Here is a 72,089-nt window from a genome sequence, read left to right as displayed (position 1 = left end):
TGACCCAACTGTGGTGATGGCTTCAGACTCTTCTAAAGAAAAACACCAGACCTTTGACCTCGCCATTCACTCCCAGTAATTTAGCTAAAATAAATGAAAGCATATGTTTCCAAGGACAAGGAAAGAAATTTACTAATAGCACTGGGTTTTAACTATCTCAGATACTAATAGGCAATAGTTAAATGAATTGTGGAGCTGCAAATATAATTTTCTCAATTTTAGAATTAGATAACAAATTTCCAATAGTAACAAAATGTCTATATCTTATAAAAGTACAACAAACAACAGAATCTAGACAAAAAATGATATACACCTAAAGAACAACCTAAGCAAATTAAACACAGGGCAGCTGAGGGAATGTTTGCCTTTGAAAGTAGAAAAACTGGGTATAGTTCCAAATGAGAGTTTCTTCAATAATTAAAATACCCTTTGAATGTTAGATACTACATGACAGAACTAATTAAAGCTATTTTAAATCTGTCTACAAAATTTTAAATATTGTATGTTAATTATGAAAAATGTTAATGGTTTAGGCTTACTAATTTAGTGATTAAGACTGCTGGCTTTGGCTACAAACATAATAAAAATATTAAAAATCTGCATCCTGCTTGCTATTGCCAAATCTTAACCAAATAAATTAACATTATGATCCTACACTATTTGTATACAAAATAAAACCAAATACGTAAGGGTTTATTTTAAACAATGAATACTGTATATAAAGATGCGGGAGTGATATTTCATCATGTAAAAATAATTCAATAAATAATACTTTGCTATATTAATGAAGCCCTTATAATTTTTCTTTCAACTAAATTTATGTCTGATATTTCCAGTGTTTTGTTTATTTCCTTCCACAGTCTGTGTATCTGGAGAACATTCCCGGCTTTTTTTTTTTTCTTTCTTTTGCCACTGATGCCCCTTTAGCATGACAGCCACGCACTACTCATGTTCCACGCAGAAGTGAATGCTTCCCCATTTGTGTCAATTATGACCAATACTTTTTTTTCATGGTGATTCCTTGTTGCACTAAAAATCATTATATTAACATCTGTATAAATGAAAATAAGATCTTGCCTCGAAGTTTTTATTTGTAATTTTAAATGCAGCACATTCTAGGCATCAAGTGAATGCTTGACAAAAAATATTTCACAAAGAAGTGATTTCAGAGTTTGAGAAAAAAAATCACAACTTACTTCTCTCACTTCGGAGTATTATACAAGTCTGTCACATAAATTGGATGCATAGAGAATCAGCTTCAGTGTAGAGATCTCTCGGCTTCAGTCCACGGCCCCTTACTGCCCGCTCGAGGTTAGCTAGTGTGCTAAAGCAAAGCCCTAGTCTGCTCTCTAATCAAACACTGTTCCTGTGAGGCACGGGTGAGTTTTCTTTCTTCCATTTTTTTCAACTATTTTCTCACATCTATTATACAGTGATTTAAGTTATTGAAAGGACAGGCAGGTGCCAAAATTCCATGGATGTTTCGTATTCATTTCCATTATGTTTTCTATGGATTTTCTTGAATTTTCAAGCCCTTCTGTAGAGGAGGACGGCATGGCTCAGAGTTATTGAGGAGAAAGGCTGTACTCGCACAAAAGGCTAAAAGGGACTCTGAATGCTGGAAGAGTTCACAAAGAGAAAGGACACTAGGAATTGAGGTACAGATGTCCCTCTAGTCTGGAGACACTTGAATTTTTATGTTTTGAACATCATCCGTTTCAAAAAGGACCCACATGCTCCTTGGTATCTGGATACAATTTGAGATGGAGAACTCTAATTGATCAGCATATACAGATCTGTATTTTGAGAAAGTGCCCACCGTTCCCTGCCCCTCTACAATCTCAAAATACTCAATTCTCAATTTGTTCCATTGTTGACGTATTTTAGCAAAGAGCGGCCAGTGTACAGGTTGTGAGTTATTTATCGTTTGCTTCTAATTATACCTACACGTTTTTCTTTGTCTCCCTGAATCATTTCTAATCATTTCTTTCTAGCCTGTACATTGTCTGTTGACATAATCAGATGCTCTTTTCATAAAACAGATTTGATGGGATTCGAAGTCCAATAGCAGAACTATTCATTGATGTCGAAGCCAGAGAGAATAACCATGCCCTACTAAAAATCATTTGCCATGTGAGATGATCTACACTTTGGCAGACTGAAAGCTAAATCTGTCACAATTCTATAAAACAAATGGTTAGTGGGAGAACTTAATCCGATGTGTTTATTTATGTGAGTTAACATATGAGGGAAATGAAACCTTCTCATCAAACCACCCACAGTTAGAAACAGCCATGTGGCAGAGCAGATAATAGAGAGGAAAGGGGTTATGTGTTTATAGTTGGCTCCTCTCAAAGGATTCTGACCCCCTCTGTCACAATTCCTCTACAGATGGGGGCTGTGAACCCACAGTATGGACTGAAATCCGTGACAGCCTTGCCGTGTTCATTCTACAGAACGCTATTTCTGTCTTGAATGCCACGTACGCAACAACGATAGACCATCATGAATTGCTGTTATAACATGCTTTCAGAGGCCACAGAGTCTCCGAAATTCCACTTCCAAATTCTCCTCTAATTATTTAAGAAACAGTAGTCCTGGAGCACATTTCTTCTTTGCGGCCCACGAAAACATTTTTGAGGAACACTTGCTAAGTGTATCTTAGGAGTGGGGTGCAGCCTTCATCATCCTCTCCTGCCCCCTTGTGGTTTCCTGTCCTCACATTGGACTCTGGCACTAGGCAAACAGCCCCTTCTAGAAGAAGCATAATGTTAATTACCTTGTGAACATCCAGAAAATTCCCCAACTAAACTGAGATTGCTGCTTAATTTTCAGAAGAAAGGTGAATCCAATACGCAGTCATTTTGAGGTCTTCTGCTTTACCTGTTAACATGGCATGTGTCCTACTGTTGTGCTGATTTTTTTAGACAGTTTCTTGTATTCTCCATTTTTCTGCATATATTTGGAAGGATCTGCTAGCCTATTTGCTATTTTATGGCTCGTTGCTTCATGTTTGATGCTTAGAATGTCTTTCGCAATCTATTGCCTCATCTCACCCACTGCACAGGTGGATTCTCCCAAATTAAAAATGCCGCCTCCCTGAATTTCTTTTACCTAACTTCCAAGATTCCTTTTCTTTGCTCTTATTGACTCGTCTTTTTTCTGCCTGTCCCTGTGATGCTGTCACTATTATTCTTCTAGATGAATTTAGGGTCTTTTTTTCTCTCTTAACACATTCATTTGCGACTATGTTCACTACTGTTGCTCTGTTTTGATCAAAAATGGAAAAACTTAACTCCCAAATCCTCTGAATGAATACAGTAATATGAGACCACCTAGGGTGGCCCGGGTTGACTGCCTGATGTCTGGCAAATATTTATCAATCTGTTTTGCCCTGTGCTTCCTTCCCTCCATGTCCCTGAGGGAATAAACTACTCCTGGAAATTCACACTTTTCCGAGACACATACGTGAACACACTCTCCGTTTTTCTAAACCCTCATTAAATTGTAATAGCTGTCTGGTATAGCTCTCCGGTCCCTCTTACGTCAATATGCTTCATTTCTGAGCTCAGACCACACCACCACCCCCACCTTTGGACAGGTTCCATGTTACTAGTGGTCTGTCCCCACTTCATAATGCAGCACAGTGATTTTTCTAAAGTATAAATCTGTCCCTGTCATTTGCCTATATAAACTCGTGCTTAAAGAGTCCGAACTAGCTGAATTGGTTAACTACAGAACAGGAAACTGAACCATGTGTCAGTCAGGACTATGGTAGACGCCCCTCTGCACAATCCACTTGTGGTGGTCGGGGGCGTGGAAGGGGCGGGATCTAGCCCCCTCCCCCCTCCTTCTTACTGCGGAGAGCTGCAGAGCCAACCCGCACTCACTGCGAGCTGTGAGCTGTGAACTGCAGCTGCGCTGCTAGCAGTAAGCCAGTCACCCTGGCTGAGAGCTGCAGAGGAAGCCAGACAGTGCTCTTAGAGAACTGCGGTGCCAGCCAGACAGCTCTCCCGGAGAGCTGTGGTGCTGGCCCGGCAGTGCTTTCTGAGAGCTGTGGAGCAATCCTGGCAGCGCTGGCTAAGCTCGGCAGAGAAAGCCGTCAGCATTCTCCGGGAACGGCGAGGCGAGCCTTTCGAGGCTCGCTTCCTATTCAGCTTTCAAGCTGGAGGAGGATCCTGGACCGCCACCACGTCGGCATGCTCAACATTGGAAGAAAAAGCGCAGCAGTCGGAGACGGGCCGCCAGCAGTCAAGCAAGGGACATGTCGCAGCTAAGTACGAATACGGGTGACTCCAGCCCTCCGGAGTCCCCTATGCCTGCAGTCCATAGCCGCCCTACTGTTCTGATGCGGGCTCCGCCTGCTTCCTCCCGGGCTCCTCCAGTCCCTTGGGATCCACCTCCCGTGGACTTGCAGGCTCCCCTGACTGCTTGGCAGGCTCCTCAGCCTTCCTGGGAGGCTCCAGAGGGCCAGCTGCCTGCCCCAGTGCCTCAGCTGGCCCAACCTCCTGCCCTAGGGGCCCCAATGGTCCAGGCTCCGCAGCTGGGGGGGGCGATGGCCAAGCCTCCAACTCCTGGAGTCTTGATGGTCCATCCGCCTCCTCCCGGAGCCCCAGTGGCCCAGCCATCAACTCCGGGAGTCATGATGCTTCATCCTTCTGTCCCGGGGGCCCCTTTGGCTCACCCTCCTCCCCAAGGAACCCCAATGACACACCCTCCTCCTCCTGGGACCCCGATGGCACACCCTCTTCCTGGGACCCCGATGGCACACCCTCCTCCTCCTCCTCCTCCACCTCCTCCACCTCCTCCTCCTCCTCCTCCTCCTCCTGGGACCCCGATGGCCCACCCTCCTCCTCCTCCTCCTGGGACCCCTATGGCCCATCCTCTTCCACCTGTGAACCCGATGGTGCACCCTCTCTCTCCTGGAACCCCGATGGTTCATCCTCCCCAACCTGGAACTTCATTGCCATTGCCGCACGCTCCTATTCCGGGGGCGCCAATGGCCCAGCAACCAACTCCAGGAGTCCTGATGGCCCAGCAGCTGACACCGGGAGTCCTGATGGTCCAGCCTCCTGCTCAAGGAGCCCCGATGATCCAGCATCCACCGGCCGCCTTGATGTCCCAGCATCCAGCTTCGATAACTCCGATGGGCAAGCATCCAGGTCCTGGTGTCATGATGATCCATCCTCCAGGTGCCAGAGCTCCAATCATTCAGCCTCCAGTGTCAGGAGCACCAATGGCACAGCCAGTGCTGCCCCCAGCGCAGCCTCTGGTTTCATGGTCCCCGCAGGGTCAGCCTTTGATCCTGCAAATCCAGTCCCAAGTCATAAGAACTCCTCAACAGGTTCCCACTGTCCCATCAACACCACAGGTGCAGCTGGCCACAACCCCAGGCTGGCAAGTCACCACACCAAACTGGCAGGTGACCCCCCAGGGGTGGCAGGGGACGCCCTTGAACTGGCAAGCCGCACAGCTCGCATGGCAGGCCCCCACAATAGCCTGGCAGCCCCCCCCTATGCGCCAAGGGCACTCATCTCTTCGTTCTGGCCACACACCCATTCGACCTGGACCACCTCCAATACTCCGCCAGATACAACCTGTGATCCGTCAGACCCCAGCCTTGCTTCGGCATATCCCACCACTGATTCGCCAGACCCCTGCAGCTCTCAGACAAGCTTCACATGCCATAAGCCAGCATCCGCTGTGGCAAGTCCTGCCATCCCAACCTTCCCTGCGTCAGGCTCAACAGGCTCGTCTGCTGATCCCCAGGACACCGGGGACACACCACTTGCCTGCAGCACCACAAATTACTCAGATACACTTGGTGCCACAGGCAGGGCCACTGTCTATCCCAATTCCTTTGCCCCAGGCTGCCCCTCAGTCTGCTCCCCGAGCTGTGCATTGCCCATCAATCATCTGGCATGCCCCCAAAAGCCAGCCCCAGGTGCCAGAGGAGCTCCCTGTTCCAGAGGAGCTCCCTGTTCCAGAGGAGCTCCCGGTGCCAGAGGAGCTCCCGGTGCCACAGGAGGTCCCGGTGCCAGAGGAGGTGCCGGTGCCAGAGGAGGTCCCGGTGCCAGAGGAGGTCCCGGTGCCAGAGGAGGTCCCGGTGCCAGAGGAGGTCCCGGTGCCAGAGGAGGCCCCGGCGCCAGAGGAGGCCCCGGCGCCAGAGGAGGCCCCGGCGCCAGAGGAGGTCCCGGTGCCACAGCAGCTCCAGGTGCCACAGGAGCACCCGGTGCCACAGGAGCTCCCAGTGCCATTGGAGATCCAGGAGGCACAGCAGGCCCAGGCAATGGGCTGGCAGGCACCAAAGGCACCCACTCACTACTGGCAGCCTGAACCTGCCCAGGAGGCCCAGGAGCAGGGCCATGTGGAGCAGCAGCAGCAGCAGCCGCCGCAGCAGCAGCAGCAGCAACATCAGCAGCATCAGCAGCATCAGCAGCATCAGCAGCGGCGGCAACAGCAGCATCCCCGGCGGCAGCAACAGCAACAGCAGCAGCAACAACAGCAGCAGCAACAGCAGCCGCAGCAGCAGCAGCAGCAGCAGCAGCAGCAGCAGCCCTATCGGAGAGCTCGAGGTGCCAGGCAAGCTCACAGGGCAACCCAGCAGGCCCAGCCCACAGGCCTGCAGGCAGAACTGCCTTCTTGGCAAGGCCCACCCCAGGTCTTGCAGGCCCAGCCAGGAGCATCCAGAGCACCAACAAATTTTCCCAGGGGCCCCACTAGATCTCACATGACTCCTCCCTCAGGAGAACCTGGCCCCTCTTCTCTAGAGCCTCGGGGCCCTCCTAGAGATCGTAGGACCTCTGGAAGAGGCAGAAAGGGCCCTCCAAAAGAGCGCATGATCATTGGTGCCACCTTCAGTGCTCCAAGGGGAGCATCAGCTTCCAGGGCATACCTGCCAGCTGCCTGGGCAAATGTGTCTGGCCCATCAGAGACCTTAACTGCCACCTCGGGGGTCTTTCCATCTACCTCTCATTTTCAGCCTGCCTCTTCTAATGCCTTTAGAGGTCCATCTGCCACCTCAGAGAGCCCAAAGTCACTGCCATTGCCTCTGCAGGATCCTTATGCCTGTGTAGAGGCCCTTCCTGCAGTTCCCTGGGTTCCATATGCCGATGCGAATGCTTCATCAGCATGTAATGCTGTACCCACCATCCTGATGGTGACAGCAACTGCCCCCCAGGCAAGTGCCCCTGGCGCAGAGGCCTCCAAGACTGCAGAGCCACCACGGCGCTCTGGCAAGGCCACCCGGAAGAAGAAGCATCTGGAACCCAAAGAGGAGGATTGTGGCCATAGCATGGCCTCGCGTGACTGTGACTGGCGAGGCCCCAGACCCTGTGAGAATCCCAGGCAGAGTGACTGGGAGGTCCAAAGGGCTATGCAGCTTCTGGGGGACCAGGAATCCCTCTACACTCCACAGGGTCGTAATGACTGGGCATGCCCCAATAATTCTAGGGTTCCAAGGGGCTTCGATGGCCCCAGCACTTCACAGGACCAGAGGTTCTGTGGTGCCTCAGGGGGGTCTCAGTCATGGATGGTCTCTGAGCTCCCAAGCATCTCCTGGGGACCCAGTGCTGCTCTGGAGGACCCTAACGGGGAGAGTCAGCCATTGTCTCCCTTAGATGAAAGAGCAAATGCTTTGGTGCAGTTTCTCTTGGTCAAGGACCAAGCCAAGGTGCCAGTCCAGCTCTCAGAGATGGTAAATGCCGTCATTCGAGAATATAGAGATGAGAGCTTAGACATCATCAGCCGCGCCAATGCTAAACTAGAGCGCGACTTTGGGTGCCAGCTGAAGGAAATTGACACCAGAACCCACACTTACGTCATCGTCCAGAAGACGGACCCCCCTGAGTACAATGAGCTGACAACCCATTTAGACAGGCCAAAGTTCAACCTCCTAATGGTGGTTCTGAGCCTCATCTTTATGAAAGGCTACTCTATCAGAGAGAATCTGCTCTTTAGCTTTCTGTACCAGTTAGGACTGGATGTCCACGAGACAAGTAGCCTTTTCAGAAACACGAAGAAGCTCATCACCAGAGTGTTTGTGAGACACAGGTACCTAGAGTACAGGCAAATACCATTCACTGAGCCGGCAGAATACGAGCTTCTCTGGGGGCCCCGGGCATTCCTCGAGACCAACCGAATGCATATCTTGAGGTTTTTGTCCGAACTCTATGATAACCAGGCCCAGACCTGGACATGCCAGTACCTTGAGTCGTTGTCAGAGTTGGAATACAGGGACATAAACGAGGAGACCACTGACAGCGATGATGATTCCTATGGCCCCACCAGCAATCCCCATCCTCATTAATAAGTTTTACCTGGACAATCTTATCCCTGTTGGTACCAGGCCAAAGGCAACGGACAATGGGACAATGGGGGGTGGGGTGGGGGGGACACTCAGCTTTCTGATGTTTTTGTGATTGTTCTGTGTGTGTAAGTTTGAATTTTCAGCCTGTTTTTATATTTGCCAAAGCTTTTGTAAACTTGTGAGATATTGGTGTAAACTGACTGCTGTACCGTTTTGTATTTTGGCATCTGTATTTTTAAATGAGACCTGTGGTTCCCTTTTCTGTGTTCTAATTGTTATGTCATGGTATCAGAGTTGTGCTACCTTTGTGAAATGAATTGACAGTCTATCCGTCTTGTTCTGTTTATGTAAAACAATAGAATGTTCTTTGGTTGTGAATATGACTCATCAGCAAAACACTGTCTGGAGAAAAGTAAAGATCTATATCTATATAAATATACTTTTAGCATTACATGAAGTTTTTGTCTTTATTCTAATTTTGAACCAGGGTGGTGGGAGCCACCACACCCAGTGCACACACCCAAACACCAAGATTACTATCGGTGATAGTAAAACCCATGGGTGCTGACAGCCTCTCCCAAGGAAGAGTACTTCATTCACCTTAAAGTGCTGCCGTGACTGTGGTGGGTGGTGAAGCCAGAGATTTCCTTAAAGTGAAAGCAAAACTTCCTAAGTAAGACAGGCAGGCAGAATCAAGAGGGGTTTGTATACCCTCCATTATCTAATTTTCACAATAACCTTTCAAATTAGACGCCATGTCTAATTTGTAGGTGATGGCTATAAGACACAAATACCTTAATTAAAAGGCATATATGTGGTGGCACGCTGATAAAATTGTAATTCCAGGCAGAAAATCTCAAGGTTTTTTGGGGAAAAAAAAAAAAAACAAAAAAAACGGGGAATAATCTACCTCAGGACCATAAAAATCAAGGTTTACTCGCCATGCAAAAAAACTCCAAAGAGATCCTGGTCAGTCATGTGGCCCATAGAAAATGTCCAGAATCTAAAATGTGGACAGCATCAATGCACTACACTCGTACCAGAATGGAAACGTGCTCCCTTAACACATTAGGATCCCACCATAGAAGAAGAAGAGCAGAGATATAAGAAGTTATGTATTTTGCAGATTAGAGGTGGCCTCACAAGTGGAGGGCAGGCAACTGCAGGCCACCTCCTTGGGAGGTAGTGTTCTATAAAAAACCCCTGAGAGGGTTTTTTTTTTTTTCCTCCTGGGCACAGTGAGGAAAAGATGACAAGGCCTGGACCCCCAGGGAGAGGAACCTGGCAAAGGGCTTACCAGGGGTTTTCAGGGGCAGCGGCGGGGGGAGGGGAGGGGAGGGGAAACTCATGAACATGTGAATGTGGTACACAGGAAAAGACTGCCCAAAGGTCACAGCTTTTCCACAGAGAACTGCTGGCCACCTCTTGCTCTATCTCAAACAAGAAATCCAACCCCAAGTCTTCCCCATTCTTCCAGAAAAGCAGGGGACGGGCGCTGAGAGCAGCAATGATAGAACTTGTCTGCCACCTACTGGCGGTCAGCAGTTGCACAGTTGCTTCTGAGGCCATTGTCTCTCTAAGGCTTCCTTAACTTCACACTGGCGCTAATGGCTTTGTAACCTTTCCCATAATTTCGCTTCTGTCTGTGCCCAACAATTTCTCTCTCTTTTTTTTTTTTTTACATAATAGGCCAAAGTCAAACAGCACTTCATTGTCCAACCCAAGCTTCATTCAAGGATCACTAGCCTCCATCCTGTTGCACTGCCGCTTAGAACAAAGTAGCAAAGTCTATCCGGTCGTTGCAGAGCAACCTTTGTCAGGCATTGGCCCCTGTTCCACGCTTGACCTTCCTGAGTGCAAGTAATTTCGCCAAAGAGCCACTGTGACAATGCTTTACTAACATTTGGAGGGTTAGAGGACCCTGGCCGTCTAGTAATTCTCTATCTTTAGTGCTGGACAATATTAAAAGTATGCAGGGCCTTAGATGAGAAGAGATGTACCATGATGATAAACTGGTATACGGATCTAGTTAAACTTGGCATTTTATTATTATTCCTATGACTTCTTAGGGGAAAAAAAACTGTTTGTGTGTGGATACTAGATTAAGTTTCCCACACCTGAAAATGTGGAAGCTAGCTAACATCACCTGAGTGGGAAGCTGTACCCTGGGCACAGCTGGCTCCTACATGGGCTACAGTAGAAAAGTTCCTCGCCACATAGCTGATAGAAATGTTAATGGCTGGGAGCCTGTGTTAGATCGTAGCCCATCTGTGAGAAGCAATAAAAGACGCTTTTCTTTATGCATGCAAACCTAAATTATTCAGATATTCCAAAGGAGAGTTTAACACCTAACTTCCTGTGAAAAGCAGGAAGCAGAAACCAAAGAGCCAGGATATGTGAAAACAAAGTGCAGGAAGTTGGTACAAAGTCTAAATACTAACGTAGATATGCATTGTACAGAGCTTCTAGGCATCCAATGGAGGACAATAAAACACCCCTGAATAAATAAGTGGGAATAATTGGGCACAAAACCTATGAACAATAGCTCCTGAGCTCTTTTATCTCCCTCTAATTCAAAGGAGTATTATTAGATCACTATTGATTTCTATTGATTAAACTGGTGTGGAATGAAATAGTCACAGGAAACAGCAGATGTGAATAAGGTTATGATGAAAATTACTATAATTTACCCTGAAATCAACTCAACTGACTGCATCTTTAAGCGATTCAACCATGCAAATAGTTTATTTTTTAAAAAATCATCTCAGGAGGATATTTTCAATAGACACAATGTTTAGGAAAGGTGAAGACCTACTCCACAAGGAAAGTTGATGGTGAATAGGGAGGGTATCTAGTATTTTTGACTCTCATACAAGGCAAGATGGCTGAAAGACCTTAGATATCTGCACAAAACAAACTGCAGTTTGCCCCCAAGACATCCAATTTTGGAGACTAAAAATCCACGATGTCAGGTTGAAGAGTTAATGCTTACATTTCTCGAAACTGGATGCTAGAGTACAATAACTGCCCAATGATTGCAGCAGAAGCCCGTTTGTATTAAGCTATGAATTCCAATAAGGGGATCACCAAAACAATTGATTTTTTGCATTTTGTAATTAGTTAAATAAATTACAATTTAAATGAAGCTGTCTGAAGTTGAAAAAGGAAGGAAAACTATGTTCCATGTATAAAGTTATAAGAAGATAATGTCAGAATACTTATCTAAAACATGATGTCTTTCGCAATAATTTTATTCTAAATCATTATGCCTTGGAGCAATATGAAAAAGACCAGTTATTTGTCAAGGTCACACACCAACCAGCCTTTTTAGCAAACATGGGTTGAAAATCAACACTGTATATTTATCTCCAGTGTACGAACGGACTTTGGGAGCCCATTCCCTATGGAGGGATACTCTCTCATCCTAGAAACATGGCGGACAACAAAGGCCCTGCCCCTAATGATGTGACAGACTTGGATGATCCTCCATGGAAGGCCTCACCCTCCCTGGGGAGTGAATGGGGGTGGGATTGAGGGGAGACAGTGGAGGGAATAGGAGGACTGGAGGGAGAGGGAACTGGGATTGATATGTAAAATAAGATCGTCTCTAATTTAAATAAAAATTATAAAAAAAAATCAACACTGTGATCAAAGGAAATTTTGCTTTCCAGATGCAAAGGTGGAGTCCTCATGTCCTCAGTAATAGCAACTCCATTGCACATGTCGCTCATGTCATTAATTTGCCTTCCGAGTTGGAGAAACACCCACAAAATCTTGCCATCTTCTCACTGACTGTTGTAATACCCAAAGGGATGCAGGGACATCCCTGGGTGAAGTCCTATACCCTTCTGTCCATGCTAAAATCCTGGAAATACTCTTCCTCCCAGAAAGACTTTCAGGTAACAGCAGTGTTGTCATTGTTTACTGGCAGGCCTGATTCCTAATCCCCCCCCACCCTGCGTCCCACAGGCACCACTGGGGCAGCCCTTTCTCTGTGTTCCCAACTTTCAGTTCTGCTCTCCAACAGAACTCAACATAACAAGCAGCCCGTGGTCTCTAAGCCACCACAAAATGCCATAAAATTTCATCCACCTTGAAGCATGATGTGGCTGTCAGTGTTCCTGAGTAAAGTGCCCCCCTCAACTAACTTTGTTTATCCAGGCGGCCAAGGAACATCCTTACAGAGGAGCAGTGCTCAAAGAACTTAAAAATGAGACCAGCACGCCCTCTGCTGGACAGCTCGAAGAGTTACTCAGATTCTGAATTTAAAACTTACTTTTATTTCAAACTTTTTCATTTGGTATGTTTTGATCCAACTCCTCCCAGACCCTTCTAATCTCCCTACACATTCAATTCATGTTCTCAGCTTCCTCCTCCCTCCCTTCCTGTCTTTCCTACCTTTCTCACAAAATCAAAACGAAAATCAAAATAAATGAAAAACAGGCAGCAAGATTTTAGGTCAAGAAAGACCCTAAAGGAAGAGAACTCCCTCTCCAATTTAGACCACACCGTTTTTATTCTGCATTATCCCCAGCCCAGAAGTGTAAAGGGATGGAATTATTAAATTATTATTATTATTATTATTATTATTATTATTATTGGTATTGGTACAAGGTCTGACTGGCTTCTCCAGAAAGAATCTTTTAGAAAGAAGGCCACTATGGATCCACCTTTGTGACATTTTTCTACTTTTTCCTGAATGCAAGAAATTTCTATTTTCCTTGTATCTCATGCATTATGCAGTGCTTCCTTGAGTCTTATGAAATTTTGAAAATAATACTTCCCTTCCTATTTGAAGCATCTTCCATTACCAGACCAACTAACCTTTTGTTTATTGACTTTCAGGGGAGTATCCTGGCTGTCTCAAAGAAATACTGTTTTCTGTATAAGTAGCCTATCTCTCTATAAGGTTGTCACTTACTTATGAGTGAGATGCACTGTTTATGTTATTGTTTATTGAAAATCACTCTTAGAAGTGATATTGGTAGTATACCCAACCCTTCAGCATTTCTTCTATCCAGAAGACTTACTGGAGTGTGCTAGATAATGGCTCAGAATCTACCCCTAAATAAAAATATATTCACAACTGCACAATATGTGTTGGTTTTTCTAGCTTATATGAAGTAATCCATCAAACACTACTTTTCAAAGTTGAAAATGGTGCATTTTCATTCAACACAATGCCTTTGAGATTGGTTCAAACTTTTCATGTATAAATAGCTAATTCACTTTTAACAGTGGTAACACGCTTGTTTACAATGGGCATCCATTGTTTTCTATTTTGAGTGATTTGTTACACAATCACTATGAACTTTCATACATGGATATTTCTATGGAAATAAATATTCAGGCATTTATTGAAAATGGGTGTAATTCCCGTATCATCTGATCATCATACACTTGTTACCATCATTATATTCATTCATAATTATCAGTATTATTGTTACCTTTTAAAAACAGACCTCTTAGATATTTTCTAGAGTAGCTGTAAAACTTACAGCTGTAAAACTACTGGGAATATGTGAAAAACTGCAACCTTTCCACATCTTAACCAGTAATTGCCAAATTTGCATTTGGTCTTAGGTGTGCTCATAGGTGAACAGTGTGACATTTCATTTTGGCCACTTGGCTTCTCTAATGGCTGGCAGTACGAAACATGTTTCCCCACATTCACTTGTAATTTGGCCAGTTGTACCTCAGTAGCTTCAGGGAATTGGTTCCAGAACCTACTGAAACCAAAATACATGCTTAAGTTTTTCATATAAAATACATAACCAAATCAGCCTTCATCATGCTATAATTTATCTCTTGGTCTCTTATTCCATGTCATAAAAAGTATGCTTCCTAAATAGTTGTCTTACCATATTGTTTAGGTAATGAGGACAAAAATATTGTTGTAAATTGATACAGATACAATTTCCTGGCACATTTCATTAGCAGTGTGTTGAATCCACAGATGATGCAATTGTGAGCTTACCCAATTTCACTAAGTAGTCTTACCCAGGTTCACTGTGAGGGAAAGGGGGGGACAGCGAGGGGGAAGGGAGAGAGAGAGTAGCAAGTAGAGCAGAAAGATTAAATGTGCTGTATTACAAGAGGAGTATGGCAGGTTTTTGAAGTTGTAGATAGAATGGTTGATGGGAAAAAACATATAATTGTTCAAGATACTGGTGCAGTTAAAGAGAAATTATGGAGCTTAAATTGGTGCAATGTAAATAGTGCCTTTAGCAAAAAGCCCTACCCAACAAGATCTCGATGATACTATACTGCAAGTGCATTTGAAAGGTGAGTGTCTAAGGAAATGGGCTTCACAGTACTCTTTCAGAAAGCCGCCCCTGAAGAAGTGTTTTCATAGTCTCTGCACAAAGACATACATGGGCCATTGTAGATGCAGGTCAAGGAGAATAGTCTAAATCTCGACATGCTAGTAAGGCTGGTATCAGCCACATGATTTTAGATTTACAAGCATAAGAAACAAAAAAAGTCATGAAGTCTTGTAACAAGACTCTCAAAAGTCCCTAGAGCCTGGCAACATGTTACAGAGCCCTAAGCCCTTCATAGAGCTCTTGGATGGGCAACATGTAGATATATACATATATGTGCATGCAATGGACACCAGGTTATTGGAAATGCCTGAAACTTGGATGATCCACCAAGGAAAATTACAGTTACTGAGAGAAGCCAGAGCAAGAGAAAGATACCACACTTGCTACAAGTAATAAAGAGGGAAGGATGGACCTCCCCTATTTTCCAAGACAGACAATTCCATAATGAGCGCTAGACGCTGGAGCCAGAACTGCAGATGTTACCTTGCTGAGTTTCGTTCAGCCTTTTCCTCTGGTATTTATTTGCTATACTCCCACCATTGCCTTTTGGAATAGAAATGTTTTGTTTTTTGTTTTCTTTTTTGGTTTTTGACACAGGGTTTCTCTGTGTAGCTTTGGAGCCTATCCTGGCACTCACTCTAGAGACCAGGCTGGCCTCGAACTCACAGAGATCCGCCTACCTCTGCCTCCCAAGTGCTGGGATTAAAGGCATGCGCTACCAACACCCAGCTGGAATAGATATGTTTTACATTCCATTATATACTAGAAATAGCTTTTATTATTTTTATTTTATAAGAGTCACAGTTATTTCTGAGTTTCATTAAGATATTAAACTCGGATACTTTTTAATAATCTTGTGATTGTTAAGGCTCTAGGACAACTTCAAGATGATAACTATGGTTTGCATTGTGAGGTGAGCAGAAGGTTTTAGGGACCAAGGGTAGAATATTATGGTTTAAGGTGTTATGTTTTATTGTCAAGTTGACAAGGGGTGGATTGCGATTGTTAATTTCAATGTCCAGCTGTTTGGATTAAGATGTACTAAGGACAATAAGGAGCCTTGCTTTTCAACATGCCTCTGTAGTGCTTTCCAAAATGGATTAGCTTTGAAACTACCCCATTGATTGTGAAGTTTAACATATCATGGCCTATTATCTAACAGTGAATAAACAGAGAAAAATGAGAAAGACATATACATAAGTCCCATATTTCCTTCTCTCTACTTCGTGGTCTATCTAGTCTTGATTAAGTGGTCTCATGTCTATGATGCCATACTTTCTGTGCTGTGAGGTTAAAACCATGAGAAAAATAAGCCTGTTTTCCCTTAACCTACTTCATGTTAGGTATTTGGTTACAGAAATTAGAAACTATTAATATTACACACACTATAAATATATATGATATATATTTACATTTACATATATACATATAAAGTTAAATTTAGCCCCTGCATATGAGAGAGGCAAAGGACAATGTTGATCTGAGTGAGGCTTAACATAATGATTTCCAGTTCCCCACATTTCCTTGATATCCTGGCTAGTTTCATGGTTTTATGTCAACGTGACACAAACTAGATTCATCAGAGAGGAGGGAGCCTCAGTTGGGAAAATGCTTCCCTGAGATTGAGCTATAGTCAAGCCTATGGGGCATTTTCTTAATTAGTGGTGGATATGGTGTCATTCAGCCCATTCTGGGTGGGGCCACCCCTGGGCTGGTGGGCCTGGGTTCTATAAGAAAGCAGGCTGTTCAAGCCTTATGGGGCAAGCCAGGAAGCAACACTTCTCTTTGGACTGTGCCAGCTCCTGACTCTAGGATCCTGCCCTGTTTTGGGTTCCCAATCTTACTTCCTTCAGTGATGAACAGTGATATGGAAGTATAAGCTAAATAAACCCTTTCCTCCTCAAATTTCTGTTCATCATGGTGTTTTATTACAGCAATAATAAAACTCCTGGAAATGTCATTACTTCATTCTGCTTTCAACCGTTATAAAGTTTTGGTTGTGCATATGACCATATCTTCTTTACCCATTCACCCAAACCTCTTGCCACCCATAATTTTCTTTTTATTTAAATTAGATACAAGCTTGCTTCACATGTCAATCCCAGCTCCCTCTCCCTTCCCTCCTCCCCTGCCCCCCCACCAATGCCCCCAACTCCCATCCCATCCCATCCCCCCTCAGTTCCCCAGGGAGGGTGAGGAGTTCCAAAGTCTGTCATATCATCCAGGGTAGGGCCTAGGCCCTCCCCCATGTGTGCAGGCTGAGAGAGCATCTCTCCATGTGGAATGGGCTCCCAAAGTCCATTCCTATGCCAGGGATAAATAGACACCCATAATTTTGTTGCTCTTCACAGCTATCTAACAGACCTTTCCTGCACCTTGGTATTTTTTAGTGTACCTGTTTCCCTTTATATTCCATGGTCCAAATTGTGATGCAGTCAAGATGTTATGAAACATCACAGGGATGCTGGTACCATGTCCTTCGGCTACAAACCAAGTAAACTCTCTATATTTATAACTCTCCAAAGGCCAGATATATTATTGCAACACAAACTCAGCTGAGATACTCAGAAATCACTTTATAGATTACTATCAACTTTCTAAAAGATCCTAGAAGACTAATTATTCTATGTATATTCTATGTATATACATAATTGAATAATGTTCATGGATGAAAAGGCAACAATATTTTGTCATTTGTAGACAAATATCATACATTGTTTATTTTTAGAAATTAAAAAAAAAATGATCACAGGATACAGAGTAGAATATTGGTCTTCATAGAATGATAATGGCACAGTGGATGTTTAGAAGCCAGAAAAGATACAGCAAAATGCCGTTAGATTCAAAGAATTAATTCTGATTTTCTGGCACAAATAAACTACTGGCTATAATAAACTATAATATATTTTAAAATAACCATAAAATACTGAGGTGCCACACATCTCCAAATTGCTAATTTATGAGTTTGTAGAAGTATAAATCACAATAATTTGATAATTCTAAATTGTGTGTATGTATGAAGTCCCAGTACTCTATCCATAAAGATGTACAAATATTATGTGCTCATAAAGATAGGACAAACAAAACTTTAAAAATTAAATCTTTTAAAATAAGCAAATTCACTGCTGTCTTATAAATGTCACCAAATATCATAAGAGTTTACTGAGTTTCTGAAGGTCACCACATGTCAAGTTTGGCACAATCACATTTTAAGGAGGAAAGTAGGGCCATATATACCACCTGACACGAAGTTCTTAAGAGAGCACATTGAAGGCTTCTGAATAATGTCATACACATTTAACTCTATTTTACCCATACAACATACTCAGTTTTTAAATTTATGTATGGCAAGCAAAAAGCTTAGAAGCTTTCTCTTTTAATATACACAATCAGAATAATCTCTGATTTTTCCTGGGACCCATAAGAACACCGAGTATGCAGGGAAGACACTCTGTCCTCAGAAGAAGTGAGGGCAGGACAGACTAGACAGAGACACTAGAGCAGAAACTACTGACAATTTGGAGGTACAAAAAACCTTTTTCCAGAAAGTCTTTTGTGCTTACTACACACAACCTTACTCTAAGCTTCCATGTTAAAATCTTCACACAATAGGTAAAATGAAACAATGTCATGCAAGATGTCAGCTATAAGTTGTTTAGGCAGGTACAGCCATGTGCAGCATTGTAATGTTTGATGGATCACATGCATGAATTAAGGTCCCATCTGACTGTAATGGATTTTGAAATCCTGTCACCTGGTGGTGTTTGTCTGTAACACATTGCTGTATTGCTTGCGGTGATGCTGGCATAGCTTCCGTGTTCATAAAATTTAATAATAGTATTAATCAATCAAGTTAATGGTACTGGGAATGAGAAATATTGTAAAGAACTTGTATCTGCCCTGCAAAGGCTGACTGGCTGATTAGAACTTGGGTCATATGGAGAGATTGGATGATTACAGGCCCATATCTAATTAAATTTAATCTTTAGCCATCTTTAACCTACTAAATAGTCATTCCCTGTGTCAGACCTAACCTCTGGCTAACACAAAAAGCCAGACCTAATATCCTGAAAAACAGATAAAATCATCTTGGGATGTGTTAAGACAACCCTAGTTTTCCACCAGTCGAGGGGCTTAGAGTATTGTCATATATCACCTATGACCTTTATCAGGGTACTCTCATTTTGCAATAACCTGTGTACCTGATCTGACAAGCAATAATTCAAAGGCGTCTTGATGTATGGTTTTCTTTGTTCTGTTACCATGAAAAGGACAGAAAATTGATACCTCATTGGAATGCGGTGTTTGGGGAGACCTGAATCTCCCTTCTTGAGCCATGGTCACCCATATTTGGCTCTAGAATAAATCATGGTTCACTCCTTCAAGGCAAGAGCTGCTTCTGTTATTGGTAGTTCATATTCACTATAGTATATATGATGACTATTCTTGGTTGTCAACTTGACTACATCTGGGATTAACTAAAGTCCAAATATGGAGGTCACACCTGTATGGGGTTTCTGCTTAATTTGAAGACAGGAGATAGAGTTCTAACCAGGATCTTGGAGATAGGCGGACACATGCTTTTAATTGGAGCCACACCCTCTGCTGGGAGTCTATATGAGGTCATGGAAAATAGAAGCTTTTGCTATTTGCTTGTCTGCTCTCACCTTGCTAGCAAGTCCATTCCTTCACTGGCATTCGAGCCTACTTCTTCAGCTTCCGGAAATATCAGATATTTGCACTATGATTCATAACAGTAGAAAATTTTAGTTATAAGTATCTATAAAAATAACTGTATGTTTCAGGTCACCACAACATGAACTGTATTAAAGGGTCACAGCATTAGGAAGGTTGAGAACCACTGCTCTAGAGAACCCTGATTAATACACTGTACTTTTCTTTTTATTTTACAGCTTATACTAACTGTAAAAGGTAATGTTAAACAAAAATGTGCCTTGTGATGAGAATAGTCCTGTAAATTTTGTCTGGACAGCTTGGAAGGTTGTAGAGTGTTGGTGCCAATTCACCAGGGCTTGTGTATGGATGCTTCATTCCATGATGTTTATATGATGTTGAAATAAATGAAGGTTGTATTTATTCACCTTCAGATATTACATGGTTGCACTGAACTCCAGCATGCATTTTAGATATTTACACTGAAGAACTCTACCAAATGTTTAAGAAAAATATTTAAGTTACTATAATACACTCAGGAAGAAGAGACAGAATATATAAGAGATCAACACCAGTATTCCCAAGTGCAAGACTGATGACTAATAAAAAAATTATAAGTGGGGCTAGGGAGATGGCTCAGTGGGTAGAGTTGCTTGCCACCAAACCTGAGGACTTGAGGACCTGAGTTTGTTTCCAAGACCAGCATGATGGAAAGAGAAAACTGACTCCTAAAAGTTCTCTCTCTCTCTCTCTCTCTCTCTCTCTCTCTCTCTCTCTCTCTCTCTCTCTCTCTCTCTCTCATGGAGATATCTTCACCAGCTCGTAGTTAAGACCATGTGCTGCTCTTACAGAGAACCAGTGTTTAGTTCCCAGAACATATATCAAGTGGCTCACAACAGCCTGTAACTCCATGTCCAGTTGATCACAGGCCCTCTTCTGATTGCATCCTTTGGGCACCTTCACACACACACACACACACACACACACACACACACACACACATAATATATATATATTATATATATATATTGGCATATGCAATTTATCTTACTAAGGATCTACATGAAAATAAAAGTATTCTCTTGCAGTGAAATTTAATGCCCACTTATGAGATGCACCATCACCAAGCCATAAATCAAGGGGTCCTTCACAGAGCTATCCTCATGCAACACTAATAAACATGCTTGTTTTTCTGATGTCTAAGTTTTAGATTATTTCTCTCCTGTTTTCACATACTGGGCAATGTCTCAGCATACTTTCACCAACTCTCTGGACTTTTTTTTTTACTTGTTCTTTGAAGCCCCAACAAGTTCCATTATGGAGCTTCTTGCTGACCTCCAGTGCTAAACATGCTACATTTTTGGATACTAACTCAAAAAAAAAAAAAAGATGTTCTTCTTTGTTTCCCTCAACTTGTCTACCCTGTTATTTTTTTCTGTCAACCACTAATAAAATTGTTCTTGAGATTCTTCTGAGTCCATCTTTAAATTCTTTCATTAATGTGCCCAAGAAGCCATAAAAGGAAACCCCAATTTCCCCAGAAACAGTTTCTTTCAAGATGATCTTACTACACTTAAGACCCTATGAAAAAGAAAAAAAAAGACCCTGTGTATCCATCTGTGCTTAGAAATGTGTACAGCAGAGATTCTGAAATTAATCTTTAGTGCAAAGATCTGAAGAGCTAAAGTCACATGAGTTTAGTACACACCAAAGGATCACTAAGTGACCTCTTTTGTACAATTGTGCAGTTTATCTGCAGTGTTTTGTGTGCAATGGTCAATAAACTCTCGTGACATTTCTTCTATTTTTAATTTGTTCCATTCAGATGGGAAAACCTGGCATTTAGGTAATTCTGCTATGTGAAACCCTCATTTGCTCCTTATCTCTGCCTTTACCAAATAATTATCTTGTTATTGTATATATGGAATACATCTGTACACCAGAAAATCTGTTGTGGTTGTCATGAATGTTCTCTACATCTATGAGAGTTCTTTTGGTTGGCATTTTGTTTTGTTTGTTTGTTTTGTTTTTTGAGACAGGGTTTCTCTGTGGCTTTGGAGGCTGTCTTGGAACTCTTTCTGTAGACCAGGCTGGCCTCGACTCACAGAGCTCCGCCTGCCTCTTCCTCATGAGTGCTGAGATTAAAGGTGTGTGCCACCAATGCCCAGCAAGAGTTTTAATAGTTTGTCTTCTCTATGCTGTAGTTACTTCTAAGTTTTGCTGCCAAAACTAAATTAATATATAAAGGGACTTCTCTGTGCTTCCTTATGCATAGGGATGTTAGTGGCTTCTCAGCCCTTTGTATGTTAAGTATATCTGTTTCCCTGTTGTCCTGTAGAAGCCTTCTAGGATAGCAAGCTTTGGAGGTAACTTTACAAAAGGTTTGTGTGAAAAGTGCCCAGCTTATAATTCTCACTATGGCTGTGAATAGATTGCTTTTCCTCTAGGGTGCACTTATAACATACAGGTGAAAAAACAAAACAAAACAAACAAAAATGGGCAAAGAGCCCTGCAACTCAGAGTGAAGGGCACAGCAGTGGATGGACAGAAATACTCTACCCTGATTTCTAGCACAAAGAATGTGCAAATGCGACAAGTGATTTAGGAAAACTCAGGTGCTCGTTTACAACTGAGATAGTTGACAATGGATTCATACGACATGAAAATAACTCAAAAGAAATCACAAGCCTAAAACAAATACATGCATATCACATAATCAGTGAAGAACTTGCATCCAGAATGTACAAAAAAAAGCCTTACAAGACAGACTAAACAGCTAATAAGTGAACAATAAGTCCCATGGCAATATTCTACACACATGTATTGTGTGGGAGTAATGCCATGTCAGTCCTTTTTCCTGTTGTTGTATCTTGCACTGTGCATACAGTTTTAAAAACTATAGTGTGGTTGCTTGTCACATGTGTTGAGACCTATTTATGAATGTGGTGGTTACTCAAATGTAAGGCTACATATTCTGTACACATGCTCATTGCTATTCTGTAGCATGGGCAGTGCTTGCCTTACTGGGGAGGATATCCTTTGATTCCAGCTCTGTAGACACTTAGGCCAGAATTTTCTAGGCTGTGTGACTCTTTACTTAACATGAAGTGATTGCGAATCGTTTTCACTTCGCAGTAAAAACAGTAATTATTCCTACACTACGGTTTCCAGCTGAAAACAGCAAGCTCTTCAGTCCGCTATGAAGTAGATCATTGCTCGCCCTCTGGTGGCACAAAGAAGAAATAGCCTTTTGAATTGCATGAAATTGAAAAAAAAAAAAAAAAGTAGTTTCTTCTTAGTTCTAGTTATCATATCGCCATCTCGTGGCCAATACATTAAACAACAGCTTTTGGTACTTTATAATTAAATATCTGCTTTACTTAAACTACACTGAAAAGTCAAAAGTTCTGCACCAGGGTCTTCTGGATACTATCTGTAAGTGACTCAAACACACCATCGCATGCACAAGCCATGTTTCTGTAGCATGAAATTTCACTGTGCTTTGAGAATTCTTAATCTGAGATGCTTGAAAGCACAAGTATCTGAGCTTTTAATAGATATAAAAACATAAAAATTTAAAAACAATTCCATGAATAAATATTTCATACTATAAATTTAGGCTTTGATATGATATTGACAGGCAAACATGTGATAATTAGAAGAATTTAAATTTTATTATTGGTAAAGTTGAATATATTATAAATTATTACTATATAAATACATAATAAATATAATTTTCTTAAATTTTATTGATTCAAGGGGGTAATATCATAATTTTTTGTCATGAAGTAGTCTTTCCTGTAAACTACTATTATTTTTCATGGGTCCCCTTTCTCCTATGGAGCTGTAAAATCCATCATTCCCTCCCGCCCCAAAGTAAACCCAACTATCTTTTAATAATAAAAGTATCTTGGGGTTGAAGATGTGAATCACTAGTTAAAGGAACAAGCCAGTTGCAGAGGACCTCAGTTTGGTTGCCAGCATTCACACTGGGCAGCTTCAGAGATTTAACACCATTTCTGGCCTCCTTGGGCACATGTACTCACCCACACAAAGACAAACACACACAATTTAAAATAAAATATTGAAATGGTTTTCCAAAAACAAATATCATGATAAATTAGTGTATTTTCACTTGTTTATGAATTTCTGGTTTATGTTGCCCGAGAAGCAGAGTAAAAGACAAACCCTTCACCGTTTTCTTCACAGCCCTGGAGAATCTGGGCTCAGCTTTGCACTTCTATCTCATTTCCTCCACTCTCCTTAGCATTATCTACAAACCTGCTACACCACTTACACTTCCTAAATGCCCGTGCCCTGGGAGGCTTCTTGTGTGCGTGTGTTGCTTTCCCCAGTAGGAAAGTCTATTTCACACTCAGCTCCATGCACGGCTTCCTTAAAAAGCATGAGAAGTTTGATTCATCAATAGTTTGATTCTCCAAGATGACAATGAGCCACCATGCCCAGCCTTTGAGGGAAGGTTCTTAATCAGAGGACAGGGAGTGGCTACATTTCCTCTAAGGAGACATGAAAGAGAACAGGCTCTCTGTTTTTCCAATTCTTCTACACCTCCTTTTGTTTGCCTGAAAAACTTAAGCTTAAAGAGAATACATCTGGGAAAGTCACCAATCATGGTGAGTGACAAACACAGCCTTTGAAAGCGTGACCATGGACTCAGGGGAAAGAATTCGGTTGCTATTTCCTGGGGTAGATTCCCTTTGGTGCCTTTGTATAGCTTCAGAGGGTTAGGAAACCCCAACTGTTCTCAGCACACTGACTGATTCCTTTTCTTTTACTTCTCACTGAAGCAGAGTGCACTCTCCTCTTCTCTTTAACAGACTCTGCAGTAGCCTCTTCCAACATCACTAAGGAGCAGTGGACATAACAAAGTGGCAAATCAGGGATCTGGTGGCCAGGGACCCCCTATAATGTGAAGAAACAAGGCAGCAGAGGAGATGGCAGCAGGACACACAAGGCAGGAGATAATGGTCAGGAAGATACCTGGGGTGACCATCATAGAGAAGCAGACAGCAGGGAATTCTATACTCTTTTTGTAGATAGCCACTCAGGTCTGTTTGTGAGACTGACAGGCCAATGCACAACCCACAGTGTCTGCCTGATTTCCAAACTCTTGACAACTTTATGCTAATTTACAAAGCTCTGCAGGAAAGATCAGTGAACACCCTGGTTTGATAACGATCTGACCTTTGCAGAAAGGAGGAATCATCAGCATCTCCAACTGGAAAGAAAATGAACCATGTTCCAAAGCTGTGCCAAGGTACTCAATCGCACCCAAATCCTGGTTAACCCCCAGCTGTAAAACTTTGTAGCCAGCTGTGAGCAAAGCTTCCTGGAAAGAAGTTGTGTCTGCAGAGATTGATTGACAGATTAGCACCCGAGCTGTGGACAGGCTAGAATGTTGCAGGTCCAGAGGCTAATTACCTTATCTTAGGCTAGTCCTAGCCCTAAAGAACAGACATTCCTTGCCTATCATCTTGTTATAATAGATAACCCTTTAGAAGCTACTAAATTGTCAGAGCACTAGCTTCTACCAACCCAAAAGCTAATATCATCAGATGACATCTTGAGCCTATAGAAAGCATCCATTATCTTCGGCCCTGATGTACTCACCATTGTAATATACATTATCCCTGATTTACGACTTCTTTCTGTGAAACTATAAAACATCATGGAATTGATTCCATGTGGGAATATGAAATTTTGGATAACCTAAATCTGTGTTTCCAGCCATAGTCACTCAAAATGGCTCTGGAGTAAACTCTCCCTTATTTCCTTTATACCTGGTTTTCAGTTGTTGTTATGTGGTTGTGTGTGTGTGTGTGTGTGTGTGTGTGTGTGTGTGTGTGTGTGTGTTGTGTTGACACATCTTTTCTGTGATCATTATGAAATCAGTTACACACTCTTAGGGTAATAGCAGGCTCTTCCCATGAAGTTAGATAAGCAAAATCAGGTAGAAGCTACTAAGATCAGCAGTTAAATCTTGCTAGTCTGAGGGTGTGGTTGACAACAACATAAAATAGTTGATCTGAAGATTTAAGAGAGTCAGGAAAAACTCTTCCCCTTGCAGTCAATGCAAGCAAAAGAGGAAAGTTAAATGCAGCATTGGATTCTCTAGTTTGAGTGATGAATAGGATCTAGACTCCTCCATTGATAAAGGGATTCCAGAAAGATGGACACAGACCTGAGCATTTGTGCTACAAATCCAAAAATAATGTTATAGGGGCAGATTGTTTCCTTTGCTTTGTTATGGAAGGAAATTTGAGGGAACGATACAGCTGCAGCAAGTGGAAATGATCAGATCCCTTGATGAAGTTTGCTAGCAGAGACTTGACTGCATGTTTAAAGAAAAGTTGGTTAATCTGATGTGGAAAGGCAGTCATGGGATCTGCAAGCAGGCTAAGAAGTGATCCACCACTGAAAAATAAAGGAAACTGATTCTCAAAAGCAACTGATGTATTAAGAAAATGCATGGAAAGAGATTTCAAAAGGCAAGAGAACTTTATACAGATTTATATAGTGGTAGAAATATTTAGCTTAGCAGAAATTACTTAGCAAAGCAATTATAAAAGTTATTTACAATAAGAAATAAAAATCAGGGGCTGGAGAGATGGCTCAGAGGTTAAGAGCACTGGCTGCTCTTCAGAGGTCCTGAGTTCAATTCCCGGAACCCACACGGTGGCTCACAGCCATCTGTAATGAGATCTGGTGCCCTCTTCTGGCCTGCTGGGATACATGCAGAAGGAATGATGCATACATAATAAATGAATAAATAAAATGAAATCAAAATCAAATAAAATCTATGAAATAATTTTTGAAAGGACAAAGTGGTTCAAGACATGTTGTGTAAAGATGAAGAGCAAAGAAAATATTACTGAGCCTAAGAAATGGTGTGCTTAGATGAGGGTGATTGGGTGCACAAAAGATGCTTGAACATGGAGGTTTTGTGTATGTCTTCTTGTGGATAAATGTGTATTTCACAGGGTTTTGTACGGGACTATGCGTTTGCATTTTTATTTTGGTTCATTTGTGTCAGTGCATGTGTTTTGTGGGACTAAAATATAAATCTACATGATTCTATTTGGCGCTGTAAAACTATGCACATGTGCATATGCCTTGCATAAATGTATGTGCTTCAGTGTGAACAATTCTGTGTCAGTTTTAGTGTTAGCATGAAGAACTGTGAAAATATGTGGCTGTGACGAAAGGTGTATTTGAAGGTGTTTTCACCATGTGAAGAAGTATAGACTGTATGTCTGTGTTTCTGTGTTTGAGGATGTGCATTTATGCATGTTCAGGTGTATATGTACATGTTGGTGTGCTCAAGTGTGTCTGTGTCTGAAGTATGTTTGAGTATGAGCATTTGAATTTCTGTGTCCATGTGACTGTGTTCATACACATACTTGGCCAATCCATATAAAGGCCACATAACCAAACCTTGTTTGCTCTAACAACCATCAGTGGCATTGCTGGAAAAGATCATCACTGAAACTCTCATCCACGTGGGTTATGGAATATTATACAATAGTAGCATTTCTTGCTACAGTGATCAATATTCTAAATTCTTCAGATAAGTTACAACTAGTAACTGCCCAGCATATCATAGTACAATTTTGCCAAGTTTCTTAAATCTCAGCATCGAAGACATCAGGGAAGTGGGGCCCTATTGGTCTTAGTTCTTAGAAATGCATCACCCTGCAAGCTTGTGCAAAGAAAATGCTGATTTCCTGAGTCTCTTACTCACCAGGTGGCCTTTCCCTGCTCATCGAGTGTGGTGTATAAGGAGGTAAGCACAGAGGGTCCCACGTAGTCTTGGGATTTAGAAAGGCCTGTGTGAAGCCTGTATTTTTCTCACCTTTACACAACTAGAGTCATTTGGAGACCTAACTTGGATCAGGAAATACCTCCATTATGTTGGTCTGTACACATTTTCTTGGTGATTGATTGGTGTGGGAGGGTCCAGCCATCCCCTGGGAAGGTGGTTCTGGAAGGTATAAGAAAGCTGAACATATAAGCAAAACCATGTAACCATATAAGCAAAATCTGCCAGTAAGCAGATTTGTCCACATGGTTCCTGCCTCTTCTCCTACTTGAGTTCCTGACCTGACACCCCTCAATACTGAATGTGATCAGGACATGTGAGTCAAAACAAGCAAACAAACAAAAACCCACAAACCGGTCCTCATCAAAGTTGCTTTTTTGGTCATATTCTTTATCATAGTGACAGAAAACAAAGTAGGACAACCTGTAATGCCAGGTTCTAGTCTTTCAGGGAAAATTTTGGTTTTTTATATTAAGGTTTTTGTACAATTTCATGCATGTATATAATACATTCTGATTACTGTTTTTCCCACCTCTTCTGTCTCTCTCTGTCTCTCTCCCTCCCTCCCCTCTCCCCTCTATCAATCAACCCCTTTCCTTCCAATCCTTTCCCAGATCCATATCTTTTGGGTTGGTTTTGTGGCCCATTTAATTTCAACAGGGCTATCCGTTTAACCATTATATCGAAACCGTCCAATGGAGCCTGGTGGACTCTCAAGTAGATACACAAAGCAAGGAAAGGAATGCTTCTTTTCCTGAATCAGTCAGAAGCAAAAATTCATCTGTGAGGAATAACGTTCCCTGAACTGCAACTCATCCATGTCTTACTACGTGGGCACAGGCATTTGCAGCTGCTATGAATTCATGATTATAGTGTCCGCACCTTGTCCAGAAGATGGCATTATGCACCCCTTCGTGCCATATCCTGGCTCTCCCACCTGCTCTTCTACAGTGTTCCTTAAGCCATAGGGGAGATGACATAAGTGTCTCCTTTAGAGATGATCACTAATCTGTCACTGATTCTCTGTCCCTTGTGAAATCATGTTTCTGTGCATTCATTATTCACTGAAAAGGGAGGCTACCCTGATTAAGGGTGAAAGTATCATTGATGTTTTACTATAAATATAACTACAAAGTAGGTTGGTTTCATGTCCATTCACCTAAACAATAGTATCCATTTTCCCTCTAGGGTCGGTGACGTCCTCAACCATGGGCTGCCAGGTTATTGACTAAGGCATGGATTCCCTCATGTGGAGTGTGCCTCAGATCCAGAGATAATGTGGCTAGTTATCCCCGTAATTGTGATGCCATTATTGTCCAACTGGGAAGACCTTGAATGAGCCTGTAATTCATAGGGTTCACAGCTGGATAGAGCTATGACTATGAATGCCTTTTCTTCCTTAGCAGCATGCATGGCTGTTTCTGAGGCTCTGAAAGGTAGCCCGCAGGGAAGAAACTATGAGCTCAACTTCAATTTGATTTACTATACCATGTAACTGAGGTGTGTGGTGTTGTCAGTAGTGGAGACTTGTCATCTTGCTTTAGTGGGCAATCTAAAGGAATGGGAAAGCCTACTCTGTTTTGGAGGAGAGCTCTGAGGCATCTCTGACCTCCAACTCATAAGGAGGTGTCAAATCCTTGGCAGTGGAGATTTATCAACCCACAACACCTGCATGCAGCCTTTTCTCTCCAGGCATGGTGTCTTAGCTTGCTTTCTATTTCTGAGGTAAGCATGATGACTAAAAGCAACTTATTGAGGAAAGGGTTTATTTTGTCTTACAGCTTATAGCTTATATGAAGAGAAGGCAGGACAGGAAGTGTAAGGAGGAACTTGGAGGCAGGATGTAGTTGCAAAGGCCATGGAGGAACACTGCCCACTGTTTTGCTTCTGTAGCTTGCTCAAATTTCTTTCTTATACAACACACTATCACCAACCAAAGTATGGCACCTGGAAGTGTACCGGGCCCTCCCACACCAAAACTTAATTAAGAAAATTCCCCTGGCTGGGCATTGGTGGCACACACCTTTGATCCCAGCACTCGGGAGGCAGAGGCAGGTGGATCTCTTTGAGTTCGAGACCTGACTGGTCTACAAGAGCTAGTTCCAGGACAGCCTCCAAAGCCACAGAGAAACCCTGTCTTGAAAAAACCAAAAAAGAAAAAAAAAAAGAAAGAAAATTCCCGATTTCCCTGTAAGTCAAACTGTCAGAAACATTTTCTCAATTGAAGTTCTCTCTTCCAGAGGATCCTAACTTGTGTCATGTTGACAAAAACTAACAAGGACACATAGTGGCTCCCTTCCCACTAAATGCCCTTCCCCTATAACGAAATTGATGCCTGCCTTATATGCCATCCTAGAGCCTTTATCCAGTGGCTGATGGAAGCAGAGGCAGACACCCACAGCTAAACACTGAACTGAATTCTGGAACCCAGTTGCAGAGGGAGGAGGGAAGAGCAAAGAGGTTGGGACAAGGCTGGTGAAACCCACAGAAACAGCTGACCTGAACAAGGGGGAGGGCATGGACCTCACACTGATGTCTGGGAGGCCAGCATGGGACTTATCCAGACCCCTGAATGTGGATGTCATTGAGGGAGCCTTGGCACTCTATGGGGCCTCTAGTAGTAGATCAGTATTTATTCCTGGCATAAGAAAGGACTTTGGGAGCCCATTCCACATGGAGGGATGCTCTCTCAGTCTGGACACATGGGAGAAGGCCTAGGCCCTGCCCAGGATGATATAACAGACTTTGGGGATTCCTCCATGGGGAGCAGAGAGGAGATGGGGTAGGAGGTTAGTGGAGGTGGGGGAGGAGAGGAGAGGGAGAAGGGATTGACATGTGAAGCAGGCTTGCTTCTAATTTGAACTAATAAAAAATAATTTCTTGGAAAAATATATAAATTATATGTCTTAATTTGTTTGCAAGATACTAGCTTTCTCTGTGGCATTTTGTAATCCCTTTTGTTTTGTTTAACCCTCTTCTCTTCATCCCTTTTCTACCCTATTCCATATTTAAACCTTTCTATCCATTACCCCCCCCATTTTATTTGTGTTTTTGTCTCCCCTCCCTAAACGCATCTTCTTACCAATGGCATCTTCCTATTTTCTTGGATTCTAGAGAAACTCTAATTTGAATACACCATACTGGATTACATAAAAGGGATACATGCAAGACTTACCATCTCTACTGCTGTAATAAGCTTTTATATTTGTTATGACCATTTGTCAATTTCCAGAAACCTGAAGCCTTTCTCTTCCAGCAGTTTCAAATTCTGAGGTTTTAAATATTTGGTCCATTTGGAGTTGGCAGGTTAACAGTGAACTTTCTCAACACAGTTTCTTGATGATGTCTGTCTTTCCACAATGTGTACTGGCAGCTTTGTAGAAAATCATGTAACCCACATTTCATGGACTTAAGTCTGAGTGTTCTATCTTGACAAGGATACTTCATAAGAAACTCTTCATTAGAACCATGCTGAGCTTAATGTAGCCAGAGCATTTGTGGCTACACCACTGTAAGGTGGAGATTTGGCAGTGTCTCACTCTAAAAGAGAGGCCACTTGTGAGAAGAATCAGTAATTGAAATATAGTGTGGTTGGACCCCAGTCATAAAACTGGGGAACCAGCATTGGACTGAACCAAGCCTTCTGAATATGGGTGTCAATTAGGAGGCCTGGCCAGTCTATGGAACCTCTGACAGTGGAACCGGTATTTATGCACAAATGGTCTTTGGGACCCCATTTCCCATGGAGGGATACTCTCAGCCTAGATACACGGGGGGAGGGCCTAGGTCCTCCCCCAAATGACAAGACAGACTTTGATGATCCCCATGGAAGATCTCACCCTCCATGGGGGAGGATAGGGTATGGGACAGGGGCAGGGTGGTTTGTAGGGAGGCATGGGAGGATGGGAGGGAGAGGGAACTGGGATTGCTATGTAAAATGAGACTGTTTCTAAATAATAAAAAAAGAAATATTGTGTGGTGACAAAACATGCATAGAAGCCTCTTGAGCTCAATTCTATGGGCGGCAAATAGACATGGCTTACTACAGAGATGTTCTCATAGCTTCTCTGGCATGGTCAACATATGCTAACCAGAGGGATGAAATGATAAATTGATGGACAACTTTTCACTGGAGTCGCATCGTTTTGGAGGGAGGCAGGGTCTTGGCTTTTACATAGCTGCCTAAGTAGCACTGAGAAGAAAATACATACTTGCAAAACACAAGAGCTATGTGGCTTGCCTGAGTGTTTTGGGGCATACAATGTAAGAAAGTGGTGCCTCCCTGCTGTGGGAATTTAGCAGCCTTTGTTATTCCCATAAAATAACTGTGGCTGTAAGTCCTTGATGTGATCTATAACTTAGCAGATCCTCTGCTTACCTGTAAAGATAATATGGCTGAAGATGTTTAATGACTTAGCCCTTGCCTGGCATGCCAAAGGGCCTGGGTTCAATTGTTCTCCAGGCAGACAAACACATGCATAGAACAGAACTGCCAGCCTGTACCATGTCATTGGAAGGTTCCTCCATCGACACAGTGGCAAACGATGTAGGAATTGCTTGTGAAATTGTAAATCTTTCCAATTTAGACTAAAGTGAAGCAAGAGCAGTATTTTAATATGCCTTAGGCAAGTACAATTAATTACAGTAGACTGTATTCCCCCCAGAGCAAGCAAAGAGATACAAATGAAAGATGAAGATATGTGGCCCACAGTGGAGAGCTCAGGAGCAGATGGGCACAACTGTCAGCTGGTTCCTGGCAAAGGGACAAAAGCAATCCAGTGTTAATGAGACACTTATTTCAACAAATGATGCTTGATAGTCAGAAGTCAAGATACAGATGAGACCCTAGACACTAACTGCACATCTCACTCAAGAACCCAAAAATTCTCAAACAGAATTGAAAGCATTGCAATATGATAGGAAATTTAGAGAAATTTTACATGCACATGGGCTTATTGATGGGTCTTTATATGCAACAAGAATGCATGATCTGTGTAAAATAATTAATTTGTCTTTAGTAAGATAATATTTTCTTTCTGTAAAATCTACTTCTCTTCAGCCTTGGAGAAATATTTCACACCGCATTTATGATATGCGCCTAGAATTTACAGTTACATAATTAGAATACAAATGGTCTAAATGAGCAACAAACAATATGAAATAATCATAAGACTTGCATGTGGATTGCAGAAATCTTGTTTTAGTTGTTTTTTTAATATTATGCCTTTCTCTTACTTAAAAGTAACTGCATAGGAACAATTCTCTTTTATGGAAAGGTGTGCAATAATATGCATATAACTGTTTGTGGAGTTCAAGTCTTGCACACTGCAAATACCTGCATATTATTATTATCCAGTTAAATGTGTGTCTGCCTCAGCCAGGAAGATCTGTTTAACTCAGGTTCTGTAGAACGCAACAGTCATCCTCCTAGGTTGTTCCCTGTTAATCTGCATTACGATGTTGAGAAAGTGGATCCTCATCTACAAACAAATAGCAAAGTGTTTTCCTCCTCCCCAACCATTTAAAACATAGTTGCAAACTTTTATTCTGTCTTTCTATGGTCCTAAGACTGTCCTCGTCTGCCCTCTGGTGTCTCCTACGTAAAATAACAGCTTTTAAACTTTTCCGATGTTAACATTAGCTTTACTAAGGCTATGATGACCTCTGGTGGCCACATTTTAAACTGCAATTTTAAAACCTTAACTCATTATAAAGTTTGGAGAATCCCTTAGGGAAAGAAACATATTTCCTACTCTGAGTCTAGCTTTTTTAATTAGTGCAGTTTCAATCATTTCCCTGTAAATGTCATAATCTGACTTGATTTTTTGCTGAACTAGATTCCACAGTGTACACGTACAATACAACTTCCACTTCATGAAAGACAGATGGAGAACTTCAAAACATTTTTTAATTAAAACTGGGATTTTCTGCATATGGTTCACAAGGTCCCTGAATGTACACTGGATTTTTTTCTTTTTCCATATTAACCATTTTATTATAGGCCCGGGAAAGCTTGTGAGAGAGAAACAGAAGAATAGAACTGGACAGAGAATGAGGAAAAAACGAAGAAGAAACAGAGAGCTGGATTTTTCTTTTCTTAGTAATAGTTTTTCCTACATGGTTAGTATTCTTTATTTGCAATATTTGGGGACAGAATTGTTTGAGTATCATATTTGGAAAATTTAAATATCCTCCTGTACTTAGAGGTTTCCAGTGATGGGATGGCCACTGATGCTCAAATCCATTAGTTTTAACAAACATCATGTACAAATATCCTGAAAGCAATACAATGGAGAATTTTTAGTAATTGTGTGAATGAAACATAATTTTATGATCTGGGATTTGCTATGTTGCATTTTATTGACATTAAAACTATTTCAATATAGTGTTTTTAGATTAGGATGCTTCCCAGGAGGTGGAATTTGTGAGGACAAGATACATGCTTAAAGGGGACTTATGGTCATAGTCATTTCCTTCCCCATGGGGGAAACTCAAGCAGATTTAATATCTAGTTCCTCATTGCAACATAAATACTATTGACTACTGCGTGAATCAGTGGAGATGCACAGATCCACCGGGGCCGTTTCTTAGGCCGAGGAACCTAAGTTCTACAGATTTTATGGTCTTAGGAGATGTTCATCTATTAGTAAGATTTTGGAGGCTGTCAGGTGTGCTATGGCCCCAGGTAGCATGGCTGGCACACTCATGAACTCACAAAACTTGTACAGGAGTGAGGCCATCATCACTTGATTTTGGATAGGGTAGGGACTCATGAGGCCATACCCACTGCAAAAAAGCTACTGACACTAGAAACTGCCAGGGAAATGGGAGTCACTTTTCTTTAGGGGTGCAGATACTGATCAATTGTCTATGCTCCAAGAAAAGGACTCACACCTGTGAACATGCCCCCAAACCCAATTAAGTCCAGTGGGTCATGCACAAAACACATGAAAGTCAGAGGGTAGGTCTTGAAAAACAGAAAGGATCCAGATGAAGTGTGCAGGCAATAAGAGAAGGTAATTGGGGTCAGTATGATCAAACAACAATAGGCATGAAGTCCTAAAACAATAAAACTACCCTTTAAAGTGGGTGGATGTTTACAGCATTGGCACAGTCATCCATTAAATTTCCAGCTGCTTTTCTCCAAGACCTTTTGGACTAAAGGCACAGGCAATGTGCTGAGAGAAGAGATCAGTGTGTGGCTCTTCCCTGTCCTTCAAGTGTAACAGGTATGAGGTTAATATGAAGGGGGTAACATTCCCTTGGAATTAAAAAGACCTGTAATATCAGATTACGCCATTCCCTACATGTATGATTTCTCTCTTAGAAAGGAGGTTTCAGCGGCCACAGTGAGACACCGTATGCTCAGAGCAGATAGCTACTGGTGCTGGGGTCCGGAAGTGACCAGTCTTCCAGATTCGTAGAGTCTCCTGTTGTGAGAATATTTAGAAGTGAGCCATGCACAGAGCTCTCCTTGTCCCAAATTCAAAGGCAGCTATTTGACAGTGTTTGGTACAGACATTTTATGATGTGAACTCCACCTTGACTAAGGACAAGCTGATTCTGGAGGGACATTTGAGAAGCTAAGACAAAGTTCTCTGTGGGTTGTTTCTGGGCAAAGGACTGACATTTCACACAATGGCATAAGTCATATGGAATAGAAGAGACAGGTAAGTAAGTGCTATTTCTGGGATACAATTCCTCAGGGATGTGGGGGCTGCTTTGAGTGTCTTCAGGGACACACAATGTGAGGTGTTATGGTGAGAGTGTCCCAAACCTTGCTGACCATGAGATTCCCAATATCCTAACCATGATTACACCTTGCAGACCATGTGAGTCCCAATATCTTAACCATGATTGCACTTTGCCTTTCATGTGTAGTTTTCGCCAATCCTCTCCGATTTTCAAGACTGGTGAGGCTAGGAAATTGGTGTAATGGTATAGCACTTGTCTAACATGTTGTTGTCTAACTTGTCTATGTTCCATCCCATGTCCAACAGCATAACCAAGAGAACAGGGAGTTCTGCTTGTAGCATATCTTTGGAGATTCTTTTAGGTGAAACCTTCAGCACAGGGCTAGCAGCAACTGTGATTTTGAAATTCTAGGTTTTGATGTTGGTTATTTGTAGAGGTAGCACTATTTAAATATCAAATTGGCAATCATATTTTCACTTAGGTACAGAATGCTTTCCCTAAGAGAAACCATAGTACTATAAGCGAGAGAGTGGACTTAAGAGGTTCATAGTGCAAAAGAAGAACCCAGAAATAGATGGGCAAGAAAACTGCGAGCTGACCACTGGAAGACTCAAAGGAAGGCAACCTTATGGATGAATCATTCCAGCAAATGACTGTAAGAAAATGACAGACATGAACCTTGTCATTTATCTTTCACCTTATAACACAAGAAACTCAACATGAATCCGAAAACAAACCACAAAACACAGCCATGAAAATTTAATATGAAAACTCAGGAGAAAATCCATCGTTTGCTTATTGATGGGCACTTAGACTCAATAAAATGGCAAAATTCCTTGAGAAAGAAAAGTGATGATTTGTGTTTACTAAAAAAAAAAAAAAAATGTATATTTTCTTGTAGGAGTCACTGTTAAGAAAATGAAAAGACAAGCTTTGACCTTGCCAAATCAACGGCAAGTTGCACAGACAAATGAAACCCTTGCAGTTCTCTCACAGAAAAACACATAAACAAACAGGTGACCCAACTGAGAAAGGAACAAGAAGAAAACTAGTCAAGTTTCCGAGACACTTGCCAAAAATTTGGAATGCCTCTTTATGTATTTTCTCCCCTACACCTTCCACTATGAGAAGTCCTCAAAGTGAGGACCAAGGATCCCACTCCTCTTGTGTAAGGAAGGAGATGAGATCTGTATTACTTCCTAGTTGGAGTTCCGAGTAATACTGTGTATTCCACACCCAACCACACTGCTGTGCATCTAAGATGAGTGATTTCCTAACTCCGAACAGTCCCTTATTTTTAGCTCTGTGAACTGATAGGCATCTATTGTTAAGTCTCCCAAATCTTGATTCTGTTCAATTTACACAATGCTGTTGGGAATTATTTCCCTCCCCAGTATAGAGACAGCAAGGTTTTTCACAATGAACAATAAGATTAATTTTTCATCACCAAATAATGGATTGGGTCTCACTGTAACACTTTCTCATTATGTAAATGTGTGTTCATGTTCCTGCATGCATGCATACTTACACATATACACATACCCACTACTTTGTTCTTATTCCGGGTCTGTCTGCCCTTTTTGTATACTCTTGATGCTCCCCCCTTCCCTAAAGGATTATCCCTTCTGACTTCAAAACACATATACGTCTTCTGCTCCAAACTGCAAAACATTTCTTTCTGCTTACCATTCCAAGATTGATCCTAGACGGCCCTCCGGTGGTCACGACGTGAAACATGGCTTTTTTGTTTTGTTTTTATTATTCATACAGTAGTAGCAAGCTGGTGGACTTCTGGAGGCATACTGGAAAAGCAGCTTCCTATTTTGAAGTTTTATAAAGAATATTAGTTTCCCTAAAGCAATCATGAGAAGTCAAGAAGCTCAAAACATTCTGCATAATGCCTGTAGATTATCCAAACACACATCTGTATCTATGGCCTGTTGCCTTTTTGTTTTTAAGAATTTCATGTATGAATACAATGAAGTATTATGAGAGCTATGCCCGATTTCCCTATCTGACTCCCCTCATGTTCTCCTTCCAACCTCATGCCTTCTGTTTTGATAATCATCACCAATTCCATTTACCAGTGAGTGCTGTGTAGAATGATTGTAACAGAGGTTAAAATTCTTTGTGAAATGCTTGACACTAGCATGTTTTAGTTCATAATGAACTATATCAAAGGACAACCGAAAGCACAAAATTAATTTGTTTCCCACATACCTTAAAATGTTACAGTTCTATCAAGATGTTACCAGTTGTTCATTGTACTGTTTTTAATAATTCTTATTGAAACATTTTAGTATCTTCCTACAACTTAAACTCCTTTTAGTTTATTTTCAGTATTATTTGATCATGGGATTCATTTTTAAGGATTGAGTAGAAGAAATGTGGTGTATTTTAATAAAATTCTACTTGGGCTGTAATGAAGAATGATGAACAGCTTCTTTGAAACAAAAGCCAAAAAAAGGACCCTGGTGTCTACTTTAGGAAATATTCTTTCAAAAAGTTTCATGGTATAAAACTCCCACTGTTAATGCTGTTGCACTGGCATTCAAACCTCTCGGGATTTGTGAGAAGTTAGGAAAGAGACTTTGGTGCCTCAGACACAGTTGGGAGTCTTCCAGGATGATAACAGAAGCAGACAGAGCTCAGTGAGGGTTACTGGGGACCAGATTGGGCTACTGCCCCACCCCCAATACACACACACACACACACACACACACACACACACCACACACACACACACACACACACACACCACACACACACACACACACACACACACACACACACACACACACACACACACACACACACACACACACACACACACACACACACACACACACGCACTTTCCCCTTCTGGTGCTTTAGAATTTTCTTGTCCTTTGCTCGACTGTCACCCACTTTGAGAAAAGATGCAGCATCACCACCCCCAGCGACCCTCCTGTCAGTCGTGTTGGAGATTTCCTGGCAGCCAGGCACCGCGCAGATCTTTTGCAGGTTCTCTGTTCACCAGAGGAGAGGCAGAGGGTGGAGCAGGATCACAGCCTGGACCACTGGGACGTAATCGCAGCCTCAGGGCTGGGTCAGGCCACGCCTGATGCATTAAACCATACCCGCGCTGGACAGCAGAATCGGGGTTATGTGAGTTAAGTCTTCCTGGGCTGGTACCCCTTCGCCTCCAAATCCCTTGCCTGCATTCTCCACTTATGGACTAAGCAGGGTGCATGCGCAGGACAGCCTCTGCAGAGAGAAGGACACCTACACCGAGGACCACAGGAGTGGAAATTGGAGAACCCCAGAAGAATGAAACACGAGAAAACAAAACAAAACAAAATTTAAAAATACAAAACTTCAGCAAATCTAGGAACTTTTCCCCTTTCATTCTGACAGAGGAAGAAAAAAATAATACTTGTATTTTCCTGAACGTTCATAGGCATGCTTCATAGTTAGGTTTTCCCCTTTGTCTTATTTCTAAGAGTCATGAACTGAAATTTCTGTTTGTTGTGGTTTTATTGAAGCCCAGTTAAAACTTTACACTTAAGTCTGACAGGACTAGTAAATGTAAGTTCATCAGAAATCTAACTATAGAAGCCTGCACTGTGACCTGGCTCAGCTTTCGTTTGAAACTTTAGCGATATTTAATTTTAATTTGTTTTACATCTCTTGTTTCTAAGCACAAGGTTTTACAGTGTGATCGTGCAAAGAATGAGTATTTTTTAAATATAGATAAAAATGGGTTCTAAATAATTCTGCGATTCAGATGGAGAAATGCCCTGAACTTTAAAATTTACAAAACTTATTTTTTTTAAAATCGAAACAAAAGGAATTGTCATTCTGCATGTTACATTAAAACAAGATGTTGTAAAGTTTAGTACATATTCGGATAAAATCATAGAAATGAACCTTTGCTACTGCCAAAGGACACCTTGAAAATAGATACTTTATGTCCCCCTTCTTCCAAAGGGCACTGACAGGGCTTAAAGAGAAAAAAAAGAAAGGCATAGCATAGTAGCAGGGATAACGTGCCTGCTTAAGCATAAATCTGAGGAGACCGCATTAGCTTTGCTTTTTTGTAAAACCCATTTTCACTACAGCTGTGTCAGTGACCCAAAATCTGCGGTCCATTCTACTGACCTATAAGTTTTACATGGGGAGGGGAAAGTGTAAATTTATGTGCTTTGTTAAAAAAAAAAAAAAAAGTTAGTGTTAGTGGCCAAGAGCACTGAAGGGAAGAATATGCAATCCCATGGCTCCAGGCTGGGTTGCCTCTGATGCCTTTGTTATAGGGTCAGATTCTTACAGGGAACTGTGGCCTTGCTCACAAAGGAAACCATTTACTTTAAGCAGGGTGTGAGAAGGGCTCTTTTCACTAAAGGAACCACAACCTTTAGAAAAACTCTGTACCCATTCTCCTCCCCAACAACTTCTGAGTCTATATAAATTTAGCCAAAGTTAAATTAAAAACTGTAAGACATGAGAGGGGACAAAAAATCCAAAGTATGGGGACACCGCCCTCTTCCCAAGAGAAGGCCTCTCAAACCAAGTGAGTGAGAAAGTGCTAATGTGATTTGTAGTCCAAGGTGCAAGTCGAGGCATTTGATGGGTTTCTAAATTGTACAAACTTTGTGCTGATTATACAAACTTCAGAAATAAACAGTTGACAGTGGGATGGTAGATGCTTGTTTCAAATGAAGAAGTCAAGGAGTGGGGCTGGAGAGATCGCTCAGCAGTTAAAAGCATTGGCTGCTTTGCTGAGGACTTGGGGTCATGGTAGCTGAAGACAGTCTGTAACTCCAGTTTCAAGGGACATTTTTATATCCTCTGCAGACATTGCATGCATGCACATGTTCACAAACATGCATGTTGACAAAACACTCATATAATTAAGAATAATTTTTTAATGGTGATGGGTGATTCAATAGCTATCAAGGCTGTCATTGGGAAGTCAGTTCAAAACACACACACACACACACACACACACACACACACACACACACACACACAAAGAGCACTCATTAGCACTGACTGACTAATCTTCCTCTGAAATTCTGTGCAGCTGTTCTACCTTCTCTGTGTCTGGTATGAAATCACTTACACACTTGGCAGGGGAATAACAAGAACTTCTCATAAAGTCAAACAGGTCAGCCTGAAAAGGAGGGGGAGGAGTGGTTTGGATGGAACCCAGATGGAAGCTTCTGTGATTATGTGATGAGGATAAAAGCTGATTAGAAAAAGGCTATGGCAGACAATAGGATTGGAGCAGTGGATCTAAAGATATAGTAGGGTCAGAACTTGTTAATTTATTTCAATTCAATACACACACAAGAGAACTGAGTTAAGTGGTAGAGATTTTTCCAGCTTGGAAGTGTTGGAGTTTGTTACAAGAAAAAAACAAAGTAGAAAATTGGGTATGAGGTGGACAGTGTGAGTAATTTCCAAAGTACACTCGGAGAACATTGCCATGCTATGATAATGTACAAATCTTTGTTCTGAATGAATTTGATGAGACCCACAATGCATTCACATAGTTTAAAGGTTTGTTACAGGGGAGATTGAAGACAGAATTATTTGCATAAATACCTAGAGAGAGTTGATGTCCTGGGTGAAACTGCAATGGGGAAGGTGATGGAGTGGACATCATGAGACAATCACCATCAATGAGAACCTGAGGAGGCAGCCATGGGATACGCAAGCTTCAGAGTGAAGAGTTCACAACAGAAAAGTAACGAGAGATCCAGAAAAGGAGAGAGGTCCTAGAATGGAACAATGATAAATTAGCAAGGAAAAGATATTCAAGTATTTAATGCAGATTTGGATGGTGACAAAACAACCAACCACTTAGGTGAAAACAGTCCTGAAGGAAAGGTTTAAGAAAATGCAGGTGCAGGATTTTACAAGTTCTACACAGAACAAATGTTAGAGGCTGCTGGAAACATAGAGGTGTGTGAAAGTGCTACTCTGCCGTGTTTGTGTTTTTATATGTGCATAGTCACATGAGCTTGTATGTGTTTGGGTATGCTTGGTGTATGTTTCTTTGTGAAATGTATGTGTGTTTGTGCATACTTGTATTTTCATTTTTATATTGTTAATCTGCTTACTTGAGTGTATATTAGAGGGTTGTGACTATAATTTTGTGTGTGCACATGTTTGCTTTATGACTTGTGTGAGCATTTATGTAAATGAATTTCTGTATATGTGAAAACTTGTTCTGTGTGCAAAATGCTGATGTGTTTGTGAATGAGTATACACCATTATGGGATTCCTTGAAAAGATGTCTGTGTGTTTGTATATGTTTGGGTGTACAAAGTGCAATGATTCCACAGTTACCTTAGTTCTTAAGTTTTAAGTACATATCAAAGTGAGAACCTGTAAATGCAACTTTCTGTGATCTTAAGTATATGTTTTATATTAAATACACATGTGAATGGTGTACGTTTGTGTGAGGTGTATTAGTATGTGAATACATACATGAGACCTGTGTATTAAATGTACCTCTTAAAGTGAATACGTGACTGCTTGTGTTTGTGTGATTACTCTGCTTGTGTGTGTTATTTCTCTATGTACTGGTGAATTTATGGTGAATATGGACTTTTGTGGCTGCTATAAAAATGTGCATTTTGTTCTCCCCAGATAGTTTCTCATACTCTAATAGGAATTACAATGTTATATTTTCACACAATTGTCCATTGTGTAATGATCAACTCGGGACATTGAGACTAGTGATGAGAACATTCAAATTTTGTTTTCTGTTTATTTTAAACATTTTACTGCTAAATATGTTAACTTTTCTGTGAGATAAAGACCAGAGCTCATTCTCCTCTGCCACTGCCTGCATGATCATTAACTATTTTCCCTATTCACCAAACTTCTCTTAAGCTCCCTGATCTCTGGTCAGTGCTATTCAGCATTCACTTCTATAAGCTCAGCTTTTTGAAATTCCACAGGAGTGAAATCATTCAGTTCCTGCTATCTTGTGTGTCATTTTTTTTAAAGTAAGTTTGGTTTCCAAGTCTAGATGTATTGCAGCAAATAGTAGCATTTTAATCTTTTTCACAAATGGATTGTGTAATTATTCATGCATAAAATAGTGAAACTAAGAAAGAAATTAAAGATCACATACAGGAAAGAGATGTAGGAGAGTGGTGTGACAACATACAAAATGCAGGAAAACAAGCACAAGCTACATCTTTAACAAGAATTTAGACTCCCAAATATGTATCAAATTCAATCATCCAAAAATTCCTATACAAACTTAGAGTGGGCCATTGCTTTTTGTGCTATATACATATGTTGTATATTCATGCTCATGCAGAAATGTGTGCATGCAAAGGTAAAGGCCACAGGCAAATGCTGAGCATCTTCCCCAGGATTTCAGTTATCATTTCAGTAATTTTTAAATACTTTTCTTCAGGAAGCTCGAGCAAATATAGAATGAGTAGTCCAAAATACATATGCATGACTGCATTCAACTTTATAGTTCATAGTACCACATGTCTATACCAAAGCCCCAAGACCTATTCAGGAAATTGATGCCTGCACCTGCAGGAGCTGTCAGAAGTGCTGTCTTTTCCTGGTGATTGCAGCAGTGATTCACTGCTTGGTCTCACACTGAAGTCCAGCCTGGCCTTCACTTACAGTACTCCTGACTTGGTCCCCAGATGCTTCCATTATAGGCATCTGCTTTCCGTTAAGACATTTAAATAATGTTTCTTTTTGAAGTCCACTGAATTACATTTTGATTCTTCACAAAACAAAGGAGTCAAATGTATTAAAAAATCTGACACTTCCACTCTGCATTTTTTACATGCTTACACTATGTGATTTCTGTGTGCATTCACCTACACACGACAGTTGTGTATGTGTGTATGAAGGGTTTTATATCTGTAACATATGTTTTATATCTTCACATATGTGATTATTCTGTGGATGCTTTGAGAAACTTTTGCACATACATTCTTACTCTCTATGAACGACTTAATTCTATAAACATCCACATATGTTCCTGTTCACACAATATTCCCCATGCAGATTCTTTCGTGTTTGCTTCACTTTTAAATCTACAGTCCCAACATTCTACTGGGCTGCTGTAACCATTTTTAATCAGCTGTCAACTTACAACTTGGTCATTTCTAAAATGTTACTGTTCTGATTGAGGTTGTTGTTAACATTCTTTTATTTGAGTGATCCCATAGAGAGGAATACTCCTCCAGGTCACATTTATGCACCAGAAACACTGTTACAAGCAATATAAAATATTACCTATTTCCACAACCCTCATCAACATAGTATTTGCAAACACTTGGGTCTTAGACAAAATTTAAATTTTGTACAGTTGTAATAACTACCATGATTAAGGATGCTTGATTTTCCCAGGTTTACAAGGACTTGCATTTCATATTCTGTGCATGTGCTCTTCCTAATTTTGTTAATAAAAATAAATCATAATTTTAATTAATAAAAATAATTGTTTTTATTAATTTATTAATAAAATTAATGCATAATTTTATTTGTTTCTACTGAAGACCTAATAAATTATCGAAATAAGTTCTTGTATGATTTATCGTTTTGTGAACTTTTTTCATTCTACATTTATATGTATGGGTGTTTGGCCAGCATGTATGTCTATGCACCACATCCATGCCCATGCCCACAGAGGCCAGAAGGATGGTGTCAGATTCTTTGGAACTGGAATAACAGACAGTGTGAGCTGCCAGATGAGAACTAGGAATTGGATCAGGATCTTCTTGAAGACTAGCCAGAGCTCTTAACTTTGTAGCCATCTCTCCAACACCCCAACACATCTTTATTTTTAGACTATTATAAAGGAAGATTTCCTTCTGGTTTTGCTCATGTGATTTTTGAGTCTCACTTTAAGACAGTTATATCTGTAAGACAATGCAGTGACTGAGAAATCAAACTTGTAATTAATGGACTATCACTGACCCTGTGACTATAGCAATCTCAACCTCCCTAAGTCTCAGTTTTCACAGTGGCTGCAAATTATTGACTATAGAATTTACATGATAGGATGATTGGAAAAAAACAAATAAGATAATATGCCCTTAGGACAAACAGAAGCACATCATAAACTCCATGCAGTTTTTGTTTCTAAGTATTGATAAGTATTAACGTTTCTGTTCAAAATATGTTAGAAAGGTGTCATTGACTATTAGATCTTAAAAATGAGCCCCACATATTAATTTTCTAAGTGATTTTGTAGTTTACAGGATCTTTACTAAATAACACCAAGTTGTTTTAATGCTCTGGATCATAAACTTGATCTAACATATGTATCTATTTATGAGTTTGATAAATGTACACTCTTGCTAAGTACTGTGGTACATGTGTCTATCAACATACATACACACATACTACATCTTTTTAAAATACATGAATTTGAATGCCATACTTTGCCTCCCCATACTTGGGGATGCATGGCACTACGTCCTATTACATGCCAGGGTTTACTCACTGACACTCATTACCCCTTGTTCTCAAGCCATGGTTTTGTTTCATGTCCAGAGCAGCATCCCATGCTGTTTTCCATGCTGAGATAAAATCTTGCTATGTAGCATAGTCAGGCTTCAAACTCATGATCTTGATGCCTTTGCCTCCAGAATGATAGGATTGCAAGTATGTGCCACTAAGCATGGCTATCTTTTACTATTATAAACTGTTCAGACTTTACTAATTGTGATTGCCACAACACAGAATTCCCTAACTTTCTTCCTGTTTTTTTAAAGATTATAAATGGTCTATTTGAACTTCATTAGGCTATCATTAAATAGTTAATTTTAATACCAAATTTTCCTATCAAACTGAGTGGAATATAACTTCATGTCTTAAATATTCGTTAAGGCTTCTTGAAAAATGCTTCTTTTGTAGGATTTGTATATTAATATATTTTGTGGACCTTGCTACAATAAAAACAAATCTTTTGCTGTTTCTACTTTTTTCGTTATCATAGAAATCCTATAATAGTATTTGCATAATGCTTTACTTAGCTTTTTATGATTTTTCTAGATAATTCTGGATTTTGAACATATGATGTCTCACCCATTGAGGAGAAATCTGCATACTCTCTGGAAGATGTCACAACTGGGCTTGTTTCATTTTGTTCTTTTATGCATTTGTACAGTTTTACCCATCAAAATAATGCTTACTGACAACAGAAAGAACTGCTTTTTTCCTTATCAAAATCAAAACAGATGACTATGATTAGTAACAATATATTAAAAGACAGAAATGCTGAAATATTTTATTATGATTGTGCTACTTATTTCTTACATAAGAATTCATAACACTGAGCACTTGTGTTTATATCAATAGTAACTGAGTTACTATTGATATAAAACTGTCAATCATAACACATGAATAAAAGTAGCCCTTTCCATTAGCTAATTTTTGAATTGTGTAAAATAGGACTAAAATAATTTATTATTTTGAGATTTTATGAGAAGCCACATTTTAAATAAAATATTGATATACTATTCTCTTGATTTTTATGTTAGCAGATAGGTTTCTTTTCAATTGTCTTCAGGCTGTACACTGCATCCTTATATATATTTAATAAAATCTCTGTAGCAAATTCTTCCATTTTATGTTATATTTTTTATTTTGTTCATTTTGTTGATAAAGATGGGTAGTGTAATATACATTTTATAAACTGTTTTAATGATGCCTTTTTTAATCCTTTAATTTTGCTCTCATCTTTGTTTCTTGTTGCTTTCATCTTTTTTATTTCATGTGAATTTAACAAAACTCAGAATTCAAAGGAGATGTGCACATACATATTTATGTATATGACATATTGTTTTGTTGTTTGTAGTTAATAATCTTTGACACATGAAGATATTTGCATGGTTATTTCTTTTGACAAAAAAATTCTCTTTGTTCTCTAATCTTTATTTTCCTAGAATATATCCCAACTCTTCCATTTGATTTTAATATGCTATTAAGTATCACATCTAGTTTTGTGCCAAAATTCCTAGTGACAACAATTCCTGCTTTGAATTAAACTGACCATTTCACTGTGCTCCTCTAAATGGTCTATTATTTTTGGTCAGCATTCTATCAATGCTGCATATATTTTCATGGCAAAAATTTTGACATGTTACTTATTACATGGCACTAGTACTGTGTTATTTCCCAAAAGTACCTTTTCTCAGCTATACCCCAATGCCATCCAGTTGTAGTTTGGGATAAACTACGGCAGCAGAAAACCACAGTGCTAAGATTGACAAATGTGCAAAAAGCAGTGCATAAAGCCATTGGTTATGGACTGGTAACAATTCTTTGTGTCTGTGAAATTTTGTATATGCAGTCTGTGACATAAGCTATGAGAAACAGTGCTATCTGTATCTTTACTTAACAATAATTTTGTAAATTTCCACTAGCATGGTTGTGTCTATGTACATCCACTAAATTTACTTAGGAGGCATAAAGAAATTAAGTGTGTTTCTTCAGGCTTCCTATTGCAGCTAGAAAGACAGTTCTTTGTGGAGCTCTCAAGATCTTTTGAGGGGGGGCTCCTGCATCTGAATGCCTCACAAAGCAAACCTTTGTGCTGAAAGGGGTGCTTTGTTCCTCAGTACAGCAGAGGCTGGGAACTACAGCCTTCTTGGGAAAGATGAGAAAAATTCACTTGGTTTTGGTGTTTTGTGACATCTGTTATTGATCTCTTTCTTAATGAACTGATGAGTGAAAAAGGAATTTTGATTTGCTCAGCCTAGATATGGAGGGTTGGTCAGGACTCAAAGAGATGTGCTAGACCTCACTGACTCCCTCTGAGAAGCCTTATCCTGTCTTAGTGGATGGGGTGGGGTGGTAAGGTGGAGAGAGCGGGAGGAGGGGAAGGAGTGGGAACTGCGATTGATATGTAAAATGAGAAAAGACTGTTTTAAAATTTTAAAAAATCATGTTAAAATTTTGTATTTCCCCTTTATGTATCTGCCACAAAAATATCCTTGCTGTTTGGAATTCTTAAGCAATTAAATTGAAAATGTTTGGTTTTAACTATGATTTCTGCTGGAAAAAAAATTATATTAAAATTAGTAATGTAAGAGTGCTAGGTACAACACCTATACCTTCAAAAATAACCACAAATTCATTTTTACCCCAAGTTCCAAAGATTCATAAAAGAAAAACCTAGTAGAACATTCATATACAGGTAATAGCCACATGGGTTGATAAACATACAGAGTCTACTTGGTTACAAATCCTTTTAAAGATGTTTCAAGTCTTTTCCCTACACTGCACTTGGTCTGCACAATTGTTTTATAAAACGTATTAACACTGCACCCATTTCTCCTACGTATAAACTGAGGTAGAGGGCACCAGTACTCACTCAGATGGTAAGGCTCCTAAGAAGCTCAATCAGGGTGTTATTTCTCTACTACATTATAACTTGTGACATTTATTACGACTTCCTATTTCAATCTACGCATTGAATGAAATCCTGTTATTTCATGAGGTTGTGCAGTACACATTAGACTTTGCAGAGCCTTCAAAGCTCAGAGCAAACCCCACCACCACATCTTAGCCACAAGGGAAACTCCTTTGAGAGTTGAAAGTCAGCAATCCTTGAATGTGCCCCATCTGGTCTCATTCTTTAGTGGGCTTATCTGACTCACCCCAAACCCCTGGCCCATGGGAAAATAGTCAGCTGTGCAGAGCCTCATAACTGATGCATTACTTGGAATTAAGAGGGAAGCACTATGGCATATCCCCTAGAGGGGCACAGTTTCATAGTAAAAGTAATTACATCAGAAGGGAGATGGCATGCTACATACAATATAGAAAGCTGAGCTAGCTACACTGCCAACAATAGGCTATGAAAAACTGAGCCTTGCAGCTCAGAGACAAAAGCTCCCAAACAGCCCCATTTTATGAAAACTTGTTCATGCCCTGCTGCAGCTGCCTGACTAACCCATGCTTAAAAGCCACAGAGTAAGGCATACACTTTTTCTAAGTCTTAATGTGTGGGGGTAGAGGCAGCACTCATCTAATCTCAAGTGTCTTGTAAATATATTACTTGTATTCTATTCCTGCTGTAAACAATTTTTCTACCTTATTTATTTAATCACACAGGAAAAATTACAAGTGCCATGCAAGGTAGTCCCAACAAAGCAGTACTTCAAAGTATGCTTCCTAACAAAATATAAATTCTGCAAGTTGGCTTTGTTACTTGTTACACAGTAAACATGGTGTGCACCAGAAAATAAAAACCCATAGCATAATTTTGAGCAGTTTCAGCCAAGGAAAATGCACTCTGTTTTACACAATTGGGAGACTTAAATCTGTACTGTTTAGTGGCTGAACAAACATTTACTCATTTACTAAAAGATGGAGTAAAACTGTCCACAGAGCAGTTGAGCTGTGCTATTTCTATGAATTACTCATTTACTTAACTTGTATCATGTGAAGTGAATACAAAATATGAAGTTATAAATTTTAGAACAATTATAATATATCGCTTTTACATTTCTCTCCTCAAGCAATGTTTAGAAGAAACTTCATGTTATACTGACTGCAGTTGCACAATCACTTTTACCCCCAAACCTCCTGATTTTTTTATTTTAACTATAATTGAGCATTTTAAGTAGAATGTAGTTTAATTTAAAGCAAGTAAGCTCTGATTTTTAAAAAAAAAATGGCTTTTAGATCAAATTATGGCTTGCTTGTATTAAAAGGATTCCAATATTATGGTTAACATTTTAAAATTCCCATGCCTCATTTTTATTTCATTCTTATATTCTGACTAATTTCAATATTTATTACCATCTTCTCTGATGGTCTTATAATTTTTTATCATGAAAACCTTTGTCAAAAGTATTTTGCGTCTAAAGTATAAAAAGAACCAGATAAGAAAAATGAGACAGTGGCTACAATCAGAGGCACATCCATTTTATGATTACAACAGAGAAATTGTGAATGCTATCACAGGAATTATGAGATTCATGATTTAAAAGTCTTTTAAAAAGAGTCCAATACACAAAGCAGTCATTTTTATTAGATGCTAATCACTGACATCAGTGCAGGGGCAGAGAAATTGTCCACAGAATTCACACACAATCCATACACTTAGAATTTAACATTAAGCTTTCAGTTCTGCATTTATTTCGTTACTTCAAACATATATATTATGGGGTTTATTTGTTTCCAATTTCTTTCAAATACATCTTTGTATACATATACATATACGCATATATATCATTCTTAAATATATATTTCCAAATATAAATAATTTCACATCAAGCCAAACAGGATAAAAACATGTAAACATATGCACCTTATTTTGGTCAAGTAAAACAGAACCACAAAGTAACCACAAGTTAACAATTGCACTTGAAAGAGAAGGGAAGAAACAGACATGTAAACAAACACAGACAGCAGCTGCAAGGCCCTGTAAGGTTGCATTTTTAAGGCTATATAGCAAAAAGCTCATAATTTAAAGACTTTTGTCACCTTGTCACATTTACTCTTAAGGGACTTCACAATGAGAAACTGTAAACACTAGACTAGAAGTGATTGAATCCTGTTGGAAAAAGACACCACAAGTCATCAGCTGACAGAAATATTAATTCCACCAAACAATACTTTTAAGATTTCTTCTTATCTTGTAACACAGAGAAACATCACAATCCTAGTGAGAAGAAATGGGAAATAGAAGCGAAAACAGCAGTACTGCATAAAGATTGCCACAACAGCCTTTGAAAGCAATAGGGTTGTCAGTCAATAGAGGGAAGTAAGCAACAGCAGACAACAGAGCCTTAGCAGACTAGACCACATGCGATAGCATGATACTACAGATTCAAATTGAAATACTCTTCCAGCTGGAACTGAAGCAAGAGCCACCGGTCATCAGAGAAGGAAAAACTGCCTCTCAGGCAAAGCAACTTCTTAAGCAACTGATTGCCCAGGCGAAGCACAGCAAGCTCCTTCTTACGGCTTTTGAACAGCACTTTTCCCTCTCGCAACTGCACAGGCTCCAAAACTTGATGCCAGTATGCGTTTGACGATCCGCCACCACCTGGCCTCGGAGGCTGATCTCTCCAGCCCTCAGGGTATTCATGCTTGTAAAAACAGTACTCTCCAAATGGGCAGTGACCTAGGCCTCCAGCAAAATACCTGCAGGCTTTCTGGCTCATCCCCTCCTTATATTGCTGCACAAGTTTCTCCTTCTCCTCTTCCTCCTCCACCCAGAACTCACTAGGAATGACAAAGCCAGAGGAGACCCTGCACTGTGGGCAGGACTTACTGATCCTGTTCTCAAACTGTGTGGCACTTCTCCACCTGCGGATACACTTAAGACAGTAGGTGTGGTTGCAGCTGAAAAGGATGCCAAAGCGGCGGTCGCTGGGGTCGGCTTTCTCATAGACAACCTCCATGCAGATGCCACACACTTTGTCCATGCTGCGCTGCACAGCAAAGGAGAGCTCCATATCTCTCTCATGGGCTTCAACGCAGGCCCTTCTATGAGCTTCCTGCTGGGCCGCATCCCAAGGGTGCAAGGCCTGCTGCCCACACATGTCGCATATTTCTCCATGGGGGTATGCACAACTCGCCCCGCGGAGGCACTCTCCCCGGGCAGCATAGCGGCAAAGCGGCAGCGGCGCCCCCATGCCCATAGCCATGTGCTCTCTCTCAACTTCCGGGCTCGCCAGGGGAGCCTCGGGACCATGCGGGGGGATCATGCGACCTCGGTAGGGCTGTCCAGGAACAAACTCAATTGCCCCCTCCCAGCCTTCAGCACCCGCTCCTCCCGCAGCAGCTGCGGCTAGGCCTGCATTGTCAATCTCTGCTGCAGAGAAGCCCCTTTCACCAGCTGAGCCAATGCCTGCATTGTCAATCTCAGCTTCGGGGAAGCCCCTTTCAGCAGCCGAGCCAATCAGAGGCAAAGAGCTGGAGGATGCAGTAGGGGGGGCTTCCGCCTCTTCCTGAGTCGGGGGCTCCCTGTGAGTGGCCATCTTGGGCCCTCTATCTGCAGAGGCCCGAGGCTGAGAATCTTGCCCCCCCCTAGCTCTCCGCCGCCCAGAGAGGTCGTGAGAGTAGCGACAGTGATCGCCCTCCTTGCACTGCCCATGCAGATAATACCTGCAGAGGATCTGCTTTGTCCAGCTGCCGCTGTGGTGGTCGGAACCAGACCTGGCTCCGCCCCCTGCGGGCGGAACGGGCCCCAAGCTCGCCGAGCGTCGGTTCTCCGGCCTAGGAGCCACAAGGCGCTGTGCCTGGCCCGATGCCTCTGGCGGAGAGGCCGAAATGAGTACCTCGGAAGCTCCAGAAGCCTCCAACTCGGGAGGGGGGGGGGCGGACACACCCGCCCCCCCCACAGCACCTTCCTCGGCACCTGGGGCTGCACCAGAGGGAGCTGTAGACTCTTCCATTGTTATGCGCCCCTGACAGTGTCCAAAAACTGTCTAATATTATATCTTTTTTGTGCTTGAATCGGCGGAGCTGGAGCTGGACCGATCGGCTGATTCTCGGAGGGAAGTGCACCAATTTTTGTCTTCCCACCAGAAACCCGCCCCCTGTGAACTTTGGTTCCTACCCGCAGAGCGGCAGACGGACACTTCCGGTGGGGACACCAATTGCCGGTGTGAAAGCGGAAGTTACTTCAGCCATGTTTTTCTCCCGCCGCTATCGGCTTAGGGACCCGCGGTCCGCGGTCGGCCGCTCCCAGCGGGATTCGGGAGCCCCTAGCCCGGGTTTCCACACCGCCCCCCCCCCCCCGCAGGATTCGGTTGCACACACCGCATTTCATTATTTTCTCTTTGTGTGAGGAAACGCCATTGTCGCCGCCTGTGCCGCGACTGCTCTTGGAGGTTTTTATGGCGTTTCACTCGCACACGTTACAAATCATTTCCCTGTCTAATCGTCTTTTGTCTATGGGCGGCTGAGTTTTAAAATCCGGGAGTGTCTCTGCCGCGGCTTTTGTGCTCCGGCGGGTGTAGAGACGGCAGCACTTCTCCGGGGCTGTGTGCCCCTGAAGGGTTAATTCAGTGCGCTTGAATCCCAAGGGGACCCTTTGTGTGACTGGAGCTATTTAGCGCCTTTCAGACCCCTGCCTTTGTTACTGTAATCCGCCCAGCAAAGTAGAAGCCTGGGCTTCTGCCAGCATTGATGATGGCTTAATAAAACTCCGAGGGGGACACAGGTTTTCACTTTTCTCCGCTGGCTGGATTCAGGCAGACCCTTTGTTTGCCGCCTTACTTTGCATCCTGCACTAGGCTTTCAAAATACCAGCCTAACATGTCTCATTTCCATTGCCACACTGAGTTATTAGTTTGGGTGGGTTTTTTTTTTTTTTTCCTAATGTTACGCATCTATTCTATTGGGCTAATAATTCTTATATGTATTTCTAAAACGCTAAGTGTACTTCCCCATGGTCACACAATGACTTTTTAAATGTAGTTTATGCTGGCTTTTAATTAATAATCACGCTTTTTTCCCTTCCCCTACGTACGTGATTATTTGAATTCGCAATGTTCAAATATTTAATTTACTCTCCTTCCTTATCTAAAAATAGGATTTTGCTTCCCAAAACAATTTTATTAGAGGGAATCTTATAGCCTAAATTTAAAGAAACTCTTAATGTCTACGATATAGTCATCCAAGTCAAAGTGTAAGTCGCATCTAAACAAAGCCAACAAAACAATACTAAACAAGTAAGAATATTATCAAACAATAGAAGTAAGAAAACCAGGGAAATGAAGAAAAATAAATATGAAATAGGGAGAATAGAATGACCAAAATGATTAATGTGTAACTTATTAAGAAAACTAAAAAGGCACAGATCACCAATACCACATTTTTAAAAGAGCTGACACTAATAAGACTTAAAGCCATGAAATATTTTTAGTACCAACAGTATATAGCAAAACTTAGAATTATCAGATGGCATTAGATAAAATATTTGCACATGAAACTTGCAACTTTTCATTAAATGGTTACTAATGGAAACATCCATTAGTAAAAATACCAGAAAAACAAAGATACCAGAAAAACAAAGATCTATTAACTAAGTTGCTTATGAAATTAAGAAAATTCTGAAATGTGGTATTTTAAAACTTTTACTCTGAAATGAACATAAAGTTTGAAAAGCTTGTATTGTTTTAAAGCTCCTACTTGTGCAGGGAAAGGCATAAAATATGTGAGAATCAGAAAGTAATGTGTTCAGCAGGTAAAAACTGATAATATGTACAGAAAAACCATTTTTTATACACATGCTTAACAAATATGCTGCACAGAAATTCAACAAAAAATTATGTCATGTATACAGACATAAAAGATACTTAAATATTTAAAATGAATTGCATTTATGATAATTTAGGTTGTTTATCCTGTGGACTTCATTGTAATCAACTGAAAATCACTTTTACTTAGACATAAGGGGTCCTCCATGAACAATGTTTAATATTTTTGAAAATAAGCTTCTTGACTGATAATCATTAGCTTGCTTTCCATCATGAATGAAGGAACTCTTGGTTTTATGTCCTTTTCTCCTTTACACAGGCATTATGATTTTTATTTGTTTAATAGTTTCTCCAAAATCTGATACATTTGAACTGTCTAGAATATACTTTCTCTTTATACTTCAAGCTAGATTAGTTAATGGGGACTCTTTTCACAGCCCAGCAAATTTTTAAAGAAAACAAAGGCTTACAGTATAGATCATTGCTTTATATACCAAACTACCCACAATTCACAAACATAAGAATATTTAATATTTGGAGATTTCATACTTAATGTTCGGTGGTGATTTATCCCACACACTACATATAAATTACATTGAACCTCTTTTTACATACCTTCTGAAATTTCTGTGAACAATTATAGGTGTGTTTTCCAGCTCACCAGCCTCCTTTTGCATCTGAAGAATTGAAATCTAGCTGAAGTTTCTCAAGGTCTCCTTTTAGTTTTTGTATTATAATTATAATTCAGATGCCCACTTTAGACTAACATCCACTATATTAAACAGTTCACTTCCGTGTTGACATTGACCACACTGTCTCCTAAAAGTTTAAGGAACTGAGAAGTAAGCAAAATGCTCACTTAAGTTCTTCAGTCTTTGCTGCTCAGGTTGGATGGTATGTGCTTTGAATCCACGCCTGTTTGGCCCTCGATCCTATGTGTGTTGTCTCCTTTTTCATGTGTGTGTGTGTGTGTGTGTGTGCTATTTTGTAATATATTGAACATTAAAGTCATACGAAAATCTTTAAAATCCCACAGTAGACCAACAACTGTAAATACTGGTTAGGGTATTGACAAAAATAAACAACTATTTTACATATTGGACAAGTTACTACATACAGAGTATTTTCTCTAACAGCCTGAAAACATATTTCTTTCATTCCTTTCTTTGATCATTCTCTCTTTCTTTCTTTGCTACTTTTAGCATTGATGATTTCACACAGTCTCTGGAAACATACCTCAGACCATTTCTTCAGTTATTTGGTTCAGCAGAACTGTCTTTTCTCAGCCACATCCAGAAGACTTCAGGGAATGGGCCTCAGTGAAGGTCTCCCAAATGTCCATCAATAGGTTATCCAAGTGGAATAAGGAACAGAATAGCTCTGAACCAGGCTGTGTGAAGAACCATGTTTCCAGGGTACAGACTAACAAGGGCAAAGGTTGAAGGCTGCCCAGGAGAGGGAAAGTGGAGACAGCTTGACAGATGGTTCCAGACACTGGAGACTGGACTGTGGGGCTGTATAAAAAAATCAGCTGGTCCCATGCCTTTCTTTCCAAGCAGCAAGGCTACTGAGCCCACCCCCACAGTTCAACATGTCCACAGTAAAAAAGAACACAATAGTCTCAAAGCAACTTCTTTCACAATACTACTGTGCTGCCCAAGCCCTGTTCAATGATGCTGGGGGGGGGCACCTGGGGACAGGGATTAAATGTCCAGTTGAGACTTATGGTTTCAGGTCCTCCACTAGTTAACTGACATCATTGTGTCCCAAGTGTTAATCTTATACTTTCAACATGTTTGGTCAGGAAAAGAATATAAGAATATTAACAGTGATAATAGAAACTGAGTCAGGCACAGTGGTGCATGGCTATAATCCTAGTACTAAGAAACTCATGGGAGGACCCATGAGTTTCAGGCCAACTATATCCTGGTGGATATAGTAAGACTTTGCATCAAAAAGAAAATAAAAGCAAGTAATAACCACTTAAGTTTACTGTAAGTGCTAAATTTATTTCATGTGTAAAAATTAAAAGATTCAACAATATTGGTGCCCAGAGACAATATTTTAAAGATTTACATATATTTTCTACCTTACACTCTCCCAGAAAATCCTCTGATAGTCTCTATCCTTGTCAGTCCCCTTTTCCCACTAGAATCATGCAGCAGTAATATGTGGTAGGGTCCCTGAAAGACTCCACAACATAAACAACTGAATTCATATTGCCTCATATCTATATAAGTATGTATTTTATCTTGAAAATTTAAAAGCCGGGTATATGTAATTCTAATACAAATATTCAGATACAGGCAGATTTCTGTGTGCAGAAGGGCATTTGTCTCTCTGTTACTATGATGGTTGTGGGGTTATGGTTAGAATCAGAATGGGAATCCGTGCCTGTCTAGAGCCTATTTGTGGTAACCCTCAATGAATAACTGGAAAAAAACAAGATCACCTCTCAATTTTTAATATCAAATCATTCAGTGGTTTTGTGGTTTTGTGGTGTGTATGTGTGTGTATGTTGCTACAGACTACATTATATGTCAAAGGACAGCCTCTGGTGTCTACCCTCAACTTCTACTCCATTTGATACAGGATCAATTCATTGTCTCTTCTTGTGTATGCCAGACTATGGCCTGTCAGCTTCTGGGGAAATCTGTCTCTACCTCCCAACTAATCAAAGGGGCACTGTGATTTTAGAGAGGTGCTTATCATGCTGGAATTTTAATATAGTTTTGTGAACTTGAACTCAGGTTCTCATACTTAACATAAATTAGAAGCTTTCCCCATTGAACTGTATCTCCAGCCTTCAAAATGTCTTTAAATTCCAGGATGTACCTAGGAAAGGATTAAATAATACTATAGCTGCTTACTTGTAAGCTCAGCCAAGTCATATCCATTATAATAACAACTACATAATATAACCAGCATTGAGAATTTCATTAAAACTTTTGGAGGCTTTTTGAGATTCTTATGAAAGACATTTAAGGCAGGTGTAATCACAACAGTTAGGAAGAAAGGTGCTCAGAAGAAAGTAAGACACATCTAGGAACATGCTTGTGGACTTCTTAGAGACTAGTTACTTGGGCTGTTTCATCACATGTCAAATTAAACCTCATTTACATGTTGTCATGGTCATATTGACGTCTTATACACCTGTGAAATATCAAAATTCAGTTCAAAAGAACAAGGAATTAATTAAAATCACATATGTGTAAAAGGGGGGGTCACAAAGAAATTCATAAAGTTGCATTGTTAGTAAAAGATCTAGGATGTGAGCCACAGATATGCACATTTATAAGTATGAGGAAAACTGTCCATATAAAGTAGAAAAAAATAAAAGAGATACTGCTGAGGACGCTGTCAAAGAAAAATACTGACATCTTTTTGTAACCCCAGTACATTGCAAGCTGGGTCTAGACGGTCATGTGTCTGAGTTAATGGTTTCTAAGACACACTGGGCCACATCCTGGGACTTTCTTTTCAAGATAACAATGAAAAATAGGTAAAGATGAAACCAAAATTCCTTCCTTCATTTTGAAAGTGGTTCTGAAAAACACTTTCAAACACATGAATTATGTTGGGGCTAAGAGGTAATTATTTATTTGAAATTTAACTTCTTGAATATGAACTGCATCTCTTCTTATAAAGCAGAAATTTCCTTTAACAATTTCCATATTCCCTCAGCCAAAAGTTTTAGGCAGTTATCATAAAGAATCAGAGACTAGTGAGTAATTGTAAGTTTTCGTGTCTAAAACGTGAGAGTGTGCACTAATACTTATAATCATTACAGTGCACACATATACCTCATGGATTAACAAAGGAATTACAAGCTTGAGAAAGTTTGATACATTATTAGTACCATATTAAAACACTGCTTCTATCAATCCAGTGTGTGGAAATTAGACATGAGGAAATTTGTGAGATATTGGGACTGAAACATGTCTGATATTTTTAAAGGGATTGAAATCATTCTGAGATATTCTTATTTCAGACTGAAATTGAACAGAAAACTAATAAAATGTAGAAGAAAAATAAATTGCCAATGGGAAACTAATGTCACTATTTCCAAATTACATATTAGTATAAGAAAACCACAAATCATAAATACGATTTCATTAACAGTGAAGTTTTTATTCATTTGAATTTCTGTCAGAAAGGACAGAAGTGAATGACAGACACGGAGATATACTGTGTACACTTCGAATACAGATGGGGACTTCTGATACATTTTGAGACGGCATCTCACTTTGTAGCCTACAGTGTTTTAAGACTCAATGTTAAATTCAGATCCCAATACATGAGAATCCTCCTACCCCATTGTTCTGAATGCTAAATAAGAATGATAGCAAAACATTACCATCCCTGACTTGTCCTTATTCTTAGTGAAGCCATTTAATTCAGGTAACCACAAAACAAGATAGGAATCATTACTAGAAAGAAGTATGTGAAGGAGATAAAATAAATGAGAACTAAAAGTAATAACAACAACAAAAGCATAACAAGGAGAATAGGCAGAAAGTGGTATCTTACTGCTATTAGAAAAATCAGTACAGGGGGAAAATGTGACCACTCATTTAAAATCAAGAATAAAAAATGAGCCAGGCCGGGTGTTGGTGGCACATGCCTTTAAACCCAGTACTAGGGAGGCAGAGGCGGACAGATCTCTGTGAGTTTTGAGGCCAGCCTGGTCTACAAAGTGAGTGCTAGGATAGACTCCAAAGCCACAAAGAAACCCTTTCTCAAAAAAAAAAAAAAGCCAGGTAGTGGAGGTGAATGCATTTAATCCCAACACTTGAGAGAAGGGTGGAGCTCTATGACTTCGAGGCCAGCCTGGTCTACAGAGCAAGTTTCAGGACAGCCAAGGCTACACAGAGAAACCCTGTCTTTCAACCAAAAAAAAAAATGAATAAAAAAATGAGCAGATAAAGAGCACTGGCTGTTCTTCCAGACCACCCAGGGAAGATTCTCAGAACCCACATGGCTGATGGCAACCATCTGTAACTCCAGTCCCAGGGAACCTGACCTCTATGGGCACTGCAATCATATGGCTCACAGACATACATGCAAAAAAAAACACCCATACACATAAAAGTAAGTTTCTAAGAATAAAAGCAGTTCCATAAAAAAAATGTGTCTCCTAGAAAGAAACCAGGAACAACTTAGGCCATTTAATATGGAAATATATCTGAGATGAAAATCTAAATTATCCAAAGTAAATAACAAGTGAGAGTATATTAATATAGTTCTAGCTGGTAGAGTGAAATAGTTGTAATTAAATACCATATAAAGAAGATCCTAGGACCAGAATCTTTAATAACCAATTTTATTACATTATAAAGAAAAATTTACAGAAATATACCCATAATTGGAGTAAGCCAACAAAGGGTTCACTGAAGAACAAATAGGTAGTAATGAAAAGTCAATTTTAAGCTTTACAAATACCTGAATGAAGCAAGAGAGCAGCCAATATATCATGTGCTCTCAAAAGTAAAATTCAAAAAAGTGAGATAGAAAAGGGGGTGAAGAGAATGAGAAAAGTCCTGTCACGTTTAAAAAGACAATGCATAACAGGGCATCATAGCAGATTAAGGTACTGAGACACTACATATATTTGAAGTCATTATTGTAAATCATCATGGTAATATATTCAAAAATGTTAGAAATATAAAGTCTCAGGAACTTCACATTTTGTCGAGTTCATATGCATTCATGATAAAACACTTAGGACACTGGTAAGTGAACATAATTTGTTCCTTCATCTAAAACTATTTTCTATGTTTACTGACATTTTGGAAGTTCATGGTTTTTGAGCTAAATAAATATATGGATAATTATAGAGACTGAGTGCTTCAGGACCTATTATCTCAATAAGCTCTTGCTACACACAGCAGCAAGGCAGTGGAATTGAAGGCATAGCCATCTAAAAGGAGGCAAGGACCAGACAAAGACCTTATCTGAGAACCAGCTGTAATCCCAAGGCTAATTTCCCTTAACATCAGAATTAAAATATATTATAATATATTATACTGTTCAAGGGGTCCTTCAGTATTGATAATACAAAGGATGAAATCCATTTCTCAGCCTAAAGAATGTTAAATCTATAAAGTATATTGTTTCTTGTATTTTAAAAGAAGTAAGTCATATTGGACTTATAAGTCATTAATAAATTTGTTAAAAGAGCCTCTTTGAAGGGGTATGTCCACAAAGATTCTGTGTGATTGCAAGTTCCTTTCATATCTGATGGAAAAATCAACTTTGTTGTTTGTTTCTCCTTTTCTTTCTTTCTTTTTTTTTTGGTTTTTCTAGACAAGGTTTCTCTGTTTAGCTTTGGAACCTATCCTGGAACTGTCTCTGTAGACCAGGCTGGCCTTGAACTCACAGAGATCCACCTGCCTCTGCCATCCGAGTGCTGTTATTAAAGGCACGTGCCACCAACGCCCGGCTTGTTTCTCCTTTAAAAAAAAAAGATTTTATTTATTTATTATGTATACAACATTCTGCTTCCATATATATCTGCACACCAGAAGAAGGCACCAGATCTCATTACAGATGGTTGTGAGCCACCTTGTGGTTGCTGGGAATTGAACTCAGGACCTCAGGAGGAGCAGTTGGTGCTCTTAATCTCTGAGCCATCTCTCCAGCCCCCTTGTTTTTCCTTTTCAATGGGTTAAAAAAAATATGTTAGTAGAAACATCCCTTGAAAGGTAAGCCCCTCCCCTTTCTCTCTCCCATGTGCTGGGATTTACAGACATGGACAACAATACCAGATTCAAGACAGCTATTTTCTAGAAGTAGAGATTTCCTTGTAGTGCTGAGGACCAAATAATGGACCTTAACGTATACTGTACAGAGATAATCTACAACTGGATTACCTAGCCAGTCCTTTTATCTATATTTATTTACTTCACCAAGATTATTTGGAGTGTAGTTTATATACTTATTTTATGGAAAATAAGTTTATACAAAATATTACATCACAGTTCCTCTTTCCCCATCTCTTCCCAGGTCCTCCCCACCTCCCCACAATTCCACCTCCATCTCTACTTTCCTTGAGTTTGCTCCAGGTTGAGTTCCTGTCCCGAATTCCCTCAACGGTCAAATCTGATCAGAATGTGTAAGGAAAATTGAACCTGTCGTTTCAAGTTGGTTTTGGCCAGTGTTTTTTCCTAGAAATAAAACCTAAGTAGTGGAGGCTTGTCTTTTCACATAACTGGACTGTCCTCACATTATGATGGTAAGATTCCTAGAAGCAGTAGTGGGGTTGGACACAAGAAGAAAAGGAGAAAAAAAAAAACAGCATTTCTTTTGTGTGCTTGTCTGTTTCTGTTTTGTCTTGTTTAGTTTTAGTTTTGGTTTTCTGAGACAGAATTTCTTTGTGTAACAGCCCTAGTTGTCCTGGAAATAGCTCCGCAGACCATGATGGCCTCATTCTCGAAGTTCCTCCTGCCTCTACCTACTGAGAGCTGGGATTAAAGGTGTGTACCACCACACCCAGTTCTTGGCATTTCTTGATCTCTCCTGCCAGGAGTCCCAGAACTCAGCCCACTGGGGCAGAGGATCAAAAGTTCAAGACCTATAGCAGCTACCAAGTGACTCTGTCCCAGATAAAACAAATGAACAAACAACAAGAAATGTTTACGCAGGAGGATCTCTGTGAGTTCGAGGCCAGCCTGGTCTACAGAGACAGTTCCAGGATAGGCTCCAAAGCTACACAGAGAAACCCTGTCTCGAAAAACCAAAAAAAAAAAAAAAAAAAAAAAAAAAAAAAAGAGAGAGAGAGAAAAAAGAAAAGAAATGTGCACATTTTTTCCTGATGAAACATAGCAAGTTTCTTGGGAGGAAAAAGGTCTTGCATTTTCAAAGAGACTGCAAAATTCTCCCTACTTGTAATTCTAATCAGCCCCATATTATAACCAGCAGTGTCATTTTCTAGGGCAGCCTGATAAATGCAACTAAACAAAAGAGAGTTGTAGAAGGAAGGGATTCACAGAGGAACTACTCAACAAGTGGGAAATGAACAGAGAGAACAAGGTCAGAAAACTGACTTGTAGTTGTTTACTGGCCAGTATTCAGGCCAATGAAGATTCCTATCATTGGCTTAAATTTCTTAAAATTACAGAGCCTATAGGGGTCTGATCTAGATCCTTTGCATATATGTTATGGCTGAGTAACTTGCTGTTTGTGTGGTGCTCCTAACAGTGCGAGTGGGGGCATCTCTGAATCTTTGCCTGCTCTTGGTACTGTAATCTTACAAATTGGTTACCTCGTTCTGCCACGCTATTTGAGTTTGTTTCTAGCCTTATTATAACTTCTCTTGCCATGTTCAGTTGATATTCCTAGGAAGCCTTAGCAGCACTCAGGAGATAGAGGTAGGCAGATCTCTGTGAGTTGAGGCCAGCCTGGTCTACAAAGCTATGCAGAGAAACCCTGTCTCGAAAAATCACAAAAAAATTTAAATTTCCCCTTAGGACCATGAAGTATGTTGTCTGAGGTTCTTGGCCTCTTTAACATCAGTTATCAGTTCCAGCTCATGAGGTGGGCTTTAATTCCAATCAGAAAGTGACTTTCTGCTCCCATAACATTTGAACTATTTTTGTAACAGTGTTATCTTGCAGGCAGCTCAGTGTTTTGGTTACAGGATATAAGCTGAGAGATATTGACTACTGAGGGAGACCTCAGTAGTGAACAGAGTAACACACCCCCCCACACACCATGAATGCTAATGGGTAGGGGTGAAGGTTCCAGTTAGTACCAGCTCAACTTCTCCATGTTCAATGACATATGTAAGTGTTGTCTTCAGGTGCAGGGCCTTACCATGAGGTTGTGAAGAGTAATTGTGTACATAGCCTGTCATGTTTGGGATTTGCGGCTCATTTGTCTAATGACTGAACAAGATGTAAACAACTCCTGGCAGTGGAGGTTTTACTTGCTGTTGAGTTGGGTCATTGTTTCTCCTATTTTCCCATATGGAACATATTTTTCTATGTTTTCTTATTTTCTTGTCCTTTCTTATTTTAGGCTGGAGTAAGAATTTATTTAGAATAATTTCAATTCTTTTAAAATGAGTCTTGGGGGCTGGAGTGATGGCTCAGCAGTTAAGAGCACGGCCTGCTCTTCTGAAGGTCCTGAGTTCAATTCCCAGCAACCACACCGTGGCTCATGAACATCTGTAATGAGCTTTGGTGCCCTATTCTGGCCTGCAAGCATACATGCAGGCCACACACTGTACACACAATAAATAAATAAATCTTAAAAAATGAGTCTTGTTTCAGCTCTAATATATCATAAATTATCTCAGTAGTTTATTTCCCAGTCTGCATGGCTGGGCTCAGGGTTTCATATGGTAGCAATAATGCATCAGCCTTTTTTTTTAATACTTTATTAATTTTATGTGCATTGGTGTAAAGATGCCAGATCCCCTGGAACTGGAGTTACAGACAGGTGTGAGCTGCCATGTGGGTGCTGGGAGTTGAACCTGGGTCCTCCGGAAGAGCAGCCACTGTTCTTAACCACCAAGCCATCTCTCCAGCCCCTGCAGCAGCCTTTTTAATGCTTTTAATTCCTGGGTCAACTACTAACTATATCTGTGCCTTCTGGAGAACTCTTAGTCATTCAACTATCCTTCATTATCTTTACTAACTGCCTAAAACTTTTGCATGATGGAAACAATGTAGAAAGCACAAAAGGATTTTTTTTTTTTTTTTTTTGCTTTATAAGACGAAATGCAGTCAATATTCAAGGGCTACAATTTCATGTAAATGCTACCACTTTACTCCATGGTACCAACACAATTAGTGTATTTGAATGTGTTTTCTTCGCCAAGGTATCCACTGACAGTTTCCCCACATTCTAGCGGAAGGTGACACACATATTCTAGTGTAAGAATATATGAGTATCACAAACTGGATTCAATGGAGGTTAACAAAAAGTGCCTCGAAGCCGGGTGTTGGTGGCTCACGCCTTTAATCCCAGCACTTGGGAGGCAGAGGTAGGCAGATCTCTGTGAGTTCAAGGCCAGCCTGGTCTCCAGAGCGAATGCCAGGATAGGCTCCAAAGCTACACAGAGAAACCCTGTCTCGAAAAACCAAAAAGAAAAAGAAAAAATTCACAAAACATTGATTTGAAATATTAAAAAAATTGAAATGATCAAGAATGAAATGGCCATGTTTCTGGAGAGAATGTGCCTAGATATGGGTCAAAGTTCCCTCCATCTTCACTTCTTAGCCAGAATCAGAAATAAAACATGTGGTCAGATGGCTGGTTCAGAAATGCGAAAACAAAAACCACTTAGAAACAGGAAAGAAAATAAAAGGATAATAAAGATATATAACTAAGTAAATGTCTTGTGTATTTTAATGTGTATGTGAGTATATAGTAAAGTCCTGTATAAATAATTAAAATAAAGATCAATAATTTAACCCAGTTGTTGAAGTATACATTATATGTTAAAATTTGTGATAAGAAAAATTCCATCTTTAAATAGAATAATGAACAAAATCACCTGGAGGGAAGGAGCCAGAGGAAGAAAGGAACTTACACAGGATGCAGGCATACTGTTTCCACATACAGAAAATCACACGGAATCCCATTGGCATATGCAACTTCTTTGGCTTATAAAAGATATATGCGTAAATGAAAAGTATCTCTTAAGATAATATTCTAGAGAATAAAAAACATTGTTTGGACTTAGGCCGTATAAGAAAGCTTATATGCAAATAATTTTCTGCTATGTACCAATTAACAATATGTCAAAGACTTTGATATATGTTAGAACTTAAAATTATAGATCGGGAACTCATTAAATTTAAGTGTGGTTAAAGTTCAGAGTGCTTGCCAGTAATTGAAGCATGTAAGAACCTGAGGCAGGAAGATAACGAGTTCAAGGTCATTGCCTGCCCTTAAAAATGTAAATAAATAAACATCTAAATAAAAAAAAAATAATGTTTTTTTTACTTTTTGTGTTTTATTTTCCTTTTTTAATTTAAAAAAAATTACTGTTTTTTTTTGCTTGAAATGTTAAGTATCTACCACAGAATACTAGTCACAAATGGGTTTAAGACATTAGGAAGTCTTTACTAATTGGCCAGCAATTACAGAGGATGTTTGGGATCTCTTTGTAGTCCTGAGCCTTTTTCATGTAGAGTTCTCAAGCACAAAAGGTTGGGTTGACAAGCCTCATTTAACAAGAACACTTAACAAGAACAGTTTGTCAGCTATTTGCCTTATTGTTTGTTTCCAAAGACAGAGATAGGAGATATGGAGTTGGAAGCCTGAGGAGGTCTGGAGGATCAGTGAGGAGATGGGGAAGGGCAAACTTCCATAATGATATATTACATAAAAATTATTTTTAACCTGAAACATCTAAATAAATAAACATGTATTTCCAATAATTGCAGTAAAATTATTAAATATAAAAAGGAGAGGACTTGGTGGGTAGACTGGCTGCTGATCATTTGTTTAGCATATGCAAGGCCCTGGCCCCAGCTTTGCTCCTTAGCACTACAAGGAAAACGAAATTTCCAATTCTGACACTTAGCTGACTTTCTTGACTCTGGTATGCTAGCCTATTCCTGTAAGTACAAGTACCAGTGAAAGGGGGAGGGAGAAAGGCTTTATTTGAATGGTATGGGGCTACTAACAATTTTCTGGGACCCCTTTGAAAGGGGAAATCCAATTTACAAGTTTAACGCATTATGTAGCCAGAGAAATTTATGTCCTCAATTCTCTTATTAATATTAAAGAGGAGCTGGAGAGATGACTCAGTGGTTAAGAACTCTAACTGCTCTTCCCGAGGACCCAGGTTCAATTCCCAGCATCCACAACTCTCACAACTCTCTGTAACTCAAGTTCCAGGAGATCTGATACCCTCACACCAATGCATATAAAATAAAATTAAATAAGTTATTAAAATATATTTAAAACCCTAAACAATATAAACTGCTTGAAAGGAAGTTCTTAAACATGTACAAGGAATCTCTTTAGCAAATTTCAGGGTCACATAGTCCTGAATTAAACTCATTGTGATTGTTTTAATTCTGATGTTAAGGAAAATTAGCAGTTGGATTATTGCCATTTCTCAACTATGGTCTGTGTCTGGTGCTTGCATCAACCAAGGTCATGCTTGCAATCCTAATGCCTTGCTGCTGTGTGTCCAAGAGCCTTTTGAGATTACAGGTCCTGAGGCTCTCAGAGTTTGTAGAGTTATCTGTATATTTGTTTAGCTTAACACAGCATGCACTTCTCAAAATTTCGATGAATGTGAAAAAAATACTTTTAGGTAATGAAAAAAACAAAACATTTGCACTTACGGGTGTCCCAAGAGTTTTATTATGAACACATATTAATTTGGGAAAATGTGGAATTCCAGAGAGTTTATATTTTTTATGTTTATCTTTGAATATGTTACCATGATCATTGATATTAATGATTTCAAGTATACACAGTTTCTGGTTACTATAATAATGCCCTGTTTTCTATTGTCATTTTAGACATGGCTGAGCTCACTTTTCTTTCTCTGTTTTTTTCCCTTTCCTGTCTCTCTTTTTTTTTTTAATTTTACTTTTGGGAGTATATACGTTATGGAATGTTGGTTTATTCCATTCCCTCCACAAATAGAGAATTCAACTAAGTATGTATCTGCATTTGTAAAACTTAAAGCACACTTTTCATTGCTACGCATTTGTCCTTCAGTGAATCTTTTGTTTGTTTACTTCAATTCGTGAGCATGGCACACCAAACTTTTCTTTGAAATGTAATAAAATTGGTTGTGGAGTATTCTAATCTTAGGATTTTCTTTTTAAGGTTTATAGTTGTAATTATTCCTCTTCATCAGCTATACGTGTAATAACATCCTTTCACTTGTTACTTTGGCTAATTTGAGATATCCACATTTTTTGTTTCTTTCTATGATATGCAAAATTCTATAGAAACAGTGGGAATATCATTTTTATTCTTTCAGTAAATTGATTTAGTTTCTTGTGTAGGGGTGTTTTTCCCTGCCTGTATGTCTGTGCAACACAGGATTGCAATACTCACCATGACGAGAAGAGGATCAGATTCCCTGGGACTGGAGCTGCAGATGGTTGTCATCAGTCATGTGGGTTCTGGGAATCTTCCCTGGGTGGTCTGGACAAGCAGCCAGCGCTCTTAATCATCAAGCCATATCTTTACCCCCTCACTTTTCCTTCTTGATTTAAATTGAGTGGTTGATTTTGTTTTTCAGTGAAATCTCACCAAAGCTATGATTTCCCCAACTGCAGTAAGAAATCACTTTGTACCTATTCTCCTTATTATGTTTTCTTTTGTTAATTTGAGTTCGGATTTATTGTAATTTTCTTCCTGTTTTTTTTTTTTTGATAAAGTTCACTATTGTGTTTTGTGATTGCCTGAACTGAGTGCTTGTATCAGGAATAATCAGAAGCCAGGCAATGTGGTTTATGGCTGCAATCCTGGTATAGCATTCAGAACACTGGAGTAGGAGGACCATTATGGAGGAATCTGAGTGTAACAGTGAGTCTGCATGGCTACAGTGTGAGATGCTGTCTCAAAAATATTTCAGAATTCCCCCTATCAAACTCACCATATATTTGGAGTGCACATGGTACATCTCCAGGTCTGTAATTACCTCTAAGCAGCTCCTTCTGACAGAAATTTGGATCAATAAAAACTTCATTTTAATCAAATCACATTTTTGTTTCGTGGTTTTCTTAGACCTGTCTGCATTATGGAAATAGAATCTTTAGTTTCTCACATGAAATTTATTTTTCTTTTAATTTTGTTAATTTCTTGTCTCAATACTAGCCTGAAATAAGAATATACTCAGTGACAGATTTTTTTTGATGATCTCCCATGGGAGGCATCACCCTCCCTGGGGAGTGGATGGGGGGTGGGATGGAAGGATGGTGGGAGGCATGGGAGGGTTGGAGGGAGAGGGAACTGGGATTGGTATGTAAATAAGATTTTTTAAATAAAAATTAATTTAAAAAAAGAATATACTCAGGATGATTTCAATCCCTTAAAAATGTGAGACATATTTCAGGCTCAATATCTCACAAATTTCTTCATAACTAATTCTGACAGCCTGGATTGATGGGAGCAGTGCTTTCAAAAGGCAGCAATAACATCAGACTTTTTGAAGCTTTTAATTCCCTTGCTAATCCATCAAGTCATGTGTGCCCTCTAGTGGTTACATGTATCATTGCAAGCTCTCACGTTTCAGACCAGAAAACTCAAGTTGTGCATCTGTCTCTGATTCTTTATAGTGACCACCTAAAGCTTTGCTTGAAGGAAAAAAAATATGGGAATTAAATAAAGAGATTTCAGCTTTATAAAAAGAGATGCAGTCCACATTCAAGGACACAAATTTCAAGTAAATGCTAGCCCTTTGCATGATGGACCTGATACATTGTGCATTTGAATGTCTGTCTGGATGAGGGGTGGGTGGGGATGGGAACAGTCCTGATCATGTTGGGTAAGGTTGGAGGGAGTGAGTATCAGGAGGGGTATTTCTGGAAAGAGCTAGAAACAGCACAATGGGAATTCCCAGGAATCTATGAGGGTGACCCTAGCTGAGACTTCTAGCAATGAGAGATTTGGAGAATGAACTGGTCATCTATAATAACCAGGCAGGGCTTCCAGTGGAGGGACTGGGACACCAACCAAGCCAAAAAAAACTTTGACTTACAATTTGTCCTGCCTACAAAATGTGCTGTTGTGAAGGTGGCACAGAAATTGTGAGAGTGCCCTACCAATGACTAGTATAGCTTGAGACCTGACTCTGCCTGGAGGGCCAGGCCCCAGGGTCTGGATAGCCCAGAGACCTAAAATACACCAAATCACGACTGGCAAAAAGAAAAACGTCAGTGAAATGATTCCTGATAATATTCTGCTGTACTCATTGATTGTTGTCTAGCCACATTATCATCTGTGAGGCTTCATCTAGCAACTGATGGAAATAGATGCAGAGACCTGCATCCAGACATTATAAAGAGCTCAGGGAATTCTGTATAATGGCGCTAAGGAGGAAGGATTGTAGGAGCCTGAGGGGTCATGGACATCACAAGAAAACTCACAGAATCCACTCACCTGAGCTCACAGGCACTCACAGAGAAGGGACTGACAACTAGGGAGCCTTCGTGGGCTGATCTACACCCTCTGCATATATGTTACAGCCTGGTCTTCTTGTGTGACCTCTAACAGTGGGAACAAGGGCTGCCTGGGACTCTGTTGCCTGCTTCTGGAACCATTTCCTCCTAGCAGGATGCCTTGTCCAGGCTAAATAGGAGAGGAGGTGCCTAGTCCCAATGCAACTTGAAATACCAGGTTGGTTAGCAGCCCTGGGAGGCCAGCCCTTTCCAATATTGTTGAAATCATTTTAGTTTTATACATGAAACTGGCTCAGTTTCTATTATCCCAGTTAATATTCTTTTCCTGACCAAACATGTTGAAAGTATAAGATTAACACCTGGGACACAATGATGTCAGTTAACTAGTGGAGGACCTGAAACCATAAGTCTCAACTAGACATTTAATCCCTGTCCCCAGCTGCCTCCCCCCTCCCCAGCACCATTGAACAGGGCTTGGGCAGCACAGCATATTGTGAAAGAAGTTGCTTTGAGACTATTGTGTTCCTTTTTTACTGTGGACATGTTGCACTGTGGGGGTGGGCTCGGCAGCCCTGCTGCTTGGAAAGAAAGGCATAGGACAAGCTGCTTTTTTATACAGCCCCAGTCTCAAGTGTCTGGAGCCATCTGTCAAGCTGTCTTTGCTTTCCCTCTCTTGGGCAGTGCCTTCAGCCTCCACTGGTGCCCGTCAGTCTGTACCCAGCTGACATGGTTCTTCACACAGCCTTGTTCAGAGCACCTAGAAGGTATGCTTCCCACTACTGAAAGAGGAGTAGTCATCGATATCTTCTAGCTTCAAATCTTTTGACCAAAACAGTTATCTGCCTGCAATATACTACTGGAAAACAGAGGTGCACATATTATGACAGTAAACAGTCACTTTCTGACTGGATTTAAAACCTAATCATATGACATATCTGATACCTGATATTGTTTTTAAATTTTAAACAAAATTCTCTGCGATTCCTTGGAAATTTCACATTATGTACCCCAAGCCCACTCACCACCCAGTCAGGCCCTACATATCTACCCCTCACCCTTATAGTATGCATACTCAAATTAATTAAAAACAAAACCAACCAACCAACAAAAACCCGAACTTGCTCCTCCATCTTTCAAACACTTCTTCATTCTTCCTAGTGATATCAGAAGTTGCAATGTGTCATGCAGTAAACCGTTTTCGGACACTCAGCCCCACGCAAAAAATATTCATTGCAATGCTTTGTTGATCTGGTTCAAGACTTCTTGTTTTGGTACAACATCATCACTGTGCCCTCATCAAAATTCCTCTTGGATATCCTGTTGCTGCCCTGAGTCATGGACGTCCTGTGATTGCTGTTCTGCAGGGCTAGTCCCTTAGAACATTCCAGCAAGTCATATAAGGGGCAGTTGTTAGGGTGTGGTCAGGATGTGGGTCTGAGTGTTAGCTGAGCTGATAAATCTGGGCTATGGGGACCAACCTCTCAGGTAAGGTGCAGAACTAATTCTCCCAGTCCCATGCCATCAGAGCCAGCTCATTGATGCCTGTGATGATGAGTGGGGCCATCTCTCCTGAGAGCTGAGGTTAGCTCTCCCATGGGGGTGTGGTTCTCTTACTTCAGTGTCTAGCAAGGATACCTGATAATGTTTAGTGTCCAATAACCTGAGATCATGGGCCTAAGGGAACACCTAATACTATTATTCTGCTAAAGGAACATAACAATAAAATGAGCCCTAATGTTATACTGCTATAGCCATTGATCAGTGCTTCATTTAACCGTGGTCAGAGAAGCTACTTCCTGCAGCAGATGGTGCCTAACACAAACACCCACAAATAGACAATGTGAGAGATTTTGGAGTACTCATTCCTAAATGGGATGTCTTTCACAAAGCACTACCTTCCAGGCTCAGAGACCTTTGTGGAAAAGAAAGAGGAATGAGTTTAAGAGCTAGATGTAATGGGTGACCCCGTGGAAACAATAGGCATGATACACTTACGAATTCACAGAGTCTGGAACCATGTACACAGTGCTGCACACATTCAATTCAGATTGTGCCCTAGCACTGAGAGGGGTAGGTTCACATGGGCTCCCACATCTAATCAAGAAGCTACCAGCAATTGATACCTTCCAGCAAAGGGAAACATCAGCTTTCTCTAGGGGAGTGTCAAACACTGTCCTGCTGCAGTGCTACAGCAAAAACCTCATGTGCTCTTCTTTCTTGTAAATCAATCCCAGCTTTTCTCAAATTACCTCCCTGAAAATCGCATTTCTATAATAAAGTTCTTGCTATTGTAAAAGTATTACATTTTTCACTCTGTACTTAGCAAGCCTGCCTTTCCTAGGAAATTATGTTTCTACTTTCATGTAAACAACCTCAGAGATGCAGCAGTAAACCATTCTCCTTTGTTGTCAAGGAGATTTTGATTTCGAGATAGTAGTAATAGTAGTACACTGATTTTGCAAAAACATGTTATGGATATTCTTGGCTGTTAATTTGACTATACCAGGAATTAACTAAAATCCAAAAATATAGGGCACACCTGCAAATGAATCTTTTCTTTTCTTTTTTTTTTCTTTTCTTTTTTTTTTTTTTTTTTTGGTTTTTCGAGACAGGGTTTCTCTGTGCAGCTTTGGAGCCTATCCTGGCACTCGCTCTGGAGACCAGGCTGGCATTGAACTCACAGAGATCTGCCTGCCTCTGCCTCTTCCTCCCGAGTGCTGGGATTAAAGGCGTGTGCCACCAACGCCCGGCAGGAATCTTTTCTTAATTTGAAATAGTTAGATCCACTTCTAAGCCAGATCGTTGAGGCAGGAATGCACACCTTTTATCTTGGCAACACCTTCTGCTGGAAGCCTATATAAGGACATGGAAGAAGAAAGCTTTTGCTCTTTGCCTGCTTGCCTTGCTGTCTTGCTTGAATTCCTTCCCTTGTAGTAGAGCTTCAACTCCTTCACTTGTATTAGAGCCTGCTTCTTCAGAAATCTTGCATATACTGAAGACCACCTTAGATACCCAACCATGCAGACTGAGCAACTCCTGGATTTTTTGGACTTACTGTTTACAGGCAGCCATTGTTGGATTAGTTGAGTGCAGCCTGTGAGTTGTTCTAATAAATCCTCCCTTCGATTTATTTCAGGCATTCATTTATTGTTCTGTTACTCTAGGGCAGAGTACCCTAAGTCACACATACTGTGCTGTGTTCTAGTCACTTGTTAGTGTGAGTGCCAAAGATGGTCATGTATACTGCTTCCATTACAGATATTCCTTGTTGAAGTCTCATCTTCTACTCTTGTTCAAATGTTTGCCATATGCAGTGGTACATTAATAACCTCAAGTGCTTTGTTTTCTTATAAAACAATCACCCAGGTGGTGGTGGTACACACCTTTAATTCCTTACTCAGAAGGCAGTCAGAGGTTGATCTCTATGAATTTATGGCCAGACTTGTATACAGGAGTTCCAGGCGAGGCTCCAAAACAGGAGAGAAACCCTGTCTTGAACAGCCTTTAAATGAATGAATAAATAAATAAATGAAGCGACCATCATTTCTTTTAAAGTATTTCAGAGTAAGATTCTTTAATATAACGAAGCAATTACTGTTGGAAAAGTACTACAGTTTTCAATGTGTTCATAACAAACATCTTTTACTTAGGAACTTACATGATGATGTTCTGATTCAAGCCACTTTAATTTATAAGCAGGTAGCATGTCCAGAAGTAGCTGGCCAACACAAGAAGCTTAATGGTATTTGTGAAAATGGTTTGTTTCATTGTGGTTTGTTTGGGCATATTGTTTTTGGTTATTGTTTTTTTTTTCCTTGTGTACTTGTTTCCAATTTTTATGGAATCATGTGAGTGATTCTTGTTTCCTGTTTTTGTTTGCATGCCACTTTTTAAAGAGAGGGAGAAAGTAAATAAAGTTGAATGAGTAGAAAAATGGAGAAA

At 40.4% G+C, this 72,089-nt stretch overlaps 2 protein-coding genes and 1 long non-coding RNA gene across 3 annotated transcripts; 1 reads left to right on the top strand and 2 right to left on the bottom strand.

Moving 5' to 3' along the window:
• The first annotated feature begins 4,264 nt into the window (after positions 1-4,264).
• Positions 4,265-8,308, top strand: Magel2 (MAGE family member L2). The gene is made up of 3 exons (XM_035442474.1): positions 4,265-6,136; positions 6,191-6,367; positions 6,530-8,308. Exons 1-3 carry the CDS (start codon positions 4,265-4,267, stop codon positions 8,306-8,308), a joined length of 3,828 nt encoding a protein of 1,275 aa, XP_035298365.1.
• Positions 8,309-31,741: 23,433 nt separating this feature from the next.
• LOC118238574 lies at positions 31,742-40,415 on the bottom strand. Its single transcript, XR_004769158.1, has 3 exons — positions 37,751-40,415; positions 36,530-36,661; positions 31,742-34,578 (listed from the first exon to the last, which is right to left on the bottom strand). It is a non-coding gene; the product is annotated as an uncharacterized LOC118238574 (long non-coding RNA).
• An 8,318-nt stretch (positions 40,416-48,733) lies between these two features.
• Mkrn3 (makorin ring finger protein 3) lies at positions 48,734-51,349 on the bottom strand. Its single transcript, XM_027408059.1, has one exon. The coding sequence runs from the start codon at positions 51,232-51,234 to the stop codon at positions 49,654-49,656; it is 1,581 nt and encodes a 526-aa protein (XP_027263860.1). The 5' UTR covers positions 51,235-51,349; the 3' UTR covers positions 48,734-49,653.
• Positions 51,350-72,089: the final 20,740 nt, after the last annotated feature.

The sequence above is a fragment of the Cricetulus griseus genome, chromosome 3, assembly GCF_003668045.3.
Source record: "Cricetulus griseus strain 17A/GY chromosome 3, alternate assembly CriGri-PICRH-1.0, whole genome shotgun sequence".
In the NCBI taxonomy this organism is placed as follows: Eukaryota; Metazoa; Chordata; class Mammalia; order Rodentia; family Cricetidae; genus Cricetulus; species Cricetulus griseus.
The sequence above is the reverse complement of the archived record's forward strand: the minus strand, read 5'-3'. Positions and strand labels throughout refer to the sequence as shown.

Bases quoted from the DNA above. Each gene is read 5' to 3' on its own strand.
- Magel2 (XM_035442474.1), top strand. From the start codon at position 4,265: ATGTCGCAGCTAAGTACGAATACGGGTGACTCCAGCCCTCCGGAGTCC. The intron at 6,137-6,190 runs GCCCCGGCGCCA...GCGCCAGAGGAG, and splicing joins AGGTCCCGGTGCCAGAGGAG to GTCCCGGTGCCACAGCAGCT. The intron at 6,368-6,529 runs GTGGAGCAGCAG...CAGCCGCAGCAG, and splicing joins AGGCCCAGGAGCAGGGCCAT to CAGCAGCAGCAGCAGCAGCA.
- Mkrn3 (XM_027408059.1), bottom strand. From the start codon at position 51,234: ATGGAAGAGTCTACAGCTCCCTCTGGTGCAGCCCCAGGTGCCGAGGAA.